Source organism: Bidens hawaiensis, unplaced genomic scaffold, assembly GCF_021521415.1.
Source record: "Bidens hawaiensis isolate Kalapana, Puna unplaced genomic scaffold, B.hawaiensis_p1.1 tig00044822_1, whole genome shotgun sequence".
NCBI classification, from domain to species: domain Eukaryota; kingdom Viridiplantae; phylum Streptophyta; class Magnoliopsida; order Asterales; family Asteraceae; genus Bidens; species Bidens hawaiensis.
Genome location: NW_027505918.1, coordinates 41702 through 105914, shown reverse-complemented (window position 1 = coordinate 105914; position 64213 = coordinate 41702). Strand labels below are relative to the sequence as shown.

At 38.2% G+C, this 64213-nt stretch overlaps 3 protein-coding genes across 3 annotated transcripts; all 3 read right to left on the bottom strand.

Annotated features, from left to right (window-relative positions):
* Positions 1-22325: 22325 nt before the first annotated feature.
* Positions 22326-22921, bottom strand: LOC143615918 (uncharacterized). Its single transcript, XM_077088910.1, has 2 exons — positions 22587-22921; positions 22326-22524 (listed from the first exon to the last, which is right to left on the bottom strand). Exons 1-2 carry the CDS (start codon positions 22919-22921, stop codon positions 22326-22328), a joined length of 534 nt encoding a protein of 177 aa, XP_076945025.1.
* A 191-nt stretch (positions 22922-23112) lies between these two features.
* On the bottom strand, positions 23113-44520 carry LOC143615917 (uncharacterized). Its single transcript, XM_077088909.1, has 6 exons — positions 44268-44520; positions 43893-44122; positions 24302-24548; positions 24010-24188; positions 23872-23948; positions 23113-23782 (listed from the first exon to the last, which is right to left on the bottom strand). The coding sequence occupies exons 1-6, from the start codon at positions 44518-44520 to the stop codon at positions 23113-23115; spliced, it is 1656 nt and encodes a 551-aa protein (XP_076945024.1).
* Positions 44521-45092: 572 nt separating this feature from the next.
* On the bottom strand, positions 45093-48451 carry LOC143615916 (cell division protein FtsZ homolog 1, chloroplastic-like). The gene is made up of 6 exons (XM_077088908.1): positions 48043-48451; positions 47007-47106; positions 46705-46934; positions 45914-46081; positions 45610-45843; positions 45093-45512 (listed from the first exon to the last, which is right to left on the bottom strand). The coding sequence occupies exons 1-6, from the start codon at positions 48283-48285 to the stop codon at positions 45258-45260; spliced, it is 1230 nt and encodes a 409-aa protein (XP_076945023.1). The 5' UTR covers positions 48286-48451; the 3' UTR covers positions 45093-45257.
* Positions 48452-64213: the final 15762 nt, after the last annotated feature.

The window sequence follows — 64213 nt, the reverse complement described above, 5'->3', positions numbered from 1 at the left end:
GGTATCGCCTTGGAAAGGAATCATTCGCTTAAGAAAAAGAGGAAAGTGAAGCCCAAGGTACATTGAACCGTTTAAGATCGTGGATCGCGTGGGTGAAGTGGCATACAAGCTAGATTTATCTGAGGAGCTAGAAGGAGTTCATCCTACCTTTCACGTTTCTTATATGAGAAAATGTATGGCTGATGACACGTCGCACGTGCCATTAATGGACATTGAGGTTGATGAACAATTGAACTACATTAAACAACCAATCGAGATAGTGGATCGCAAGGAAAAGCAACTTCGTCACAAGGTTATACCCTTAGTTAAAGTGATATGGAAGAATCACAAAGGATCGGATGCCACTTGGGAAGTTGAAGAAGAGATGCGCAAGTTTTACCCGAATTTGTTTATGTAATAGTTAGGTTTCGGGGACGAAACCTCTTTAAGGAGGGAAGACTTGTAACATCCCGTTTTCTCGTTTCGGTTAATAAATAAAATATGGGTTATTATGAGTTGGGCTTGTGTTAGGTAAATAGATGTGAGTTATGGACTTGGGTAAAAAGGAAAGAGATAAAGACCATGGGCTTAAGCCCATGACCCATCGTATATAAACAATAATTAATCCTTAATCCATTTATTTTACACATATTCCATACACCAACCAAATCACACTTAAGCTCTCTCTCTAGTTTCTCTCTTTTCTCTAGCCGAATCAAAAAGGAAAACCGATCCTGACCCAAGGTAATGATAGCATTATGTTGTATGGATCCAAACCCGCTATATTTAGTTCCGAAACAACGAGTCGACACCCTTAAACCGTTAAAGTCATGAGATCTGGGTGGAATCGGGTATAAACTGAACCAAAGATGAGCTTAGGGGTCACCCTAGCTCAGATCTGGATCGAACGGGACGAAAAACGGTGTGAGATCTCGTTTTTCCAGTGAAATCTCGGTTTTCCGGCGACGACGGCGCCGGAAATGCGGCGGTACGAGGTTAACGAAATGTCAGAGAATGTTTCTGACATTCTCTGACCTAACCCTAATTCATTATGGGAACATAGCGAATTAGCCCCTGGGTTATTAAGCCAATTCGCTATAGAAGAATAACGAACTAGCTTCATTCGCTAACTAATTCATTAAACAATTCCCTGGACTTAGAAAAGAATGATTTAATTACAAAGAAACCCTTGAACTTTTAAGTTAGAAAATTAAATAATAACTTAATATCCTAATGGAAAATGTGTTAAGACAGTTAATGGAAATAAAATATTTCTAATCTGACCTGACAGCTCGACCCCAGACAGGGGCTCTACCCCTTGGACCTTGCTAGGGGTTGCCGCCCCTAGCCTCGCTACCAGGGGCGCTGCCCCCGGACCCCCATTTTTTTGTGGGTAATAATTAAACTGTTGGAGATATGTTGTCTTCAGCCCAGCCCATAATGGGATAGCTGAGAATTAGAGAAAAAGGCATAAACGGGCCTGGCCAGCTCTAATTGCCAAAGCCTAGTTTGTTAGGTTTATTGTTTAGCAAGATTAGCAAAGGGTTAAACCCTAATTAGCTAACCTATAAATAGATATCTTGTATCTGTAAATTATTATCACTCAATAATAAACCCTAGTTGCCCCCGTGGATGTAGGTTACACGCTGTAACCGAACCACGTAAATCTCTCGTGTTTATTTGTCCTTTGATTTCTGTTCGTGTGTGTATGTGCTTCGATACCTAACAACTGGTATCAGAGTCAGGTTCGGCTCTTTATCATCGAAGAACACCAACCCAACCGTTTCCCACCCCAAAACCGATCCTAGCTAACTGCTAGGGTTTTGTAGGAAGATAACCCAGATCTGCTGCAGGTGATCGCAGCCATCCCTGACCGACCAAACGCAGGAGCTACTGCTGATCAGATTGGGAACCGAACTACTGCTGTTATTGGTTCTGTTCACTCCAGATTCAGAAGTAATGGCTGAAGACGGGAAGACCAGAATTGTGGTATTTGATGGGCAAAATTTTGGGTGGTGGAAGATGCAAATCACGGATTTGCTAGTACAAAAGGATTTGGATTCGGCTCTAGGGACTCCTCCTACACCGATAACACCAGCTTGGACAGCACTTGACAAGAAGGCTATGTCAACAATCCGGATTACTCTATCTATGAATGTTGCATACAACATCCTAGAACAAACCACATCGCGTGGGATTATGGAAGCGTTGTCAAACATGTACGAGAAGCCATCTGCTGCCAATAAAGTGTTCCTAATACGGGAGTTAGTTAACACACGCATGAAAGAGGAAAGTTCATTTACTGCTCATATTAACCTGTTTAATTCTCACTTGTCTCGTTTGTCTTCCGTTAATTTCAAGTTAGATGATGAACTACAAGCATGCCTACTTTTATCCTCATTACCTGACAGTTGGTCAGGAACAATCACTGCAGTTACCGGGTCAGTTGGATCTGAAGCTCTCACGTTCAGTAAGGTTCGTGATTTGATACTAAATGAGGATTCGAGAAGAAGAAGCACTGGAGAGACAAGTTCGTTACTCAGTACAGAGGGTTGTTGGTGCATGTTTTGTAACATATGATCTTTTATGTTTGTTAGAATTGAGAGCAACGGTCAAAGGGGAGTCTGTTGGTGCATTTTGTGACCGTCGCTATGCAATGCTGACCAGCGGAGACGCCATAGGCGAAGTTAGAACAACTTCGCCTTAGGCGAAGTTATAACAACTTCGCCATAGGCGAAGTTATAACAACTTCTCCATTGGCGAAGTTAAGAACAACTTCGCCTACAGGCCCAAGCCCAAGCCCACGAAGTTGGTTTATCTATATATTTGTGTGTCTTGTTTAGGTTTGAGTATCTAGAAAGTTAGAGTTTTGTGATCAGTTCAATTGTCTAGAGAGAAACCGAGAGGGAGAGTAGTGTGGGACGACCCGAGGTAGAGCTCACCTCGGGTCGGCCGTGTCTTTGTTTTTGTTCGGTTTGTAACGTGGTTTGGTTATTATATAAAAGATCTGCAGATTTGTTTATTCCATTCGTGTGTTTGTTCGTGTGTTGGTTTGTGTGTAATCGTGTTCTTCGTCTTCTACACCATTAAACGAGTCTAGGAGGATTCCGCACTCCTAGACCTCGTGCGGATCTCGTATCGATCAGCGACGCCCCGGGGGACTTACAAGTGGTATCAAAGCCTTAGGCTCTTATGCTATGGTTCGAGATCTGCGTTTTGGTGTTTCTGGCACGTTTCTGATGCGTTTTTGGCCGAACAGCCGCCGCAGGCGAAGTTATTGGGTTCAGGCGAAGTTGTCGCTTAAATTTTAGGGTTTAGGCGAAGTTAGCAGCCAGGCGAAGTTATGGGGGGGGGCGAAGTTATGGACAGGCGAAGTTATGGGGGGTGAAGTTAATGAGGGGCGAAGTTGACTTTTAGGCGAAGTTGACTTTTAGGCGAAGTTATAGTCAGGCGAAGTTGACTTTTAGGCGAAGTTGACTTTAGGCGAAGTTGACTTTTAGGCGAAGTTGACTTTCAGGCTAAGTTAAAAAAAAAAAAAAATTGTTTGGAGTTTTCGTCTGTATGGCCAGGTGTACACGATTATTGTGAGACCGAAAGTGTTGTTCCGACAATGAGTGAAACTTGGTATCTCTCGGTCTTACGTGTGAACAAATACGGGTCAACTCTGGATATGGAGTTGAAGTTGTGAATGGGATGTTGATTGAAACTGGATATTGACACATATTTGGGTGTTTATGGGCAAAGAAATTGTTGTTGTTTGAGGTTGACCAACTGAAGAAAGTCAAATCGAACTGAAGGTTTTCGTCATTACTAGATTGCGGTCAGAGCATATTATTTATGTTATTTTCAAGGCGTTCGAGAATTGGATCCTGAAACGTGATGCTTATTTATTAAAGTGGAAATTTTGGAACAAGTTGGATTTAATCGGGAATTAAAGTGTTTATGTTCTTGATCGTTATCCATGGTGATTGAAGATGCTTCGGATTAACTAATGGTCATGTGTGTTAGATTCTGTCAAGGTGGTTTTGTGATGAAATTGATCACTTGATGTTGAGTAGTTGAAGATTGAACCTTATCTTACTATACAATTCCGACGTGTTGGTGAAGTTGTGGAGGGAGCCCAACTTCACGTGTTGGTGAAGTTAGAAGAACTTCACGTGATTGGTTGAGATGATCAATTAGGCACGGGGATGCATGCATGTCAAAGACCTCAATCGATATAGTCGAAGAAGCTTACACTGAAGGGGATACCTGATATGGAAGACGTCAGGTGATTAGTAGATTTGTGGAGTTACAAGACAGTTTCAGACACGGCTGGTTGAAGGAAGGATGGATGTTGCATGTATATGTGAAGTTCAAGTTTGAAGAATATAGTGCAATCGAGTCCTACAAGAAGAAGAAAACATAAGATCATCAGTTAAGAGGGAGTCTGTTGGTGCATGTTTTGTAACAGATGATCTTTTATGTTTGTTAGAATTGAGAGCAACGGTCAAAGGGAAGTCTGTTGGTGCATTTTGTGACCGTCGCTATGCAATGCTGACCAGCGGAGACGCCATAGGCGAAGTTAGAAAAACTTCGCCTTAGGCGGAGTTATAACAACTTCGCCATAGGCGAAGTTAGAACAACTTCACCTTAGGCGAAGTTATAACAACTTCGCCATAGGCGAAGTTAAGAACAACTTCGCCTACAGGCCCAAGCCCAAGCCCGCGAAGTTGGTTTATCTATATATTTATGTGTCTTGTTTAGGTTTGAGTATCTAGGAGTTTTGTGATCAGTTCAATTGTCTAGAGAGAAACCAAGAGGGAGAGTACTGTGGGACGACCCGAGGTAGAGCTCACCTCGGGTCGGCCGTGTCTTTGTTTTTGTTCGGTTTGTAACGTGGTTTGGTTATTATATAAAAGATCTGCAGATTTGTTTATTCCATTCGTGTGTTTGTTCGTGTGTTGGTTTGTGTGTAATCGTGTTCATCGTCTTCTACACCATTAAACGAGTCTAGGAGGATTCCGCACTCCTAGACCTCGTGCGGATCTCGTATCGATCAGCGACGCCCCGGGGGACTTACAAGGGTAGAGGAAGAAACGGTAGTGGGGGAGGAAACAGAGGAAGATCAAAGTCTAAACGAAGAAGCAAGTCGAGATCAGCAAAACCAAGGAAAGACATAGTTTGCTGGAATTGTGAAGAAAACGGGCACTTCAGAAGTCAATGCACCAACCCACATAAAGAAAAGAAAGAGGTGAACGCTGCCACATCAGCATCAGATGATTCAGATGATGCGCTTATATGTTGTGTCAAGAATCCTGTTGAAGACTGGATTATGGATTCAGGAGCATCTTTTCATGCTATTTCTAGCACGAAGATGATGAAGAAACTACGAACAGGTAACGTTGGTAAATTTCGTTTGGCTAATAATCAGTTTCTTGATATAACAGGAATGGGAGACATAGACTTAAAGACTCCATTGGGAACCACTTGGACCTTGAAAGATGTTCGGGTCATTCCAGCTTTAAGGAAGATGTTGATATCCATTGGTAAGCTTGATGATGAGGGATATGATGTCACTTTTGGTAGAGGACAATGGAAAGTAGTGAAAGGCAGTATGGTGATTGCTAGAGGTAAGAAAAGAGGTACTTTATATATGGTTGAAGTACCAGATGAAGGGGTTAATGTAGTGACTTGTGGGCTAAGTCAATCAAAGTTATGGCATCAACGACTTGGTCACATGAGTGAAAAGAGGTTGAAAATGCTTGTCGCCAGGGGAAAGCTTCCAGAGTTGAAGAGGGTCGATTATGAGTTTTGTGAACTGTGCGTGTTTGGCAAGAAAAAGAAGGTAACTTTTGCGAAGACAGGTAGAGCACCAAAAGCTCATAAATTAGAGCTAGTTCACTCAGATGTATATGGACCGACATCGGTCGCTTCAATTGGAGGATCTCGCTACTATGTTACCTTCATCGATGATTCAACATGCAAGGTATGGGTTTACTTTCTTAAACATAAATCTAAAGTTTTTGGTATTTTTAAGAAATGGAAATCTGCTGTTGAACTTGAAACCGATTTGAAGGTTAAGTGCTTAAATTCCGACAACGGAGGAGAATACATCAGCAAAGAATTTATTGATTATTGTGCTGAAAGAGGGATCAATACAGTTCCAGGAACTCCGCAACAAAATGGGGTTGCAGAGAGGATGAACAGAACATTATGTGAGAGAGCTAGAAGTATGAGATTGAATGCAGGGCTCCCAAAGATGTTCTAGGCTGATGCAGTTAACACTGCAACTTATCTTATCAACCGTGGGCCCTCAGTACCGTTGGGATTCAATATTCCTCAAGAAGAATGGAAGGGTAAAGCTGTAAAGTATGATCACCTAAGAATTTTCGGGTGCACAGCTTATAACATTAATCCAGAAGGTGACAAGTTATATGATAAAGCGAAGAAGTACACACTCATTGGTTTCGGGTCAGAAAAGATGGGCTATAGGCTTTGGGATTTTGAAAGCAGAAAGGTAGTCAGAAGCAAGCATGCCGAATTCAATGAAGCAGAGCTGTACAAACACAGAAAGTCAGTCAACTCAAAGGTTGAGTTCGAAACCACAAGTCAGAGAAAAGAACCAGTTACAGAATCTATAGCAGGTCCTGAAGATGACTCAGATCCCGAGTTTGATAATAATGACGGTGGAGTTGAAGAACCAGTGGGGTCTTCAGATAGTGGGAGTTCAGAGTCTGAAGAAGATCAGCCTCCACAACAGCCACAACAACCTGACACGTGGGTCAGGAGATCCACCAGAGCTACTAAACCGCCGGACAGGTTCAATCCCGGTCGTACAAGTCCGTTAGTTTGTTATCTTCTTTTAACTGATAATGGTGAGCCTGATTGCTACTCTGAAGCAATTAAGGTAAAAGAATCGTTCCAGTGGGAGCAAGCAATGAAAGAAGAAATGGCTCTTTAGACAAGAACAAGACTTGGGTTCTTGTTAAGCTTCCGCAAGACAAGAAAGCTCTTCAGAATAAGTGGGTGTACAGGATCAAAGATGAAAACGATGGAGCCAAGAGGTATAAAGCTCGTTTAGTGGTTAAAGGGTTTCAACAAAAAGAGGGGGTCGATTACGGTGAAATCTTCTCTCCGGTTGTGAAGATGACTACTATTAGGGTGGTTCTTGGTATCGTTGCAGCAGAGAAGTTACATTTAGAGCAACTAGAAGTGAAGACAGCTTTCTTACATGGAGATCTTGGTGAAGACATCTACATGAAACAACCTGAGGGTTTTCAAGTAAAAGGTAAAGAAAATTGGGTTTGTAAACTGAAGAAGAGCTTGTATGGTTTGAAACAAGCACCGAGACAGTGGTACTTGAAGTTTGATGACTTCATGGAGAGAATAGGTTTCAAGAGCTGTGAAACTAACCACTGTTGCTATCTAAAGAATTTCAAAAATTTCTACATCATTTTACTTCTGTATATAAATGATATGCTGATAGCAGGGTCTGACATGAATGAGATTAACAAGTTGAAGAAACAAATGTCTAAAGAATTCGAGAAGAAGGATTTAGGTGCAGCCAAGCAGATACTCGGGATGAGTATTACCCAAAACAGAAAAGTTGGTTCACTAACACTATCTCAGGAGAAGTACATAAGTAAAGTGTTAGAGAAATTCAAGATGAATGATGAGAAGATTAAGACTAGAAATACTCCATCAGGAAGTCACTTGAAGCTTACCAAACAACAATCGACAAAGTCTGAAGAAGAAAAATCAGAGATGGCTAAGGTTCCTTATGCATCAGCAGTTGGGAGTCTCATGTATGCTATGGTGTGCACTCGACCAGATATAGCTCATGCTGTTAGGTAATCATTCGATTTATGTCAAATCCTGGTAAAGAACATTGAGAAACTGTCAAGTGGATACTCAGATACTTGAAGGGTACCCAAAATATGGGGTTGTGTTTTAAGGGTAAAGATACTATGCTCAGAGGTTATACTGATACAGATTTGGGAGGTTGCAGAGAGACATACAAAAGCACTACAGGGTATATTTTACAGTGGGAGGCACAGCAGTGAGCTGGACTTCAAGACTTCAGAAAAGTGTGGCTCTATCAACAACAGAGGCCGAGTATATGGCTGTTGCGGAAGCGAGCAAAGAACTAGTTTGGTTGAAGACTTTTCTCGAAGAATTAGGAAAACATCAGCCTGATTACTCGTTGTATTGTGACAACGAGAGTGCATGAAGCTTGCCAAGAATCCTGTCTATCATAGCAAGACGAAGCACATTGGGAGAAAGTATCACTTTGTGAGGGAATTGATTAGAGATGGAACAATTAGTTTGAAGAATATCCCATGTGCTAAGAATCCAGCAGATATGTTAACCAAGTCTGTGGTGCTGGATAAGCTGAAGCTTTGCATAGCTTCAGCTGGTCTCCAGGAATAGTTGAGGAGAATGGGGTAACTAGAAAAACTGAAGATACGGGGAATTCTTCATTTTTTACAGAAGTAAAGAAGAGATGGTGCAGTTCGAGGTCCGAAGACACCAAGTGGGAGATTGTTGGAGATATGTTGTCTTCAGCCCAACCCATAATGGGATAGCTGAGAATTAGAGAAAAAGGCATAAACAGGCCTGGCCAGCTCTAATTGCCAAAGCCCAGTTTGTTAGGTTTCTTATTTAGCAAGATTAGCAAAGGGTTAAACCCTAATTAGCTAACCTATAAATAGATCTCTTGTATCTGTAAATTATTATCACTCAATAATAAACCCTAGTTGCCCCCGTGGACGTAGGTTACACGCTATAACCGAACCACGTAAATTTCTCGTGTTTATTTGTCCTTTGATTTCTGTTCGTGTGTGTGTGTGCTTCGATACCTAACATAAACTAGAAACACGATATGGGTAGTGATAGTTAAATTGATACGTGTAATTGTTATACAGTTAGTCATGCACAGCTCAAGAAAGGAATAACCATAAACGGTGAACGTAACCGAGTTCAGGTGAGTTTCTAGCCCCATTCCTTGTTATGTATTCGGGGATGTGTGCATACTCGATGTGATAGTTAATACACTTGCCTTAAATGGTAAGTGTATGTCATGTATGATTTGTACGTTATTTATGTATGTCTTAAATGTGAATGAAAGCTTGTTTGTGCGTGAACGATCTTCGGATATTGCATGCACTGCCAGGTGATGGTTGAGGATATGATTGTTGTATATGATGGATGAATGATGTATGTATGTATGAAACTTACAATTATACATATAGAAAGGAATGGCATGATAGTTGGGAAGAAAGGGAGACCGGACCCTAATAATATCCGAGGATGGAGGCCCTAATAATATCCGAGGAAGAAGGGAGACCAGACCCTAATAATATCCGAGGATGGAGGGTACCGGACCCTAATAATATCCGAGGTATGTAGTGCGAAATGCTCTTTATAATGTAAGGTTAGTTATGAATATATACGGAAGAATGATGCACAGGTTATGTATGTAATGCGTACCTTCGGGCACGTATATGTGTATGTAAAGTAAGTTATGTGATTAACTAGAACTCACTCAGCGTAGCTGACTTTTAGTATGCACGCATGTGAGTAGATTGAGGCAGTTCGCTTGAAGAAGACATATGGCATGGAATTGAAGAGACTGGCATCTCAAGGAAATGTTATGATATTTTGAGACTATGTTTTTGTTGGTACATAAATGTCAGTAGTTCATAGTCTAGCGTTTGTAATCGAGTCTGTAATGTAATTATGTTTAAGTTTATGTTTATGTAAGTAAGCGAAGTTGTCAACAAGTTCGCTTAGGCGAACTTGTTGAACAAGCGAAGTTGTCGACAAGTTCGCCTAGGCGAACTTGTTCAACGAGCGAAGTTACTGACAACTTCGCCTAAGGCGAAGTTGTCGTGTATTTATATAGCCTACGGGTTTACGGTTTAGATGTTAGAGTTTTGGTTAATCACGTGTAATTCAGCAAGTCGATAGACGAGAGATAGAGTCTGTAATAGACGTGTTTCAAGTTATAATATATAACGTGTTCGTTTGTATCGCGTGTGATTGTTTTACGTATTCTACGCTCGTAACTACCTACGCAGGGATTCCGCACCTACGTAGATAGCGATATCCTGTGTAAGATCCGTCCGGGAACCTACAATTGGTATCAGAGCTTTGGCTCGATTGTGTGGTTCGGGATTTCACGCGGGTGTAGAAAACGTCTCGTTTGACCTATTCGCGGGACGCGTTTTCGTTGATATTGTGTTATACTCACCTTATACAGTCATATTCAAGCCGTCACACCGACCGGAAACTGCTAAATCGTCGAAAACAGATCTGAATATTTTCAGTGTTCTTCGGGCGAAGTTGTTGTTCTTCAGGCGAAGTTGCCGACGCTGGAAGTAGGGTTTCGGCGAAGATATAAGGTTGAGCGAAGTTAACCACAACTTCGCCTACCTCATAAGTTCGCCTAAGCGAAGTTATCCTCAACTTCGCTTACCTCCTAAGTTCGCTTACCTTAAGCGAAGTTATTCTCAACTTCGCCAAGTCACGAGAATTTAAGGATTTTCCAGCGAAGTTAACACTTAAGCGAAGTTATCCTTAACTTCACCTATAGTACTGTTTGGAAGAATTTTTGTTTTTTTTTCCGGGTTTTTCTTGTTTTCGAGAAGATGTCGCCGATTAACATCTCAGAGTTAGTCAAAATGGAAGTTGAAGCGGGGTCGGCTACTAAGGCCCCAAGGTTGATGAAAGGAACCGACTTTGTAGCGTGGAAATATAGGTTCATTCAGTATATTAAATACCAGGATGCAAAGATGTGGGTGTACATCCAGGATGGATATATTCCACCGACAATGGAATACGAAGGTCGGGATGTGATAAAGAAGTACAGCAAGATGGAGGAAGAAGAGAAGAAGATGTATGAGGCTGAGAGCAAGGCCCATGCTGCAATTACTATGGCTCTTCCTCAAGAGATTCTCCATACATTCCGGAAGTACACTTCTGCACGAGAGCTTTGGGATGCTCTTGAGAATAGATTCGAAGGGAACGTGGGTATTCGTGCCTCGAAGATTAAGCTGTTAAAGACCCAGTTCTCTGTCTTCAAGTATTTGAAGAACGAATCGCTCGATGATATTATCACCCGATATTATCATCTAATGACAGAGCTGAACAACTATTCTATTGCTTACAGAGAGGAGGAAATAGTTGAGAAGCTTCTCGATGCTCTCCCACCAAAGTGGGAAATGTACACTGTTCTAATGAGGGAAGACAAAGACTTTCCTAATTATGACTTGGAGACAGCAGTAAACAAGCTCGGAACCTTTGAGCTTAATATGGTTCGTAAAGAGACACCAACGGATCAGGTTCAAGACCCTGGTATGTATGGTGCCAAAGTTATCTCAGGCTCAAGTTCGAAGTCTGAATCTGCTGCTTACTACTCCAAAGGAGAGTCAGGTTCTAACTCTTCTCATGAAGGAAATGTGTCAGTAAACATGAACGGTGATGTTTGCTTTGTTGCTGGAGGATCAAGTGCTTCGAAACCTCAAGCATCCAAGAGTAGTTTCTCTCCCAGTGCTTCGAGCAATAACTACTCTAAGATGCCAATGAGTGTCAAATCTGCTGAAGAGCAGTTTGCACTCTATGCATCTTTTATTGCTTCTTACGAGAACTACATACAAGGGAAGATTGTGGACCCTGCTGCTTTGGAAGAAGACTATGACCAGATCGATCCTGATGATCTGGAGGAGATGGATCTGCAGTGGCAGATGGCGATGATAGTCAGAAGGGTGAAGCGTTTCATGAAAAAGACTGGCAGAAAGTTCGTAGGTGGAAAGCCAGGATTTGATAAGTCAAGGGTGAGGTGTTACAATTGTCAACAAAATGGACACTTTGCAAAGGAGTGCACTAATGCACGTGTAGAACGTAGTCAGGGGAGGACTACACAGCAAAGTGGAAATAACAATGGGAATAATGCCATGATGTCTGATGCTGGTGAATACAACTGGAACATGTTCTCTGGAGAACTCTTTGAGCAGGCACACATGGCGAAGGTTGCAGCTGAAGAATGTATGAAAGCTGCTGAAAATGAAAAAGCTTTCATGGCTAATGACCAGAACTCCGAGGTATGTACTAAACCTATCTGTACTAAAAGTGAGAACTTGTATGAACAGCTTGCTACAATTACTGATCAGTATGTTAAGTTGGATGCCGAATTTAAAACCTTGAAAGAAGATCATCACTTCACAAAGACTAGAGAAAATAATTATAAAATAAAAATTAAAGCTTGTGAAAAAGACGTTAAAAGTTTAAAAACAAAATTAGCTGAGAAAATTGATGTGATCGATCTAAGCTACGAGGTTTTAGAAGAGAAAACCAAGTTAATCGCTGAGAAAGAAAAACAGATTGCTGATCACCAGGTAAAAGTGGTGGAACTAAATAGGAAACTGGAGCAATTCCGGAATTCCTCTGCTATTCTTGATCACCTCGTTAGTGATCAAGGTTCCTCACCTAAGAGGGGAGGAATTGGTTACCATGAGGTTCCACCACCTTATAACCATAATTATACTTTCAATCCTAGTGTTCATGAATCTGTTAATTTTGTAGCTGATCAGACAGGTCCTGCTAAGGAAACTGATAAAGTACCGGAAGTTAGTAAAGGCGAAACAAGTTCGCCTGTCTCAAAAGTTAAAATTTCTATTTCAAGTCTAGTCTCATCTGATTCGGATAAGTCATCCGAGTCGGGTAAGACAAAAGAGAAGGAAGTATTACCCACTAGTGGAGAAAAAGTTAAATCAACTAAAAGGAGTACTCCACTCAACCCATATGTCCCACCTTATGTGAGACGTACGGTTGGTAATACTGCCTCCACATCTAAAACATCTGCTGAAAAGAAAGCTGAACATAGGTGTTGTTTTAGATGTCATCAAACAGGGCACCTTGTTGCTGATTGCCCTCTGAAGCAGCGTTTCAGAGAGGTGAGGCCCTCGAAAACTGAGACTAAGGTTTTTGGTAATCGTTTAAATGTTAAAAATGAAAACCATTCAAATTTGAGAGATAATACAGGTTTTCAAAGAAACACATCTCGTTTTTACACTACTAATAACCAAACCAAATGCTATAATTCTTTTGATTCTCTTAATGTTCGTCGGTTTGGTTGGCCTCACTATCAGTCTCCAAGGAGGTATCCTGTTAGGACTCGTGGAAATTTTTCTAATGCTAACTTTGGTCAGCCAAGGTGTGTGAGTTCTGTTAAGAAGGTTAATCGACCCAAGACCAAGAGGTCTTGGGTCCCCAAATTTTAATAATCTCTTTTGTTTGTGCAGGAACAGTTGAACAGGGCTTCCAATAATCTTTGGGTTGTGGACAGCGGCTGTTCCTGGCACATGACTGGTAACAAGGATTTGTTACAAGATTTAAAACCTGTTCAAGGAGCAAGAGTCAGTTTTGCCGGTGAGAGTGGAGGCAAAATAACAGGAAGGGGTATGGTAACTAACGGGAATATGACGTTAGAAAATGTGAACTTTGTTGAAGAACTGAAGCACAATCTGCTGAGTGTGTCGCAGATTTGTGATAAAGATTATACCGTACACTTCACGAAGACTGATGCGATTGTGTTGAAGCCTGGTTTTCAAATACCAGAGGAGTGGATAGTAATGAAGGCTCCACGTGATCGAAATACGTATATGATGGATTTAAGTTCAACTGAAATGTCAACGGAAGAATCGTGTCTTTTGACGAAAGCAAGCGAATCGGAATCTGAACTGTGGCACAGGAGAATGGGGCACATTCATCTTCGGAAGATGAACCATATTGTCAGACATGGGCTTGTGTTGGGTGTTCCCTTAAAAAGTTTCAATTTTGAAGACAAATGTCTTGCGTGCAAAAAGGGAAAGCAGCACAAGAAGTCCCATCTCACCAAGAAAGTAAATTCAATTGCCAGTACACTAGAACTGCTTCACATGGATCTCTTCGGTCCTGTGAATGTAAGAAGTCTAGGTGGTACAACTTATAGCTTGGTGATCACTGATGACTACTCACGATACTCGTGGGTATACTTCCTGAAATCAAAGGACGAAACGGCTCAAATGGTGAAGAATCTGATTACCAAAGTTGAGAACATTATGGATAAACGAGTGAAGTTCATCAGAAGTGACAATGGTTCCGAGTTTAAAAATTTTGAAATGGAGATCTTCTGTCTGTCAAGAGGGATTGAACACCAATTCAGCGCTCCGTATACTCCGCAACAGAATGGAGTGGCTGAAAGGAAGAATAGAACTTTAATTGAAGGAGCCAGAACTATGCTGGCTGATTCGAAGCTTCCGGTGGTGTTCTGGGCTGAAGCTGTTTCTATAGCTTGCTATGTACTGAATAGAGTTTTAACGGTAAAAAGACTTAATAAAACATGCTACGAGCTTATGCATGGGAGAAAGCCCAATTTGTGTGGACTTGAAGCTTTCGGGTCCCCGTGTTCAATTTTAAAGGCACATTCAAAGTTTGGTGAAGCAGCCGATGAAGGAATCTTAGTCGGCTATGAAGTTGGGACTCCCAACAGGCGTGTCTTTAATACAACGAACAGCAAGGTTGAGGTGGTATGTAACACCGACATTACGAGTTACAGATCGCCAAGACCGAGCATCGGACCTCCTGGGATTTTCGACTATGATAGGCTCTTCAAGTCTTTTAACATACCTGATTTGTTTTGTACAGAAGAAGAAGAACGTGTTGCTACGAAGATGATTCTAGATGAGGAGGAAAATTTGGCACATAGACAGCTATTTGGTGATTGTCAACCTTCCTCATCAAATTCTATCGGTTCCCCTGCTGTCTCTCCTGAAGAAGATTTTATCAATCCATTTCACTCTCAGCCAGAAACAACCATTGATGAGCTCTCTTCTAATTTAGAAGATAATTTGCATGTCGGTGCTGTTCCGACCACGAGAATTCACATAGATCACCCTTTGGAGAATGTTATAGGTGATGTGTCCTCCGGTGTACAAACCAGAAGTAGCTTGAATGAGCACACCTGTGTTTATACAAGCATTAAGGAAACGGGTATAATGAACGAATGTTTGTACTCATGCTTTATTAGCCAGATTGAACCGAAAAATTATCAAATGGCTCTTAAGGACAGCTCGTGTGTCGAGGCCATGCAAGAAGAGTTGGCTCAATTTAAGAAGATGGAAGTTTGGACTTTGGTTGAAAAACCAAGGAATGTGCATGCGATAGGCACAAAATGGGTGTTTAAGTGCAAGAGAGATGAAAAGGGGATTATTATAAGAAACAAGGCGAGGCTGGTCGTTAAAGGTTTTAATCAGCAAGAGGGGATAGATTATAATGAAGTGTTCGCTCCGGTGGCCAGGTTGGAAGCGATAAGATTGTTTTTGGCGTTTGCTGCTTTTAAGAAGATGAAAGTGTTTCAGTTGGACGTGAAGAGTGCGTTCCTCAATGGGAAAGTTGATGAGGTTGTGTATGTTGAGCAACCTCCGGGTTTTCCTGACCCAGACTTTCCTGATCACATGTACAAGTTGAGCAAGGCGCTGTATGGAATACATCAGGCACCTCGTGCCTGGTATTCAACGTTATCGGACTACTTGCTAGAGAATGGTTTTGAAAGGGGTTTGATTGACAGCACACTGTTTGTGAAGAGAGATGGAAGTGACTTCCTGCTAGTTCAAGTCTACGTGGATGACATCATATCTGCTGCATCAAGAGTCTCCATGTGTCAGGAATTTGAGGCCATCATGAAGAAAAGATTTGAGATGAGTGCTATGGGTGAACTAACGTTCTTTTTAGGATTGCAGGTTGATCAAAAGAAGGATGGGATGTTCATTCATCAAACAAAATATGTTCATGATGTCCTCAAGCGCTTCAAGATGAAGGACTCTTCTCCATTTGACACTCCAATTTGCGTCAACCACAAGTTGGGAGCTGAAATAGACGGTGACGCAGATGTGGACCCAACTCAGTATCGGGCTATAATAGGTTCTTTGATGTATTTGACTGCTTCTAGGCCTGATATAATGTTTGCTGTTTGTCTTTGTGCTCGTTTTCAGGCAAACCCAAAGGAATCTCACATGAAGGGTGTGAAGAGGATTCTGCGGTATCTCAAAGGCAAGCCGAAGCTAGGGTTGTGGTACCCGAAGGGAGGAGACGTGGAACTGGTTGTTTATACAGATTCTGATTATGGAGGGTGCAATCAGAGTCGGAAGTCGACAACAGGAGGATGTCAGTTTCTCGGTGGAAGATTAGTTTCCTGGCAGTGCAAGAAACAGACATCAGTCGCAATCTCTACGTGCGAAGCTGAATATATGGCAGCATCCAACTGCTGCTCTCAGGTTTTGTGGATTCAGCAACAATTGCGCGACTGTGGTCTGAATTTCTTACTCACTCCTATTTTTATTGATAACACTGCTGCCATCTCAGTAATTAATAAAATCCCGTGAAACATAGTAAAACTAAACATATTGACATTCGTCATCATTTCATACGGGATTGTGCTGAGAAGAAACTGATTAAGGTCGAAAAGGTCGATACGCTAGAAAATTTCGCTGATTTATTTACAAAAGCGTTTGATAAATCCAGATTTCAAAATCTAATTGAGCTGAACGGGATGATCAATCCCGAGTAACCATGTTTTTTGTGTTTATTTAAAAAAAAAAAAAAAAAAAACGTCACTATTGCTTAAAATTAGTCGGTTACCTCAGTTTGATGGACATATCCTCGGATATGTTTTGGTCCTCGTTTCTACTTGTAGAGAATGAGGGTCGCCATTAACCAGATGACTGAAAGTGACCGGGGCGGTTATGATGTGTTTTCTTTCTGTCGCTGAAAATTAGTCGGTCATACTTAGTTAGAAGGACACATACTTGTATGTGGTCGGTCCAGTTGATCCATTGGATCTTCAGGATTGCCGTTTACCTGAAGACTTTGACGTGATCGGGGCGATTGAAGTCAAAATTTCTTGAGGGAAATGAAATTACTTTTCAAGTCTGTTACTTCGTAAGAAGTTAGTTAGCTATGTTGAACGGAAAATTGATCCAACCATGGAAAATGATAGATATACTAACTTTGTGTGCTTAACTAGTGAAGTTATTAGGCTTAAAAGGCTTTAGGACAATTATTGTATGTCATGGTAACTTTTTATGGTGCGTAAAAGTAGATGTGATACAAATTAAATTTTACTTGATTTTATGTGGAAACTCCTTAAGAGTTTTGCGTGTCTTCATGTATATCTTTCCGAATGATAGGCAGAAAAGTGATTACCCAGTCATACACGAACCCATGTGTGTTCTGATTCCCGTGAAGATAGCGTTTCAAGATACTGCAGTGATCCAGATTCGGGACTTGCAGTTAATTTCTACTTTGAAGTCTATGTTGTTAAAAAAAAAAAAAAATTATTTAGTACTTATGAGTTATTGTAACATTCGAGAGTTCAAGATATCGAGACTTCTCAATCATGGAGTAAGAATGAGTACGGGAAGCAGACAAAGAATACTTACAAGTTAATCAGACACTATGGGTCGAAGTCAATTCGGGGTGACTTGGGGAAAGCCAAATACGCTTTGAGAATAGATAGGAGGCATCAAAATCTCTGAGTTGTTGCCCACTTATTTTTTTGAGCTTAATTGAACTTAACTCGTATCAAAGAAACGATGAAAACCACTTTAAGTTATACCTGCTTACAACCTGTCTCTATATGTCATAATACAGCTAAACACAGATCTATGTGACAGTCACGTAGTTAGTATGATTCCTGTTCGGATCTTTTCTAAAACGTAGCAGTCCCTATCGAGACTGAAATTTGATCCCTTATACTTTCAATTTTTTAAGTTTTTGTACTTAGATAGTTTTATGATTTTTTATCTGGTTACTTAGAATTGATCATGTCGTTTATTTCTTAAACGAAAGTTTTAAAGAGTTAATTCAAATTGTTCAAAATTATAAGGTTTGGTTATGAAAATATAGGCGAAGTTGTTGAATCAGGCGAACTTGTGGATAACTTCGCCTAGGCGAAGTTATCCGTAACTTCGCCTGAACAACTCTGACCCTATATAAGGATTTCAAACAGTAAAATATTCATTATTTCAAAAAATCAGCGAAGTTGTTCCGAGAAACCCGGCGAACTTAACTATTATCCGGCGAACTTGATTCGTTTCCGATTTCGATCCTTTTTCTCAGTTTCGTTCAATAGATTCAAGGTGTGTGTTTTCGATTAACCGTATATCCAAAGACAGTGATGCTTTTCATAGGTCGTTTTGAACGGTTTCGTGACCTCGGTCCGGTGATCTTTCAAAACCGAGATTTACAAACTTGTATTACGTGTTCATGGACGATCTTTTCATCTAACCATCCGTAATATCATGTGTTAGAGTCTCCTGGATCGTCAAACTTTGCCGAATCATCGGATTCCGGATGTTAGAATCCGAACAGTCGCCTATTCTGATGCAGGCGAAGTTAGGGTTTAGGCGAAGTTATCCGCAACTTCGCCTGGGGCTTAATTTCGCCTGAGGCGAAGTTATCCGCAACTTCGCCTGAGACTTAATTTCGCCTAACCCTTATCTTCGCCTGAGGCGATGTTGTGATGAGGCGAAGTTAGAGACCATTTTACTTAAAATTAATTAGACGAACTTAAAGATGAAGCGAAGTTGTTCCCAACTTCGCCTCACCTTTAACTTCGCCTATACAGGTTTGATCACAACTTCGCTCCTGGTAATCAAGCGAACTTGTGTACAACTTAAACGTTTATCTAACTTGGTTCGTTTAGTGCAGATATGGCTGCTGTTGGAGGTGCAGGTGATGACGGTGATGACCACAGACAATTCTTCCCAGCTCATAACCAGTTCATAACACTTGACCCAGATGCAAAGGGCGTGGAGGACTACAGGGAGATAATTACTTTTCTCTTGCGCTCACGGATATATCACGCAATAACAACTACCCTGCCTATTTCCCTACCGAATATTGAAGACTTTTGGCAGACGGTAGAGTACGATTGCCGGTGTTGAGCCCCCGGTTATGCGAGCCACCGTAAACGGTCAAGTTGTTCAGTTTTCTTCTGAACAAATACGGGTGGCGTTGCAGTTTGGTGAAGAGACGAGGGATGATCCAACGGAGTTTGTTGCGCCATTCCGTGATGGGGCGTTCCTCAGGATGGGGTATTCTGGTCCCTTAGGGGACACACAACGGAGGAAGGGATTCCTTTTAGATCAGTGGCGCTTCCTTATGCACGTCATGATCGTATGTATGTCAGGACGAAAGGCAGGCACTGATGGTATGGGTGCGACAATGCAGTCTGCTATGACTGCGTTGACTTATAATAAAAGATATTCTTTCAGCCAGATGATCTTTTACGAGATCGATAGGCAACGAAGGGCTGTGGCGCGTGAGCGGTTTACAATGTATCCACGATTCTTACAGATGATTTTCAATCATGTGGCTCCGACGCTGCCTCAACGACGCCCTATTCGATACGTGGAAAGTGTGACAAAACGTATCTTTGCACAGTGTCGCACTTCCAGCGCACGAAGCAAGCCTGAGCTGCGTCCCAGGCATACTTCGCTCTGTGGGTACCTTATAAACCCGGAGTATGTGCCTGCGGCAGGAGACGAGTTCAGAGACCCAAGACCACAACAGGAGGCAGCAACCCAGGCTGTATCAGCTGCGCCTGCTGTATCTACTGCTGTGTCAGCTGCAGAGATTGACCTGGATGCCATGTTGGGAGGCTAAGGAATGTTTGATATGGACCGAGTTGATCCACAAGAGAATATTCAAGTCTCGGGTCCACAGGCTGACTTTGATGATGTGATGGAAGAGGCTAGAAGGATGATGGTAACGCATGAGAGAACAGTTGGGAAACAAAAGAGAATTGTTGACGACGACGACGAGGAAGATGATGAAGAAGAAGCTGTGCAGCTGGTGAGAAAGCGTTCACGAAGGGAAAGGACAGGTATGGGTGTAGGAGCTGGAGAGACTTCACGGTTGGTACGTTTTGCTCCACCTGCCCTGTCTGGTATGTCCATTGTTCCTACCTCTGTGCAGGTATCGAGTACAAGCGCTACGGTTGTTCACGTAGTGGCTACATCGTCGGCTGACATTCCATCGATCACGGCCGTCCAGACGTCGACTCCAGCAATTGTGTCTCTACCACCTCAAACGCATACTCCATCGGTGGTAGTAGCACGATTTGTCGAGTCTACGGTCACCACTACTGCAGGGTTATCGGGTACGGTACCACCTGCGGTCACGCCCACTTCAGACTCGGAACGAATAGCTTCACTAGAGCGGATTGTAGCTGAGCTGTCCAAGACTATTCAAAGCCTAGTGGAAGCAAATCAACTGTAGGCATCCCTCCTGGGTGAGCACGGGAAAGTTATAGATGCCTTGAAGGTGTTCTTGGCATCTCAGGGGGAGATGAGCTGTAGAGGAGATGAGCTAAGGACCAAAAGAAGAGAAGACCGAGACGATGATCCCAATGCATCGAAAGATGCAGGTGGTGAGTTGCCAAGAACTACTATAGCTCTTGGGGCTTCCACAGCTGAGGGGGAGTCTGCATCTGGTGATGATGTGGTTGCTGTTGGTGATGATGTGGATGTGGTTGAAGATGTTGAGATTGTTGATGATATGATTGATGCGCTGAAAGAGATAGACGATATGTTAGAGGATGATGAGTTGATAAATGAAGATGATGTTCTGCCAATCGATGAGATCGAAAAGATTGGTGCAGAAATTGTGGTTGAGAATGTGATAGAAGAAGGAGAGATTGTTGAAGAAAATGTAGAGCATGAGATCCCTGTGGTTGAACAGTCGACTATATGTGAAGATGCTGCGGTTGACAACACTGAGTGGGAAGATCAGCCAAACTGGAAGGAAGGCTGCGCTCAGTGGTTTGTAAAGACGAAGAAGCCAGCAGTACCGACGATGTTCAAAAAGTCGTATAATATAAAGGGATATGCAGAATCAAAGAAGGGAATCATATGCTGGTTGTACGATGAAGAGTTGAAACTATTTGTGATCAAACGTTACGACGGCATTCAGTACTTCAAGAAGATGTTAAGATCCCTGAATACCTTACCGGAGTGTGAGGTGAAAGACTTAGCAAGACTGGGGCTGATAAACAGAAGTGATGATAACATGGCGAGAGTAATTGGGAAAATTGTTTGGAAGGAGGCCATTAAAGATAAAAAGTTTGAACTTCTGAAGCCTCAGAAAGGGAAGTTAGTAGAAGACAAAGATAGAGGGATGAGGGCCGACGGCAAACCATGGATGGTTATGAAGTATAAACCAGTCCGTCATTTAAAAGAAGTGCCGATGAAGGTGATGCCCAAGAACGTCTTGAAAGACTTGAAGTGGTGGTACGTGGATTGTGAAACTGCTGAAGCGGTCATGGAGGATGAAGATGAGCAAGAGATCATGAGAGTGTATGATCCTATGCACTTAGTCAATCTGTCTCAAGCTGACTTGCAGGTACTACATGCTAAGAAGATTTTCTACATTCCTGCTTGGAAAGAGGAAGCTAAGAAGTACCAGAAGTTGGTTTCTGTATGTGTTAGACAGGGAGTGCATGCTTGAAGAGATGAAGAGAGAAGACGAGAGATTACACGACACAAGCTTTGAAGATCAAGATATGAAGCTACTGCCAAGGGGGAGTCTGTTGGTCCATAAATGTCAGTAGTTCATAGTCTAGCGTTTGTAATCGAGTCTGTAATGTAATTATGTTTAAGTTTATGTTTATGTAAGTAAGCGAAGTTGTCAACAAGTTCGCTTAGGCGAACTTGTTGAACAAGCGAAGTTGTCGACAAGTTCGCCTAGGCGAACTTGTTCAACGAGCGAAGTTACTGACAACTTCGCCTAAGGCGAAGTTGTCGTGTATTTATATAGCCTACGGGTTTACGGTTTAGATGTTAGAGTTTTGGTTAATCACGTGTAATTCAGCAAGTCGATAGACGAGAGATAGAGTCTATAATAGACGTGTTTCAAGTTATAATATATAACGTGTTCGTTTGTATCGCGTGTGATTGTTTTACGTATTCTACGCTCGTAACTACCTACGCAGGGATTCCGCACCTACGTAGATAGCGATATCCCGTGTAAGATCCGTCCGGGAACCTACAGTTTTATGTTTAAACGACTTGAATGTTTGTTAATACCAGATTTGATGAATATGTAATATATTATGGGTGAAGTTTTAGTATTCCGCGAAAGTTTTATTTAACTATGATATTTAGAACTGTGTTTATGAGTAAATCCAACGTCCAATGTAGGGCACCGGTAACGTGGTCTTACACAAAAGTATATTCTACGAAGTCTTACAAGTTTCTCCAAAACTCCTTCCGGGGCTTTGAATAATGAGAAATAGTACGTGGGAAGAGAATTCAAGACCGATTTGATCACCTTAATCCGACCACATATGATAATTGTTTAGCTTTCCACAACGATAACCTTTTTTTAAATACCTCAATGATCGGCTCCCATGCATTAATTCTATTCATATTCACCCCGACTTGCAAACCAAGGTAAATAAAAGGCACCTTCCCGACTTTGCAACCCAAATCCGAAGCCACTTCCCCTATATCAGCACCCCCACCTCTGTCCCGAAAATTTGACATTTTTTTTTATTTACCTTTAAGCCCGAAACTAAGGAAAAACACCTTAAAATTCTCTTCAGTTTTTGGGTGTTGGCACGGTTCCATTCTCCAATAATAATCGCATCATCTGCATATAAAATATGGGATCGAAGTGGACCTCCTAACCCACACTGTAACCCTTTAAAAGCCCTACTCCTAACCGCCTTTTTCATTAAGCATGAAAACCCTTCCATTGCAATGACAAAAAGAAACGGCGATAATGGATCCCCTTGTCTTAACTCACGGGTATAAACAAATTCCGGAGTCGGAGACCCGTTAACAAGTACCGAGGCCCAGCTAGCCCTCAATATCCCCGCCACCCAACTTCTCCATTTTGATGGAAAGTTCATTTGATCCATAACCGAATCCAAGTAAAACCAACTAAGCTAATCATATGCCTTTTCGATATCAATTTTATAAAACATACCTTTCCCCTGCGACTTTTATAACCATGCGAAAGTCTCAATAAGAATTAACGGTCCGTCGAGAATACTCCGATTCATGATAAACGCCGATTGCTCTTCCGAAATTAAGCCACCGATCACTAATTTTAACCTTGGACCAACACTTTAGAGATAACTTTATTCATACAACCAATTAAACTAATCGGTCTATAATCATTTAACCCACCCGGATCTTTCGACTTAGGAATTAAGGTAATAAATGAGGACAAACATCCGAAACTAAACGGTTTATTTGCATAAAAATCATCAAAAATCTTAATAAAATCACCTTCGAAACAGCTCCAAAATGTCTTTAGAAACTTGAAATTGAAACCGTCTGGGCCCGGTGCACGCTCCCCATCACACTCCCTAACCGCGTCTTTTATTTCTACTACCGAGAACGGGGCATCCAATATGCTGACATCACCTTCCTTGAGCCTTTTAATTCCATCCAAGACAGCCACAGGTCGATCCGTTTCCGGTTCCCGAAACCGTTTCTCAAAAAACCCAAAAACAACATCTTTAATTAGTATCGGATTTACCTCCCAAACTTCATTAATTGACAAGCCATGTAATCTCTTACTACTAAGATTGGCATTGAGAATACAATGAAACAACTTTGAATTTTCGTCACCTTCAACCGCCCACTGTACTCGAGCCATTTGTCGTAAGTCTGCGCACTTTAAGTTTTCAAACTCTTTTACGAAAGCCACACACTCCGACCTATGTCCCAACTCGTAATCCGAAAGAATTCTATTCTCCGCTTCTCCCTCTAGCCTTTCAATCTCATTTTTTTACCATATATAGACCTTCCTTCTGTTTTCTACCAAAATCCACTTTTTTATATGACCTTTCAACCATCTTACCTTAGTGGTAAAACCCAAGTCCGCCGGACCATCAAATCTAAAAGCGCTACATTCGGAAGAAACGAACCCTTCAAACCCTTCAAGTTCAAACCACGAATTATAAAAATGGAATGGTATACGTCCGAAATTATTATTTACCGTAGATAATAGAAGCGGCCTATGATCCGAGCCATCTTTTGCCAAAACCGTTACCGAGGCTAACGGCCATCGATTATGAAACTCCGAACACAACAACAACCTATCCAACTTACTCATCTTTACCCCGCTATCTGAAATATAGGTGAATGATCCCCCTCCCATTTGATACTCCATCAAACCTGCACTTTCAGTGAAATCATTAAACACATTGGCATTAGGTTGTGAGAATTCTGAGTTTATTCTTTCCACGGAGCTTCATACCTCGTTAAAGTCACCATAAACACAACCATACCACTTAATGACAACCGTAACCCCAATAGTTCAGCCCACAAACTCCGCTTCTCCATCGAATCATTTGGAGCATGCACATTTACAAAGCATAACTCACACCCTAGCGGTTTTATCACGCCGATAGTTACCAAAAACCGCCTATGTATTATTCTCCCCACTTTCCTAAAGTATGATGGGTCCCAAACACTCAAGATTCCCCCAGATCTACCTTCCGCATCAACACTACCAAACTCAAATGCATATTTCCCCTATAACCGGCTAACCAAGTAACCCGGAATGTTAATCTTTTTTGTATCTTGAATTGCTAAGAAGTGAACCCCATTACTTGTCTTTAGACCCCTTACCCAATCGTCTTTGCATGCCTCGCTGATTCCCCTAATATTCACCGTCATAATATTCATAACTAACCGTTAATACCACCTTCACCCAACATAGATGTTCTCACCAATGTACTGTGTTTTGTTAAATCTAGCCCAATTACACTACCAATTTTCATTGTTTCACTTACCTAGTGGTTAATGAATTCTTCAGAATTAAAAGTAACCGACTACGAGTCCTGGATACCATGAATCCACACTTCTGAATTCAGACTAGACTCTGCGGACCCGACACCCCCCTCTTCTGACCCCGTCTCCTACTGGTGATTAATCTCCCCATCGTGCGACTCATCGACCACCATGTTATCTTCTCTGGCATCTTCCATACCCCACCAGATCCCCCGTGTTTTGACTTCGAGCTTCTTCCCCAAAAACATCCGCCATTAAATCCCTTTTCTCACCTATAGTCCCAACATCCATCGGGCTCAAGGTGGGAGAACTAGAGGCCCTTGGTCTTTTCCTGGAAACGCGGGTCTTAATTGAGCCTAAGCCCACTTCACCTTCATGACCTGTAGTTTTGTTTGACAAAAAACCACCCCCCACAGATCTAGGACTTTTGCACAATACCTTATTCATGGGGCCCGCCCCCATATCAAAAGCCTCCTTTGAAAAAAGAATCCCATGCACGTCCTCTCCAGCTTTATTACCCCTATTTTTATCATTTCCTAAGTTTTCCCCAACCCCATACATGTAATCCGCCCCCCGACTTCCGACTGTTTCCCTACCTTAGGCGACGGTGATGAAGGTGGAGGAGGTGGAGGTGGTTAGAACTCACCCTCCTCTAACACCTCATCCCGGTTAACTATATTCTCACCATCATCCGACAAGGAGTTTTCCGTCTAGTCAGAAGACATTTCACCAAAAAAATTTGGTACCCAAGACCTCAACTCTTCGATGACTCAAACCGTGTACACATTTCCTTTCCACATAACGTTAATTGTTTCCTCTATACAACCCCCAACATGTGTTAGAACGAAGCAATCCCCAAATGAATTATCATACCTCAACCATGAAAACTTAGAATTTCAAACCAACGAGCCAAAGAGCATACCAATCATATCGTAATTGGAATCTTCCCTGAGCATGACCGGAAATCCTAGAACTTTCAAGCCGGCAATCCTTCCCGTTTTAACATCTTGTCCATTCCAAAGATACACCTGCTTAAGGTAAATCCTCCAAATCTCTTTTTTATTGGATAAAAACTCAACAGCCAGGTCTTTCCTCTTAAACACAATCAACAACGTAAGACCCCAATGTACGATACCGCCACATTCGAAAATCCATCCCCTGACATCATCTCTTTTACTCCGCAAAAGGACTCCACATTTTTCGATTCCGCCACCACTAATCTACCCAGCACCGATAACGGATAGTTAAGCTTTGGACACTATTTCTTTCATCTTCACGGAAGCCTTATTCCTTTTCTCTACAATGTCTTTGTATGATACACCATTTTGCTACCCACTTTGACCGTCAATGCCTTTTGGTGTCACCCGTTCCATTACCGTCTTCCTTTCATACACTTTCCTAGCTTCAGGAATAATCACACCTTTCCTATCAAACATGGAACTCGATACCGAAACTACAGCTCCCCGTATTCTCGTTACGTTCAGCCTATTCGCAAAATGGGTGACGTTACCCACCCCCTGAATCTTATGAACCCAAACCCCATCCCGCCAACATCCTTCTTTTTTGCTATATAAGCATCGGACATGATTCTAAAGTGCCAAAAAGCAAACCACGGATCCCTTAACATCACTCCATCCGATAGATTTGAAACATAGAACGAGCTTTCCTTTTCGTTCTTACTATAATAATTAAAAATAAACACTACTTTAGTTCTATTTTTTATTTACACATTCTTCATTTTATTCAACATAAATACAATTTATTCATATAATATAATTTCTTTATATTAAAAAAATAATTTTCACTCAATTTATTAGCATATATCAATGTGTTTTTTTAACACTAAATATCAAAACTTAATATATTTTTTTTCAATTGGTATGCCTATAAAAATTATTTTTATAAATAATAAAAAATATACAAATGTGTCCATTAAAATATAAACAATAAATATACAACCTACACAAATTTATATAACCTACATTTGTTTTGAGCAATATAAACGTACAACATACAAAAAGCATACAACTTACTGATATGTAATTCGACATCAACAATTATATAAACTACACAAAGATACACATATCTTACACATGCGTAGGTTATATGTTTTTCGTATGTAGGTTATATGTTTTCTTATTCTTAGAACAATTGTAAGTTATTTGTTTTTGTGTAGGTTGTATATTTTTTATTCACATTTAATGCAAAATGTGTAAGATAGTTTTTTGTATTATTCATCACAATGTAACTATGTGTTGATGGATATTGATATGTTGAGTTTGAAGAAATTGGTTTTGAATAAAAAGAAATTAATGTATGAATAAATTGTATTTGTGTAAGATAAAATTTTCGTCTGTAGGTTATATGTTTTTTCATGTGTAGGTTATATGTTTTCGTGTGCATGTGTATTTTATTGATGATAAATTTTGTGTGTAGGTTATATGTTTTTCGTGTGTAGGTTATATGTTGTCTTATTCTTAGAACAAGTGTAGATTATACGTTTTTGTGTAGATTGTATGTTTTTTGTTGATATCTAATGCAAACACATGTAAAATAGTTTTTTTAATTCATTCTAATGTAAGTATGTGTTGATGGATATTAATATATTGAGTAGGAAGAAATTAGTTTTGGATAGAAAGAGATTTTAATGTATGAAAAAATTATATTTGTGTATGATAAAAATTCAAGACACAAAAATTAAGTTATAAAAATAAATGAGTTTTTAATATTTTCCAATTATAATAATTTAATTAGTTATATTAATTAAGTATATATGTATTATGGTATATTAGTTATATTAATTGAAGAAAAAGAATGATTAATACTTTCTTTATTTAGCTTTAAGCATTTAAAACTTAAAACAAAACTAGTGACCCATATTCATTTCTCGCATTTCTTACAATAATATTATTTCTCTCTTGAACCATCCCATATATATATATATATATATATATATATATATATATATATATTACATTAAAACCCTTTTAAAATATTACAACCTTTACAAAATTTCAATAATTATATATATATATATATATATATATATATAATATTAATAATATAGTTTAAATTATTAAATATATCAATATATATGTTTAAATTGAACCCGCGCCCCCAACAACCCTTGTGATATAAATTGCATGCACCAGCCAACCAGGCTTGTGTCTAACTCGTTTATAGCCCAAAACAAAAAATATATATCCAGTACAGGAAAAACTATCAGGGTCCTGGGGTTCGAACCCGCGCCCTGGCCCGGTCCAAAGCTTTAAACAAAACGCACCAGCCATCAGGATGGTGCTTCAACTTGTGTTTGATAATGATTTGAAAAACATGTAAACAGACAACAACCGGAAACGAAATTCACAAACAAACCCTAGATTTTGAATTCAGATCAACGGTTTGATGTTGGGCTATATTGATTGGGGCTATTTATTGTTGTCTAAAAATGAACTAAAGACACATTTCAATTACCAATTACGATGGCGGATTATGGGAGAACGGTGATCCAAGGCTTGCGGGTTCAAGAATGAAATCAAAATGGGTTTGTGTGGCTTTATATATTGAAATTGATTAGGATTTTGTGTCGTGACAGTGAGGGGATTAAGTGGTAGGATTTAGTTGAGGTTAAATCAAGTATATATAGTGATTTAAGAACGATTAGGCCGCAGTTCTACCTTAAATGAAATAGTTGCCAATTTTAAACGACTTCCAAGTTTAAGGTATCGGTGGGATTTTTTATTAGTAGGAAAACAATTTGGCGTAGTTAATTACTTCGATTCCGGCCGAAAATTAAGGCTCAAGAAACAGTATGGTGGTGACGGTAAGTGGATAAAAGTTTAGTTAGGGGTTGTTTTGCCACATTACTCATAGTATTATTAATAAATAATTAACTAAAATAACTAACTATACTAAAACAAAAGCAAGATCTTATTTAATAACGAACGGTCAAATAATAAATGAGATAAAAGAAAAATAAACGCGTCGGGTTTCGGGTTTGAAAAATAACAAATGTTACAGTTACAAATTAAATACAATTACTAACTTTATTATAGTTGAGTGTTTATAAATGTATGGATAATATATACAAAAGTGTGTGTTGGGTGAGATCCGTACACATGACTTTTAACGTGTAAATGGTACAAAATAAAGAGAAAAAAGCATGTAGTACCATTTTCGTAATTACTCTTAGTTGATTAACTACGATACAACCAAATTAAACTAGAGCAATAATAATTACATTACTTGTAAAATGTTAATGCGTCACTTGTTTTTTTAGAAAATAAAAAGGTGTGTGTGTGGGGGGGGGTGGATAGGTTTACTTTATTCATGGCTTGTTTAAGATCATAATGACTTTATAAAACTCTTTTCACAACTTGATAATTTTGAATGCACTAACACTCAATACCCGAGTTTATTTAAGGATGGAAAAGAAATGAAATGAAAGACAAGAAAAAAATTATTGTGTTCCAGGGTTTTTTGTTAGGAAACAAAACAAAGGAAATGATAGAAAGTTGTGTTCCCGAGTTTCATTAAACTGAGTAAAAGAAAACAAATGGAAGGAAAAAAGGGAGAAACACGGAGTAAGTTGGAAGGAAATGTTTTTTTTTTTCAATTTGGAAAGAAAATAGAAAAAAAGAAATAAAAGATAAAATAGGAAACACAGGAAAACAAAATATTTCTTTCTTTTCTTTTCTTCCTTTAAGTGAACTCGGGAATAGAGTGTAAGAGTTTAAAGTATAAAGATCACACAACTAAGTTATAGAGATTCAAATGAATGTTAACTAATCCACTCTGTTCCTCTTCCTGATTCTCTACAGGATAGATTCTATCACTAGTAAATTCCCTAATTAATAGGGAACACTAACTACATCGTCACACCAAGCAAAGGCAACGTTCAGTTTTTCAACACACAATGTCAAGATAGTATTTCTTTACCAGTCTTCAAACATTCACAATGCCATGATACTGAATCCACTCAAACACTATATCAAGATAGTGTATACTCACAACAATCACAATACTATGTCAAGTTAGTGTTCCCAAACCTTAATACAGTTAAAAATAAATCAAGATTGTGTTCCCTATGTCATCAACACAAAGATGAACTATCTCTTATCAAATCGCTAAAACAAGCATTAGTGATGTCCCCTTAATAATACTAGAATGAATTAATAATGTTGTAGCAATTGCTCTTGTTTTTGGTCTTGATGTCTTCATCTTCCATTTGATGTTTGAAGATGTTAAAATCAAGAAATATATTTAATTGTTATAAGTATGTGTATTAGTTAGAGCAACATGGGTGAGGATAACTGCTATACAAGCCATCTATTTGTAGTTGAAGCATAGACACATGGTTAGTGCAACTGGTGACTCGACGGTCGCTCCCCACGGTATTCCAATCGACTATGGACGACCACTTACACTCTCCTTGAGATTTATTACATGAATGTTATGAGATGTCTTTGTCACTTTTACGAACCTTATTTGAAGATGTTTTCAACCATCAAATATGTCACAAGCTCTAGATATGACCTTGCACTCATAATTCAAGATTTTTACCAAACTAGGTTATGTACTATATAGTTTACCCATTCAAAAACACCATGCATTCCTTCTATGTATTTGACTTACCCAATTATAATATAACAAGGTTAAGTCTTTTAGGATGATATAATAGAAGAGTCTAACTAGCGTCACACCCCAACTTAAGGCAAAGAAGTGTGATTGCCAGTTGGCACATGTTTTGTAAATATAATAGAGTATAACGTTTATTTTAGGGAAAGCCTTTATAACTTTTAAATATTAATTTACATTGGAAATTCTTGGGACTTGAATACCTTAGTGATGTTTACAAAAGATTTGTTTAACTTTGTAAAATACAAGGATTTCATATATATCGAAATTGAGCCATTTGTATATGTGCTTGACTATCATCCAGTTATAACTCCCAATCCTTGTATCTACTTCTTAGGCTTAACTACATGATTTTTTTTAAAAAGTACGTAAATGCTGGTGAAACGTTGACCGGATATAAAGAATTCAATAACTCGTTAAAATACAAAGATAGTTTCCTGAACAACTCAAAAGGTTATCTGATCTGTTTGCTTGAGGTATGTAAGGACCCGTTCCCGGTGCCCTATATTGGTGTTGGATTTACTCATAAACACAGTTCTAAATATCATAGTTAATTAAAAGTTTCGCAGAATAATAAAAGTCAACCATTCATTACAAAACATTCAAATCTTGTCTATAAAACATAACATGAAATATTGTATCAAAACATCATGAAAAATCTTTCTTCAGATGCCAGCCTTCTCAGATCATGTCATGTGTCTCCTTAAGCCAACTGCTTCAATTTATTCACATGCGTGTATACTAAAAGTCAGCTACGCTGAGTGAGTTCCAGAAACATACAATACATTCACATACTTATTTATACATATCCAAAGATACATATTACTTACTTAACTTGATTGTCTTTTTTCGTACATACATGAGTATATACCTTCTTTCTTTCTTTCTTTCATTATTTCTTTCTTTTATACTTTTATATTAATCTTACTTTACATACTTATACGTTTAAAAAAACATTACGCTATACTTCCTCAAGTATTATTAGGGTCTGGTTCCCTTTCTGCCTCGGATATTATTAGGGTCTAGTCTCTTCTTCCTCGAGTATTATTAGGGCTTGGTTCCTTTCTACCACGGATATTATTAGGGTCCGACCCCTTCTTCCTCGAGTATTATTAGGGCTCGGTTCCCTTCTTTCCATACAACCATACCATACCTTTCTTTATATTTATTTTTATAAACTTTCATACATACTCTCAGTCTTTCATATAACATACATATATCATTCATGCATCATATATAAAGCAATCCCATCTTCTAACGATCACCTTTCCTGGCGATACGTGTAATATCCGAAGATCGTTCACGTACCGACAAGCATTCTATCATAACCTCAATAACTATCACATAAATCATATAAGGAATACACTTACCACGTAAGGTAAGTGTATTAAATAATCACATCGAGTATGCACATAGCCTCGAAAACATAACAAGGACATGGGGCTAGAAACTCACCTAGGTCTGATTCCTTTCAGATTTAATGCTAACTCCTTTCTTTAACTGGGCGCGGCTACTGTATAAAAATTACATGTATCAATTAACTAGCCCTACCGATATCATATTTCTAGGTTATTGTAACCCCTACCTACGGAGGTCCGGGGGCAGCGCCCCTGGCAGCGGGTACTAGGGGCGGCAGCCCCTAGCAGGGTCCAAGGGGCAGAGCCCTTGGCTGGGGTTATTTTCCTTAATAAGTCTTTACCAAAAACTTGTCAGAAAAACTGAAGTTCTATTATTTAATCAAATCGAATCTTCATTACATACGTTAAATTTCATTATTAATTATATACTTATTCTTATCTTAACCATCATATAAGTCCATATCTATTGTTTCCATACATATACTCTATTTATCTTTCGTTAACTCGGAGAATCATTCAAGTTCGTATAAGTTTTTTCCGGGCGTGTAAGTTCTTTCCTGTATAAGTCATCTTAGCGTGTAAGCTTATACGTCCGTATAAGTTATAACTTATGCCCCGCATATAAGTTATACGCATAGGTGACATATGCGTTCTTAATACACATACACGGCATACATACACATATACGTCATATACATATACGCTACTTACATACATGGCTTACATATAAATATACGCTATATACATACACGGCTTACATATACATATACACCATATACATTCACGATGCTTACATACACGGCTTACATATAAATATACGCCATATACATATACGCTACATACATACACGGCTTACATATACATATACACCATATACATACACGATGCTTACATACACGGCTTACATATAAATATACGCCGTATACGTATACGCTACATACTTATACGGCTTATTTTCCATACCAGCTTTCTCATTTCGTGTTTTTCAAGGTTTTTCTTTGATTCCGGCGCGTCAGCCGCCGTTAACCACCATGGTTGGCCGGGGTTTAATTGTTTATGACCTAGGTAGCTTCGGGGTGTCTAGATCCGATCTAAGGTGATCCTTAAGCTTGTTTTTGGTTGATTAAACATCCGAATAAAGTTAGATCTAGATTCAAACGGCTCATTCGAATCTCGGGATTGGGACTGACGCATAATATGCCTACTACTTGTCAATTATGTTTGGATGCAGACATATGTGTAATTGGCCTGAGTGTTTTATTTTCTATTTGTATTATAACATTTTTAGAGATTTCATTATCTCATGTAAATGTTTTATTGATTCTTTAAGACAAGCGACCGTTTTGTCTTATCAGGGTAAATCAGTTTAACTATTTTGCAAAGGTTTGACGTATACACATTCTGACATGTTGGTGACTTGTTTTTGAAAACATTCGGTTTATCTGATGTTTAACCTATAATAAAATAGGCTTAAATAATTTTGGATCCTAATCGAATCCAGCTGTATACTATACTAGTCTTGTTTTATCGTTTCAAACCTCGTTTACAATTTATAGTTAAGTTAGTAGATTAAAAACTAACTTTCATTAAAGTAATAACTTTTAACATTAGACGGACCATATGATGATTATATGGTCTTATAACCATTAGTTTGAATTTTTGACCAGAAATTTGGTTAGACGGGGTGCCACAAGTTAAGACGAACCGTCTCATATTAGACGGGCATTCTTATTATAAGATAGTCATATGCACGTGACGAGATGTCTAACTTGAATATACAACATATATTTATTATACGGGCCGTTTATTATTAGACTGGTCCGTCTAACCGCCTGCACATAATTGAATTTGCTAAAAATCATTTTAAAAATCTAAACGACACTCGTTAATGTTTTCTAAGACCTTGTGTATAGTTAAAAACATTTGTATATCTACTAGTTGGGGATGGTTCATGTGAATGTAAGAAGTCATTTTAGTGAGAGAAATCAATTGGAGTCATTGATTCATCTAATCAATGACATATATTTATGATGACAAACTATATATTAAATAAGAAAACAATTATAGAAGGTTTTTAAATGAAGGGACATTATAGACAATATATTTTATATAGAAATCATTTTGAAATCAGTTTTTATAATTCAATTAAATAAATTCATATTTTAGTAATTATCTCATTTCAAACAAATTAATATATAAGTTAGGTTTCCAAAACAAGACTAACAAATTAATATATAAGTTAGGTTTCCAAAACAAGACTAAATATTGTTTATAACAAACAGTAAAGAAAGACAAGTGTTTTTTCTTCTTGTTACTTTTTTCTCTAAAAAAATAATCCTATTAAAACTCAAATTTTACATAAGTGTGTTTTTTTTTCACGTTGTGTAGGGATTTTGTATGGATTATTTCAATACATTGGAGTGTATATTATTTCATTGTGTAGGGTTATTGCTCTATGTAGGTGAATGGTAATAAACTCACCTACACAAGTAACAAAATCAACAATCTTCTACATGAATTCTAATAATTTAATTCAGTCTTATATGTATAGGTTAATATGAGTTATGTGTGGGTGAAAATAAAATAAACTAACAATTTGTTTAGGCTAATATGAGTTATGTGTAGGTGAATATTAGTTACGTTTATGTGAAAATAAAATGAACTAACAATTTGTTTAGACGAATATGAATCATGTGTAGGTGAATATTAGTTACGTGTATGTGACAATAAAATATATCATAACTGTTTGTTTAGGCAAATATGTGTTATATATAGGTGAATAATAAAAAATATTTTTTAAACTTAATTTATTTAAACATAAAGAAATTAAAAAAAATGATCTGAATATTATCTTGTATGATAACAGTGTCTTGTTGTGTGTTTATGAAACTATGAAACTTAAAAGTTGTTGTTTGAAAAAAGGGAAAATCCCTAAAATGGCCCATTTATATAATGTAGTTATAAGTTTTTTCTCTCAAATTTAAGTTTCCAAATTTGCCCCTTTGGTATCTCGTCGTCGGCGACATGTTACCGAACACCGACGATGTGTTAACATAACATAGGGTTGACAATGCGTTATGTTGCTAACATATGGTAGCAACGATACGTTAATGTTTAAAGCAGGGGTTCCACGATGCGTTAGTTGATAACGCATCGCTGCTACCCTATGTTAACAACATAAACGCATCGTCAACCCTATATTATGTTAGCAACATAAACGCATCATCGGCGACTTGTTGACATAACATAGGGTAGCAGCGATGCGTTATCAACTAACGCATCGTGGAACCCTGCTTTATACATTAACACATCGATGCTACCCTATGTTAGCAACAAAACGCATTGTCAACCCTATGCTATGTTAACACATCGTCGGTGTTCGCTAACATGTCGCCGGCAACGAGATACCAAAGGGACAAAATTGGAAACTTGAATTTGAAGGGACAAACTTAGAACTAAATTTTATAAATGGACTATTTTAGAAATTTTTTCTTGAAAAGAAAATATTTAAAAAGAAAATACTTACACATCCTTAAAGATAAGTCTAACAAAACGACAACATATGTAACAGTAATTAACGACATTAACCCCAATCATGGTTGTAACTACCAATCCCATTGACTAAAGTAAATCCAATTTCGAAAAGGTAAACCTACTTTAGACTAATAACCTCTTAATTTGTTGAATCACATGCCCCCACCAACCTTTTAAATTTTGACTTTGAATGCTTGAAACCACGAGAATTGCGTACCAACCAGAAGAAGAGATCGTATCTTAACTTTTATGACAATATTCTTGAAAAGATTGCAGGAATTAATATGAGTAACTTTTTACTAAAATTAAATATCGATACTCACCTAAAGACCTAATACAAAGGAAGTTAATGATCCTGGTTCAAATGGTTAAGTTGAAACCAAACACTTTAATTTAAAATAAGAGGTTTTGGGTTTAATTTTCATCTTGATAAAAAAAATAGGGGGTTTTAAGGTGGGCAAGAGAGGCTTTTCTCGCATATGTTGGTTTCGGCTTGACAGTGGTCTCCGATACTCAGTGATTAAAATTAGTCATTAAGAAAGAAAAAAACCTAATACAAGGGAAATATATAAATACAAAGTTGTGTATGAAACCAGATGAAAAAGGTAATAATAGATACAAATCTAATCGTTGTCTTCGACAGTTTGAGTCTTCGGCTGCAAAACAAACAAACTAATCTTTAGTAGTGGTGGGTCTCGCAAAATAGATTCCGTGCCTCCTCTAAGACGAATACGCCTGTCTCTTAGGGTACAATAAACGAAATAGTAAGTGTACAACTGGAGATGTCCACACACCCGAAGTATCACTCGGGTAAATTACGTTTTTAGAATGATAGAAAAAGATGAAATTTGTGATGGTGTAAGGATTACATAATGCTCTTCTCTAAAGTCTAAGGAACTTGTTAACGACAAGATTTCTACAATTTTTCCTCTCTTTCTACTTTGTGATCTTTTCACTTGTTAAATTGAACCTTGATGTTCTTTCCATATTCACACAAAATAGAAACCATATCCATATATGAATTTAGGAGACAAACCACAAAGTGTTTATTTGATTTATAAATTTATATGACATGAGTTATATGGACTTGAGAGAAAGCAAAAGTCTGCTATTGATTCATGACAAGAACAAAGTTTTACTAGAATCACCCAAGTTCCACGTTTTCCATTCAAACCACTCAACTTCGAACAAGATATTCTATTCATTTTAGCTTCGTTTGAATACAGTTTGTTTGGTTGTGAAACTCAACTCAAACCCACGAAATATTAATTATATTAATCGGAGTAACATAAAACTATTTCTATCCAAAGTTAATGAAAACCACATCTTCACTAAATTTTCCAACAAATATTAACATATATGACGAGTCGGGTGTGGCCATGTCGAACGATGATAAGACAAAACAATAGATATGTATAACATAACATGTATCATGTATATATGCAAACCTTATCTAAAGGCATAATTCACGTCAAGTGGTACCATGGTTATTGGAGACATATAGTAATGGGGTTGGCTTCAAAAAGTAGAATCATATGTTAGTGTACGTATAGGTGAAGCAAAATGATCGAGTTAAGGGTGTAGACCAGTAGCTAGGTATCCTATGGCTATGTTGGTAGTTAATGCGAAACTAATAGAACGAAGGGAACATGCCTCATATTATTCCCATATGAACCTACCTAGGTGTAGATATAGTTATGGATTTGTCTCTTTCAACTATATTTGTGGACACCCTTGTTACTTCATGTTATGTGGATCTCAGGCAGCCATTAATGGCGGTCATCAATACCCATTAAAATCTAAGGGATGAATGACACTTATATTACAAACAAACCCTACATTGAATCAGTAAACATGTCTCTTTTTAATACTTGTTATCACCTTGTTCAAACTATGCATTAATTACTAACGAAGAACAATAGCTTGAGGAGTATGGTTCATTGAGCATCACTAGTGGTATTGAGGTGGAACCAATATATGGTGTCATGGGAACATTGCGCCCCCTTAACCCCATATCGCTAGTGACGGAGTTTCGTTTACCCAGAGCGCATGACTCACTACCCGATCAACTTTAATTTTTCTTATTTTCTTTCCTTTTCTTTGTCATTTCTTTTTGCTATTGAATAATATAAATAGTTAGAATGGTGGAAAATGAGGTAATCCCTCCGTCCCATTAAAAATGTCCACATTTTCTTTTTTATTTGTCCCATTACAAATATCAATTTTCAAAATTTATTAGCCAAGTTCCAAGTTTACCCTTAAACACACACAACTAACATTAATAAACAATATTGATGACCCAATTTTCAAGGGCATTATTGTCATTTGGTAAGCAAAGAAAACAATAATTTAATCTACCTTAAACTTTGTGTTTTTCAAACTAAGACACTTTGACCCGGACGGAGGGAGTATAACATAGGTTGAATTGTGGGGTTGAATGATAGAGGAAAAGATGAGGTGACATTGATGTGACAAATGATCCAGAATGACAGCAAGTGATCCATAACACATAGTCTTAGAAACACTTAGCAACTTATGATCTAAGCAACTTAACTCATGGAATTCAGGGTTTTTGCATGGGAATTACACACACATGATTGATGAAAATGAAAGAAATCATGATTTGCTGTTCTTCTACTCCATATCTTCATGTATATCCATGCTATGTTATATATCTGTTGGATACTAATTTTATATGGTTAATAGGATTGGTAATCAACTTTTATAATATCCATGTGACATGTGGATGCATCCCATGGTGATGATAATAATAATAATAATAATAATAATAATAATAATAATAAAGTTAACGTCACCAGGGTATGTATACTGTACATCATATTGATTTTGAAGAAAAGGGTCAAATAGTCAAATAACAGTTTGAAAGCAAAAGAGCAAATGGGGGCAGAACATGATCATTGTAAGGCCAACCAAAAAAACATGTTTTGGAGGAAAGTTATCCAATAATCATCAGAATGTAACCAAACCAACCCAAAAAGTATAAGGTCCAATCCTGTTGTGTATACATCACAACTAGGCAGCATTATTAGTTTCTTAACTTTGGTTCATGATTCCATGTAAAAAAGCCATCCTTTCGTGAGTTAAGCTGTTTGAAAATTAAATCTCATCCATTATCATCCACCTTCAAAGACATGTGGTTGGAAAACTTCCAATACCGCGTATAATTGGTGTAACGGGGGTTGAATTTGGCCCAGTTTTCACTGTGCTTTTTACAAGAATTCTCACTTGAGAGGATTGTTGGCATGCATATAGATGCATCATGGCATTATTAAGCAAAAGAACATTGTGATGTATTATGATCCCCTTGTGTCAGCTTCCACAAAAGCAAACACAATAAGACCTAACAGCCATTTAAACAGCACACAAAGATATAGCTATTATTATTATTATCCGGGAAAATAACTATAGACCCAACAATAATCAGGCCACATCTGCTTGACAAGTTGCAAAACTCCCTCCGCCATTTATTTTTGCAGAAAGATTTTAAAGCCAATTATACAACATAAAGGATATTAGTAATTGATATATAACATTTTAATCTTACTAGCTTAAACAACCCTCGGGATAAATAACAGTGATCTACTTTCTCAGGCCACATTCAGGTGGCCTTAAAAATTCAAGTGGCACCTTAACAAATACCATAAAATTATGTTGCCTACAATGTGATTTTGATGGTGATTATGCTGAATGGTTTTGTGTTTCTTCAATCAATATGCATGTTTTGTGTTAACTGGATTGAACGGTTTTATCTTGATCATATTATGTTGGAAAATCGTATGGCTTGAGATGTATATTCAAGAATATGTATGTACATATGCGTGTGAATGGCGCTTGACTAGGAATCATATATACTTGAGGATTTATATTTGAAATCTGTAACAGTTACCTGTATATAAAAATGTATCATATGCTTAGAAGGACTATTGCTTTCATTGTGGAATTCACGTGTCCATAATGATAATCAAAATTATAATTTTGACATTAATCGAAAGTTTCATAAACTCCTAGCTAGTATGACATTTTCAAGTTGGAAAATTTCATTTCACTGTTCGTTCATGAAAAGATTTGAGGTGCTTGATATTTTAACTATCTATTAATCAGCTTTATATGAAAAATTGTATAATCAGGTAATCTTGAAAATAATTTATTCTATTTTCGTTAAACATGCGAACATAATTGTCACATGTTCTCTATGACAAAATTCAAGGCAGTTATTATGTTAATTCTATATTACCTTTTCAAATACCTATATTATTAGGTAATTAACTTTGATAGAACCTAATCTATTTTGATTTCACATGTAAACATGATTAATATAAAACATATATATTATTACGTTCAGCTAGGTGAAGTGAATTCTAAGTAAATACTATTCTATTTTGATAGTTTTACCAAATCATTTACTTGTTTTACTTCCTTTAATAATTTACGTATTTAATTATGATTTTTTTAATCAAAATGATCTCTGAATTGATCGGTAGATCATTTCAGTTAGCTAGAATCCTTACTTGAACGAAACTAGATCTTGTGGAATCATATTGAATACTTGATGATACATTCCATAACTTTGGATCATCCCTATAAAATATAAAGACAAACTCTAGATATTTGAGATCTTTCTCTTTGAATAATATCACAATTCCAGCAATGGTTACATTAGATATCTTACAACTAGAATCGCTCTTTTATTAATCCAGTCCCTCCACCACCGTGAACCACAGTTAGATTCAAGCATGCTACACTTTTTAGTTATTGGGAAAAACCAAATACTCTCTTTCGAATTCAGGAAAGAACTCTCATAGATCTTCTTTTTTCTTTAGAAAGATATAGGAGCGAAACAATCAACCTAATGATATTGGAAGACACAACGGATTCTTCCAATGTATCATTTTTTTTTTAACATTGTGTCCAAAACTCACTCTTTATAGTTAGGAAAATAAGTGCAAATGTTTACTATTGGGCCATTCGTTGTGGTTATCCACATGAGGCGCCATCCGGCCATTTTACCCATTGAATGGGCACCAAACGTACCCTTTGATTAACATTCTGGCAGCATGCCCCTTTTCCCCTCTTTCGGTTATCCTGATGGCACCCAAAGGGCTCAAAAGGTGAGGCTCACCCCATTATAACCAATCACTCTTTTAGAAATATAATATATATATATATATATATATATATATATATATATATATATATATATATATATATATGGAGTCTCTAGTTAGCCCATAATGCATTTGTTAAATAAAGGGCTAGTTAAAACCCACTGTCTACGTAGCAGTGCAATGACATTGATATGACTCTTTAACTAGCATTTGCTAGTCAAACCATAACGCACTGTCTAAGAGTACCCACAACAAGCTTTAAATTTATATAGCATTAAGCGGACGAGGGAGTCACAAACCTCAATTTTATTGATGTGGTTTGTATAAGGCCAAACGTAGTGGGCGTTGAATTGGGCGACAAAAGGGCGTGAAGGGGCTAGAACACCCCCCCCCCCCCACGGCGATTTTAGGGCGATTTGGGGCGGGGGCGGATTGTTAATGTCGCCTAAACTTGTGAGAAAATAATAATATTTTATTAATTTGACCGTTTGACAACGGTAAAAAATTAATTAAAACAATATACTTATATATCTATATAAACATAAACCTTCTTCTCCATTTCATATCCTTCTCCATTTCACATCTATATAAACATACATCTTCTTCAAAAAAATCTAACCAAAATGAATCCTACAAACAACCCGAACCAATCGAAACCCGTGGAACTCACCGCTATCTTGACAGAAATGATCAAAAAACACGAAAAGTGTGTCAAGGAATTCAACGATGCCATAAGAGAAACCAACAAACAACACGAAAAGATTGTCGCTATGTTGAAATTGGGGGAAATGAGTAAAGAATACGAATCTCTCAAAGCGGCCGGGTTACACGAAGAGGCCGCATTATTGCAACGACAACGAATTGAAAAAATGCGCGAATATTATGGATATTAGTATTTTTTTTAGTTATGTTAATTTTTAGTTATGTATTTTTTTGTATTTCTTTTTAATTTTAATGCATTTTATTTAGTTATTTAAATAAATTGGTTTTTATTTAATTAGTTTAATTATAAAAAGAAAATAATAAAAAAAGACACTGTGGGCCCAACTTGTAGCCCCTACACCATTACACCCAAAAAACAAATTTCCACTGCTTGCTGACTGGACACCGCGTGTGACAATTCGCCCCCAATTATAGCCCCTCTACTACACATGGCCTAAGTCTTTGGACTAATTTTGAGCTATAGATGGCAAAAGTGAAATTGCACTAATTTTGACGTTATTTTACTAATCTCGTGAAAATAACGTTAAAAGTGACGGACGGTTAATCAGGCATCATGTAGTGGCGTTGATAGCCGAAAGACAAGGGTACATGCACCGATCAGCCGGTGTCCCGATGATTGAGTGCTATGTGCCTTATGTCCAAGGCTTGATGCAAAACTACTATCGAGCCGGGGGTCTCACTGGAAGCAGCCTCTCTATCCTTATGGGGTAGAGGTAAGGCTGTCTACATCTTACCCTCCTCAGACCCTACTATAGCTTTGCTATTGGTGGGATATACTGAGTACGATGATGATGATGATGTCCGTCCTGACTTTATGGTGGGGCCTACTCTCTCTCTCACACACATACACACACATAGGATATTGTGATGGCCAGAAAAAAAGACCAAGGACCGTAAATGTGGTGGTGGTGGCTGGTGATGGAGTCAATAGCGGTGGCGGCCGAGATGGTAGTGGTCGCAGTTAGTGGTGGCCGGTGGGGGTGGTGGCGGCTGGTGTGGTGCCTGCGGAGGCGGTGGTGGCCGGCGTGGTGGTACTTGTGATGGTGGCCGGCGGTGCTGGTGAAGAAAGGAAGAGAACGAAAAGGCACGATAGGGAGCAGAGAAATGATTTTTGGGGTGTTTAGAGAATGAGATTTTTTGTATAACTTATGATTCCAATTACTGACCAACCAAACACCATTTTTATAATTCCCTTACGTTACGTGGTCCATTCAATTTCATCCGTGATTCCTGCATACCAGAGACTAAGTTATATTTTGAGAAGAACGCTTCTCACAATATTATTACATTAGTTTTGGAACTGTATGTACATTGTGCATGTAGCTAATATATAGTGGCATGCTTAATAAATGAACAGATTCAGTTTCAAAATCCTGTTTAAACTTTGTAATAAGTTATTTGGTTTGCATTTGTTGAATAACACAGATTCAATGTGCTTAAAGAATACCTGGGACAAACTCAATAGGTATGGAATGAAGGCTATGAATTTGATAAAAGTAAAAATGGTTAGGACAAACTGTGAGTGCTAGTGGTTGGGTCATGGGTGTTTATTGATTCAAATTTCTGAGTTATTTTATTCTGTTTATTTAGTATGGAGTTTTTTATTTATTATTTTTTAAACCGAAAATTAAATTGAACCATAAACAGAATTCAAAGTCGATGCATTTTTTTTAGTTTCGACCAAATGCTTTTCTTTTACCATTATTTGTTATTGAATTAGATTGTGTTAAATAAGATTGGACTAAAATTCTAACTGGAATAAGCTAAATGACAAAATTTAAATATTCATTGTATGTTATTCGGGTTATTGAATCCAAACTTTGTGAACTGATAAACGAGTTAACAATATGGAATTGGTTTAATACCAAACCATAAACTGAATTCAGTTGGTTCGGTTTTTGTTTAATGGGTTTCAAACCAAATACTGAATAGCCTTTGCCAATAATCGAGAATGGTTGGCCCGTTTTTTAAAATATCAAGTTGAGCCACCACCCCTTTTGACATGAATTTGATTTGAAGTATGGCTTTTCAACAAGCAATTTGTGACAAACCAACTGATAGGATATAGGAATCAAAGAAGGAATTATTAGGGTTTTTAGTCTAATTTGAGAGAGGCAACATCTCAAAGTCAAAAAAAAAAAAAAAAAAAAAAACAACGTACTTTGATTGATGTGTTAACTTGATAAAACAGTCTAATTTGAGAGAGGCAACATCTCAAAAAAAAAAACGTACTTTGATTGATGTGTTAACTTGATAAAACAATTACAATGAAAGACAGGAAATTAATGCTAACACTTCCTACGGTTACTAGAAAACTGATAAAAACTATTAAGAAACTGCCCACTACTGCGATTATCTAGGAGATGAGTTTAGGCGGGACTTATCATTACATCTGGCCCGGAAAGACGACTTGGCCTCAAGTCGGCGAAATGACTTGCCCGTTGGACTTCGTATTTCCAAAATGGTTCGACGGAGCGATGATGGAAGGTGGTAGAATTATGGAGATTTGGTGGCAGCCCTTGCAATTTGTAGTTTTGACCATTGATGGTGAACCCCGATTGACATCTCATTCCAATTGGCTTGGACCGTGTTTAGTGTGGCTAACCATTTAATACCGAGTACCACGTCGGCCCCTCCTAAAGCAAACGGGTAAAACTCTTAGAAAGTTGGAGTTGGATATCCTTGCAAACATGATTGCAACGTATTACATCAACATTTCCAATTTGTACACCAAAAGGAGTGACAAAATGGGTAATGAGTTTCATCTCTTGGACCAACTTATCCGAAATGAAATTATGTGTTGAACCGCTATCAACAAGAACTAAAACCCCAGTTGTGCCCAAAGTACCCTGCAATTTCATGGTTGATGTCGGGAACTGACCAAAAAGTGCATGAAGGCTAATCTCAGCAAAGTCAGCTGGAGAATTAACATGGTTCTCTACAACATCATTAATCTCAAACAGCTTAAAGATGTTATTTTGCATCGTTGGCCCGAGCTAAACTTATCACCACACCTGTAACTTTCTCATCCTCAGGAATATTGTAGTAGCGTAAAAACTTCTAAGCCTTAAGGATCCACCCACGCGGATCTCCATCACTGAAATTAGGGAAATCCAATTTGTTACAAGGCATGTAATGTCGATTGTAGCTTCCTGAAGATTCTTCATCGCCAAATCGGTTAAACCCTCCACCAGTTTTCTCCTTGTCACGTGCCTTGAGAGCAGCAACGTCAATTTGCAGGGACTCCATAGATGATACGATGGCTGCCAGTTGGGCAACCATGGGGTCAGGGTTTGAGGAGACCAGTTCTGCGTTACCCTGGGTTTGAGGAGCCATGGATTTTGAAGTTAATCGGAAAATTGAATTTTCAATTGAATTGGGTGAATGAGTTCCCGGCAATGGAACCAGTTGATAGGATCCAGAAATCAAAGAAGGGATTATTAGGGTTTTTAGCCTGATTCGAGAGAGGCAATATCTTCAAAACAATATACGTATTTTGATTATGTTAACTTGATAAAACAATTACAATAAAAGACAAGAAATTAATACTAACACTTCCTACGGTTACTAGAAAACTGATAAAAACTATTAAGAAATTGCCCACTACTGCGATTATCTAGGAGATGAGTTTAGGAAGGATAATTTTAGACGAGACCTTATCACCAACCTAGAACCGAGTCATCTCACCCGCGGCTTGAGTTAGCTCGTGGTTCTACGAGTTGGCTCGTTTTTCACAGTTTAGATGATTTTATTTTTATATTAACTTTCATAGAACTATAGAAGCCTAAGATCACAAATTAAATATCATACTGTACAAGAGTTACATAATGAACTAATTTACACAAACGACAAACAAATTACTTGAATCAACTAGATGGAATGGTGGGATTTTAATAGCTCACGTGGCTCGGATACCGGGCGGCAGCCATTACCGAGCCTTTAAATTTACAGGTTGCTAAAAGTTTCAACAGTTACTTAAACTACTACACATCCTTGATGCAAGATACTGAAACAATAATAAAAACCAAACAAATAACATTAAAAAACATGAAAACATAAAACCTTAACATTGTTCAGAAGAAAAGTTTCCTAGACCGAGATGGAGCAGCAGAAGGCATGGCTAACGGTTTTGAAGAAGTCAAAGGTTGTGTTATTTCTTGATTTCTATCAACAAGTTTAGCTCCTTTCGGGTCAGCAAGAAGCGATTTCTGAAACGACTGTGCAAATCCTGTTGCAACAATAGTCACATGAATCTCCCCGTTGTATCTCTCATCCACCACCGCACCGAATATAATATTTGCTGATGGATCTGCCAAACTCGTTACCACCTAACAAATAAAACAAAACCCGAATCAGATATATTAACTATACATTAAAATAATCAAGACAGTTGACTTGTTGACCAATTGACATTCATATGTGTACCTGAGAGACCCGATTAACTTCTTGAAGAGTTATGTCTTTCCCGCCAGTGATATTATAAACGACTCCAGTAGCCGATTGGATTGATGACCCGATCAAAGGAGCAAGAGTTGCTTGTTCGGCTGCTTCTTCAGCTCGGTTCTTACTAGAAGAAACCCCGACACCAAGCATGGCAGTTCCAGAATCTTTCATGACGGCTTTAACGTCTGCAAAGTCCACATTTACCAGCCCCGGGATCTGCAAATTGGAGAATAACGTGTGATATGTGTGAACAAATATTTCTATCAAGGATGCACGAAGAACTCACAGTGATAATATCTGAAATTCCTTGAACTCCTTGGCGGAGGACATCATCAGCAAGAAGAAAAGCATCCTGAAGAGGCGTGTTTTCATCAGCAATATCGAGTAAACGGTCGTTTGGGATGACGATAAGCGTGTCAACGTTCTTTTGCAGCTTCTCAATAGCCTCTAAAGCCTGAAAAAGTTTGCAAAGATATAATAATCATTTGTAGCAATACAAAAAACCAATGCTTAAAATTGAGTAACTTGACCACAACGCAAACTCATTTACATAAACGGGTTGGTGGTTTGTAATAAACATGTTAAACAGGATTGTAAACGGTGAGTTGACCTTCTAAAAAAAATAAATGTATTCGAAATTTTAAACCGGTTGACGGGTTTATACAGGTTTACAAGTCGACATGTTTAATTATGAGTCAGGCTACACGCACACCACTGACATACCATCCATACACCATTGGAAAGTACCTGCTGTATGACTTTTTTGGCCATATCATATGAGACATATGGCCCATACGGGCCTGTATAATATGTTATATGTGACAGCTAACAGGTATGCGGTCTGCAAAAGTTATATGAGTTGTATAACATCATACGGTCCATATGATGTGACATGCACACTGGTGTGCAGATCGGAGACAGTTTACCTATAGCATCACCCTTATTTATACACGTTAAACATGTCAAAACTGGCTAGAAGCTACAACCCAGAACGTAATTATTCCGTGCCGGGTCACACCTTATACCATCATTAAAATGGCATAGAAAACACCTAAAGAAACATATACAGTCACCTGCCTGAACTGATCTTTTGCGACCTTCAAAGCTGAACGGGTAAGTCACAACACCAACAGTTAAATATCCCGCTTCTTTTGCTATCTGAGCTACAACCGGAGCAGCACCCGACCCTGTCCCACCACCCATACCCGCCGTTATAAACACAAGATCCGACCCTTTAAGTGCATTCCCAATCGCTTCCTTCGACTCCTCCGCTGCCTGTTCTCCCAAAAGCGGATTCCCACCAGTACCTACAAACCTACCAACATCAATCTCGACAAAAATTAATTCAACTTAAGAGCATAATTCAAATTGAACCAGACCTAATCCACGTGTCAAAAGCTCCCCAATTTGAATCGGATTTTGTGCAACAGATTGCACAAGCGCTTGTGAATCCGTGTTAATTGCGTAAAAATCAACACCCTGTGTACAAAAGTAATAAAATTCAACAACATTTCGTGAACAAAAGACTTAACTAGATTTCATTCCAGTCAGTAGAGTTACAATATATACACCATATAAACCCAGCCGTAGACTAGACACTAAATCCCTAAATACCATAGTTGTCAATAACGAAAAGCGGTCAACAGCCGCAACCTACTTATACGGTATGTCACCAAGTAGCGATAGCGATAAAATAGTGAGCACTATTTGATGTTTAGCGATAAGATATTAGAAAGAAAAACAAGGGGTTTCACTCACAAAATTAAGTTTTTATGGTGAAACTGGTTGAGTTTGGTGTTGTTTAATCGACTTTAATGCCTAAAAATTCAGTTTTTATATTAAAAAAAAACCTAATTATAGCCATATCCCGCTGTTGAGGCTCTATACATCAGATAGTGGAAAAGTACCGCTTCTCAATGAAGCACACTATAGCGTGGCTATTCTCACTATTAGCAAATATGCTAAATACTATATTCCAATACACAGTTAGACTCAAAAATAAAAGAAACACATAAAGCATAAACTCAATATAGATTTACGATGCATAGAGATAAACCGGGCACATATACTAAATAAATTTCAATACACAGTCAGAGTTGACACTCAAATATACAAGAAACATAGAGCATCAATTAAATAGATTTACAATATGTAGAGATAAGCAGGGGACGTAGACTAAACAATAAATCCTTAATACTGAGCAAACAATAAAAATAAATAAATAAATTCAACTCAATAGATTACAATGTATAGAGATAAACAGGGCCAGTAACCCAACAATAAAAGCCAAATTACTAGTATATTCCAATACTAACCCGCAATACACTAAAACCCTAAATACCATATTCCAATATTAATTAAACAGATAATTAAGTAAATATAAAGAATTATGAGCAAATGGATAAAGCTACAAACCTGCAAGCCGCTACCAATCATGCGGTTAACGGCATTGTTACCGCCGCCACCGACACCGACAACCTTAATCTTAGCGGACTCCATGGAGGAGAAACTGCAACATACGGCGGGACGGCGGTGTCGGAGAGTCCTGGGCGAGTGGGAGGTTTTAAGGAAGAAAGGTGAAAGTGAACAGCCGGTGGAAGAAGGTGAGGTTACGACGGTGGTGGTAGTGAAATGAAGGAAGTTGTTGTGTGTGGCCATAATAATAATAATAATAATAATAATAATAATAATAATCAATGTGTGTGTGTGTGTGTAGATTGTGAAGGATGATGGTATGGCTGCCTCTCTTGAGGATGAAGACACTAACTAGCTAGCTAGGGCTTTGGTGTTTCACTTTTTGTTTTTTCTTTGCTTTGGTTTCTTATCATGTTTGTTTTATCAAAGTTGTAACTTGCTTGTAAATTGAGTCATATCATATGTGGACTAAATATAATTAAATAAATGTTTTATTTGTTTATGTGAAGGGGAAATCCGATAGAATTATGGTTATTGATTTACATTTGATTTTGACTCGATTTTCTGGTTATGATGATGATTACGAAGTAGATCGGGAGGCATAAAAGTGTATCTGGTATAAGGTTATGCAATATAATGAAATAAATAATTGTCATTCCATTTAAATGTTTGTCTAGTATGTAGGGGTGATAATTACTTTGTGTTGTTTGTTATGTAGAGAATGACGAAGGAATAAAATAAAAAAATTGAGTGAGCGACGGTGGTGGTGGTAGGTGGCGATGACGGGTGGTGTCGGTGGGTGGGGTGGGCGACCGGAGGTGGGGGCAATGGTTGGGGATGATGGAGGGTTAGTGAGGTGTTGTAATGCGTAAGGTAAAATGAAATAAGAAAAAAAAACAAAAAAACAATGGAGTGGATGAATTTTGTTTTTTGGTTTATTTGTTTATGTGAAAGGGAAATCCCACAGAATAATTCTTATTAGTTTACATTTGATTTTGACTTGATTATGCTCACAACGATGATTATAATGTAGACGAGGGAACACAAAAGTCTATTTGTACGAGGTTATAGAATTGACGAGGGAATCAAATGGGTGACGTAATGAGACGAAGAAATGAATGAAATAGACCATTATCATTTCATTTAAATGTTTGGTTAGTATGTGGGAATGAAATGATACACTACTTTGTGTTGTTTGGGTGGTGGTGATAGGTGGCGCTGACGGTGGTTGGCGGGTTGTGGAGGTAACGTAGGATGTTAGAAGAGAGGATGAAAAATAGGGAGAGTGGGTGGATATAATTTGGGTAGTTAAGTGGGTGTTGGTTAATGATATTGCATTTTTAATTTAATATTTTAAAATGTAATTACATTAAGTTTTTATATTTTATAGGTTACTAGTTTTTATCCTTCGTATTACGGGGGTTGTTTTATGTTATTTGCTTTTAATATTTATTTTTTGAACTTTTTTTTATAGTATGAAAGTTAATAATATACCTACGGTTTAATGATAAATTGTTTCACAAATAAATGAGCTGTTATAATCTGGTTTAAAAGTTGCATGTGTTTGATGAGACCCAAGACCCGTTTATTCTTTTTACTATAAAATTGGTTTTTTAATTATAAATAACTAGTTTTTATCCCTCGTATTACAGGGGTTGTGTTTCTTTTTCGTGTCTAATATTCATATTTTTTGGATTTTAATTTTTTTTATTGTAAGAAAGTTAATAATATACTTAGGGTTTGATAATGAAAGAGTTTCATAAATAAATGAGATGTTATAATCCATTTAGAAGCTATGGGGTTAGTAAGACCCATGACTCGCTTATTTTTTTTAACTATAAAACTGTTAATATAAATATAATATTTTTTTCTTAGAAAAATTGGATATTAATTTTCAGTATATCTCTATTTTATAAGAATTTCATATCAATGTGAGAGTATTTTTTAATATAATGAGATGTTATAACGCGTTTAAGGTTATCTGGGTTTAGTGAGACTTATACCCGTGAATTCGGGTCAAATGCATGGGAAACATCCATTTACAAATAAAACAATCTGGTGGCTTGAGAGAATATAAGAAGCAACCATAGAGTTTTTAAGGATTTCGTTTATATATATTTAAGATTAAGATTCTTTGTTCTATAGTTTTTCTTTCATTTTCCTTTTCCTTTTTTTTTTGCATACAACATGTATTGTAGTTTATTTGCATCCTCATATGTTGTTTTTACATTATTCGTTTATAATATTTATATATTTTTTCGGATTTTAATTTTATTTATTGGAAGAAAGTTAATAATATACTTAGGATTTGATGATAAAATGGTTTCACAAATTAATGAGTTTTATTTATTGTAAGAAAGTTAATGATATACTTATGATTTTATGATAAAAGGGTTTCACAAATAAATGAAATGTTATACCCAGTTTAAAAGTTATATGGGTTTAGTGAGACCCATGACCCACATATTTTTTTAGTTCCCTATTTTATAAAAAATGGATATTATTTTATAGTTCCCCATCATGAGAACATATCACATCCAAGGAGTACAATTCGGAGTGTCAACTGTGGTGACTAAGGCCTTGATTTCCTCAACAGAGATGCCTGGGGAACGAGAGATTGCTCAAAGCTTGGGGGACTGTGGAAGTAAAAGAGGCAAAGGCCTCTTCTGCTTCTGCTACAACGGTAGAGGAGAAACGGGGGACCTCAATCACAAGATCGGGCTCTCTCGAAGACGTTCTTAAAGCCTCCAATCACCAATCAGGCCCTCCCATTAGACTGTTTGGCATTTCGGGTGTCAGAAGCATCTAATACCAATGAGGACCATCACAGGCTGATGAGTTTGCATTGACTATCGGAAGCTTAATGACTCCACAAGAAAAGATCATTTTCCACTTCATATTATCGATCAAATGCTTGAACGGTTGTCTAAAAAAATGTTCTATTGTTTTCTTGTTGGATTCTCCGGATACTTTCAGATTCCTATTACTCTTGAAGATAAGGTGAAAACCACCTTTACATGTCCGTGGCACCTTTGCCTACCAAAGAATGCCGTTTGGACTACGTAACCCTCCAGCCACCTTCTAACGCTGCATGGTGGCCATCTTTCATGAAATGATCGAACACTCTATGGAAGTTTTCATGGATGACTTCTCAGTCTTTGGAGACTCCTTCGATCAATGTCTTAGAAACCTAGACAGAATGTTAACTAGGTGTGAAGAAGTGAACTTAGTGATCAACTAGGAAAAATGCCACTTTATGGTCAAAGAGGACATTGTTCTCGTCCTAAGATATCCCAAGCAGGACTAGAAGTTGATAGAGCAAAAATCGAAACCATATCCAAACTTCCACCACCAACTTCAGTCAAAGCAATTAGAAGTTTTCTAGGTCATGCGAGATTCTAGCGCCACTTCATAAAAGACTTTTCCCAAATTTCTAGACCAATGACCAAACTTCTAGAGAAAGATGCACCGTTCATTTTTTCTGAAGAATGTGTTGAAACGTTCAACATATTGAAAAATAAACTTGTCAACGCACCAAAACGCACCAATCATGACTACACCCGATTGGACCATTCCATTAGAAATTATGTGTGATGCAAGTGACTTTCAATTGGAGCCGTACTCGGCTAACGCATAGAAAAACATTTTCAACCAATTTACTATGCTAGTAAAAATCTTAATGATGCACAAGAAAATTACACCACAACAGAAAAAGAGTTATTAGCCGTAGTTTTTGCCTTTGAAATATTTAGATCATACCTTGTTCTTTCCGAAACCATTGTCTACACTTACCATGCTGCCATACGGTACCTCTTCAACAAACAAGATGCAAAACCTAGACTTATTCGATAGATTCTACTACTCCAAGAATTCAACATATAAGTCCAGGACAAAAAAGAAGCAGAGAATGTAGCTGCAGACCATCTTTCACGCTTAGAATGCCCAGCTTCAGAAGAACATCACAAGGAAATTATCGATGATAATTTTCCACATGAAGTTCTCATGCATATCCAAGCATTCATGAAAGAGGAGGATGAAAGTCCTTGGTTTGTCGATTTCACGAACTATCTAGCTTGTGGAATCCTAAGAAAAGGACTAACTCATCAACAACGAAACAAATTCTTCTGTGACCTTAAGTTCTACTTCTGGGAAGATCCTTACTTGTTTAGAATAGGAGCCGATCAGGTTGTTCGTAGGTGTGTGTCAGGAAAGGAAACCTTAGATATTCTAAAACACTACCATGAAGGACCAACTAGTGGACACCAAAGTACCGCCACCACAGTCAGGAAAGTGTTTGATGCAGGATTCTTCCGGCCTACCATACATAAAGACAAACATGCTTTGATCTAAGCATGCAATGCTTGTCAAAGAACCGGAAACATCTTAGCCAAGAATGAGATGGCTCTGAAAGGCATTCAAATTTGGGAGGTCTTTGATCTATAGGGATTAGATTTCATGGGGACATTTCCTAACTCATTCGGATATAAATACATCCCTGTAGAAGTTGACTATGTGTCTAAATAGGTAGAGGCACAAGCTCTTCCCACTAACGATGCTTGGGTTGTAGTAAGCTTCCTGAAAAGTTATTTTCACGATTCAGTACTCCAAAGGCTTTAATCAGTGATAAAAGTACTCACTTCTGCAATGCCCTAAAAGACAAAATCATGGCACGATATGGAGTTCACCACTGTAGGCAACACCATATCATCCACAGACCAATGGGCAACTGGAAGTCTCAAATCGAGGAATAAAAAGGATCCTCGAAAGAACTAGTGGAATGAAGCGCAAAAATTGGGCAGAAAAGTTAGATGACGCTTTGTGGGCCCTTAGGATGGCATACAAAACCCCTATAGGAACAACACCATTCAAACTTGTTTATGGGAAAGCATGTCATCTACCAGTAGAATTAATACACAAAGCTTATTGGGCTCTTAGAGCAATGAACTCTGATCTAATGCCCTCCGGTAAAAACCAAATAGATCATATTCACGAGTTAGAAGAACTGAGAGAACTGGCATACGAAAATTCATGGTCTTACAAAGAAAAGACTAAACTTTTGCACGACGGCCAAGGAAATAAAAAAATTTCAATTTGGCGATCGTGTACTCTATATAACACACATTTACGTCTTTTTCCAGGAAAGTTGAACTCTCGTTGGACATGCCCATACATAGTTGAAACAGTTTTTGACTATTGGACAGTTGAGATTTCAAATTCTGACGGCCACAAATTCAAGGTTAATGGACATCGATTTAAACCATACATCGATGGACCGAAGAACATACTGGAAGTAGGGTCTGGCCAAGACCCTCATTAAACCAGGCATTGTATATATGTTCTCTTGTTATCTTTTAATTTCTTTTAAACAATATAATAATATTACAAAACCACGGGCCGTGCTTCAGTGAGCACGGGGCCATGGCCACAATGTGTGGGCTGGAATATTCGCTGCAAAAATATCAGTCAGTCAGACTTGTAACAAAATTGGTAGATTAGGCACGGGGCTGTGTTTCCTAAAACATGGGGCCGTGTTTGTCTATAATTGCATCTCTTGCAAATGCATTTCTTGCAACAAACCAAACACCAATCCTCACTCCTGAGATACCAAAATGCCCTCTGAGATAAGCAATGAAATTCTCTTTCCTTGCCAACCGTGAAACGAAACCCGACACCTTTCCAAATCCGAGTTATTGCTCAAACTTCAAGAGCTCATTAAAGAATTCACCGAAATGAACCTCCTCTCGGTAATGCGTCTCATTCAACTCACCGAGTTGGTGGAAGGAATGAAGATGGAGTTACGGGACATCAACGAGCAACTACAATTTCAAGTCATCCGTTTCACATACTTTCCTCCACCCCGACCGTTCGATGGGTGAGATCCATTCGGTGGAATCTAGAGTAACTTTTATCTTTTCATGTTGTAATCAAGTGCACTATGCACAAGTTTAGGATTTTCGGGCTTAACCCGATCTTATTTTATGTTCTAGGATATTCGGGCGTACCCCAATTTTATGTTTCAGATTTTTTTATTAATGAGAGTAATCTTAGGACGTAAAATGTGTTCAAATAAATCTTAAAACATCGTTTCGAAAAATTCATGCTCTCGCGTTTTGCTAAAAATAAAATGTTAAAAATCAGGGGCATGAAACACGGGGCCGTGGTCACCCTAGAATCTTCAGCATGATACGCGCTGATACCGTACAATTCTATGAATCAGAAACATTTTTTCCCTCCTAGGCACGAGGCCGTGTCTGACGTGCAGTCCCTTTATATATTTAATACACACTTCACTATTCCATTCATAACAAACAAAAATATCTCAAATGGATAACCGAAGAATGGAATGGAAAACAGTAAGAAAGTTCTAGAATGGAGAGAACTCGGCATATCTTGAACAAGAGATCGCGAGGCTCCAAAGTGTGGTGAGGGATTAAGTCGAAAGTCACATTCAAGCGGAGGCTCACTTAATTGAACTAACCAACAAAATCGAACTATTGAGGTTCGAGAATTTTCACATAATCGAAAACCACAATAAGGAAATTGACTTCAAACTCAATTTCCTTAACCGAGAAATCAGAAAGCTCAACACAAAGCTTTCTGAGATCTTGGAAGCCAAGAGAGCCCCGCCACACATTCAAGACTTTTTAGGGAATGGTGTTCTTTAGTAGTTCGAGTAGGAGAAGTGTAAGGTCCAAGACGGATCTTTCGATTATGATATCAACGAATCTAGATGTTGGTGCGGAAATCCAACACTAGGTGATTCAAGAACAAAGAACACAAACACGTAGAACGCAAGTAATTACTTCAAAACACACGTTATATTGAACGTCGGGTGCTTAAGCACTATGATTACAACCTCGTCTATCACACCTTAGACGACCAAAACCAACAACTGAATGAACAACCTGCAACCCTATACAATAAGTTCTATGTATAGGGTACCCACCATGCAAGCCCACTATAGCCCAAAGCCCACCGAGATCCATAAGGATCTCGGTTTACATTCGCAACCCAAAACCAAAAAAAACTAAGTATAAACCATCTAATCTAGGCCCAACAATCTCCCCCTTGGTTTGTAGCTTGGTTCTCAGTCATGCTCCATATAATCAATGTCAGCGTCTTTCAAAGCACCTGCCCAAAACTTACACCTGATAATGGAGGCTACCATACTTGTGAATTCTTTTGCAGCCGTTTCAAAAATTGGATCAGCTATTATCTGAAATGTACTGAGGGTCTTGATGTCTTTCTCTCCGAGCTTTAGCAAATCTCTTGGATCAATGAATATGTACTGCCCTTTGCCTTTCTGTAAACGTATAACAACGGTGGCAGTCTCACTATCATACATCCAGAATCTCATGTTATCCAGAGTACCATCTGGAATAGCTTTAGGCACAGGAATATGAGTGGCCTTCTTTGTAGCAAGCCACATAACATTGACCATTGTCTTTCCTGTCTTTGGATCCTTGACCCCCTTTGTAAGGCCACGTTACCAGTAGCCCTACTTTGGTGTTGGATTTACTCATAAACGCAGTTCTAAAATCAGAGTTAATTAAAAACTTTACGCGGAATATAAAACTTTCATAAAACATTACATATCAAATCATAAACATGTCTCAAAACATTCTTCTTATCTTTCGAAATTAAAACATAACTTATAAAACATAAAAGATCTTCAGATGCCAGGCTTTTATTCTTCTGCCATGTGTCCCGCTCACGCCAGCTGTCGCATCCTACTCACCTGCGTGCATACTAAAAGTCAGCTACGCTGAGTGAGTTCTAGTTAATCATACATCATACAATACATTCACTTACCTTCAATCATGCATCCGAAGATACATAATAATTACTTTACTAATTTACTTTAATTTCATACTTTCATACATACGTACATACTTTATTAAGTTCATACTTTATATTTACTGTTCATTCTATCTCAGATATTATTAGGGTCTGATCCCTCTTTCCTTTGTCTATCTCAGATATTATTTAGGGTCTGATCCCTTTCTTGTCTATCTCAGATATTATTAGGGTCTGATCCCTTTTTACTTCTCTATCTCAGATATTATAAGGGTCTGATCCCGTCTTCTCTATCTCAGATATTATTAGGGTCTGATCCCTCTTTCTACTTCTTCGTTCACACTATCTTTACATACTCATACATATACTTTCTTTAATAATTTTTACATACTCATGTATCATTCATATGTTTATATCATACACATTCATCTTTTATATACACACCTCCCTTGTCAATACGTGCAATATCCGAAGATCGTTCACGTATCGACAAGCTTTCATTCACAACCATAACATAATATCTATCACATAAATCATACATGGCATACACTTACCATTTAAGGTAAGTGTATTAACTATCACATCGAGTATGCACACAGCCCCGAAAACATAACAAGGAAATGGGGCTAGAAACTCACCTGAATGCGGTTACGTTCGCCGTTAATCGTAATCCCTTTCTTGAGCTGCGCACGACTAACTGTATAACAATTACACGTATCAATAAACTATCTCTACCCATATCATCTTCCTAGTTCAATTATTACCCACCACGAACAGGGGTCCGGGGGCAGCGCCCCTTGCAGCGGGGTTCTAGGGGCGGCAGCCCCTAGCGGGGTCCAAGGGGCAGAGCCCCTGGCTGGGGTTAAGCTGCCAGGTCAGTTTGGAAAAAATTTATTTCCGTTAACTGTCTTAACAAATTTTTCACTAAGATTCTAAGTTATTATCTTCTTCACCTACTCATTCTTGGTCTATTACAGGATTACTTTTACTTAGCATTTTAAGCTAATTTAACGTTCAGCGAAGTTAACAGTATGCGAACTTGGTAGCAGGCGAACTTATATGTACGCAAACTTAATATTCAGCGGTTTAGTTTCTGGCGAACTTATGGTCCGGCGAAGTTAAGCTTTAACGAACTTATAAGCAGCGAACTTGAACCACAACGAACTTAAAGTGGCGAACTTGTTCAGCGAACATAGCTGCGACGAAGTTACATGCTAGGCGAACTTGCTACGAGCGAAGTTACCCAGCCGCAACCACTGTTCACTCTAATCCCCCCTATAATCAACTCTGTTTAACGCGAAATCTAAGGATATGGTATTTGACTATCCCGCGATCGTTCCCATAATCTTTTCCGAGCAAAACTCGGCCCGGAAAAGCATAAAGGTTGGACCTTTAGGATTAAAACGTTTAACACTAGATCTTAGGTTTTCGTATTAAACGAGCCGTTTAAGTTCAAAGGTTCATTAGGTTTGTTTTACCATCAAGTTCACAACTTTACGTTCCATTTACACTCGATCTAACATCGTTCTAAGTTTCAAGGTTAAACGTTAATAAAAACGTAAACTTTAAGGTAAAAGGCATACCTTTAATGCTCCTTTGGATCTCGTTTAACTTGGTTATGAACTCTCAATCTTGTATATAGCTCGTGTACTAACGATCTAATACCGACTAGCGTTCGCTTGGACTCGGATCTCGCTCTCTCTCTCTCTCGGTGGCCGTATATGGTGTAGTGTATGTGTGTGTTTTTTAGTGTGAGGCAATTATGGAAAGATGGAATGAGGATTAGGGTTTTAGGGTGGTTTAAGGGGATATTTATATCCCTTAAAGCCCATGGACCTAAGGCCCATTCCCTTAAATCCATCTTAATTAGTCCAAGTCCATGATCTTTATTAATACTAATTAATTATTTAGGCCCAATAACTAAACGCGACTTTCTTTTATTAAATACGAAAATTTTAGGATGTTACAAGTCTTCCCTCCTTAAAGAGGTTTCGTCCCCGAAACCTAACTATTACATAAACAAACTAGGGTAGAACTTGCGCATCTCATCCGCAGCTTCCCAAGTAGCATCCGATCCCTTGCGATGTTTCCATATCACTTTCACCAAAGGTATAACCTTGTGACGAAGCTTCTTATCTTTGCGATCAACAATCTCTACCGGCTGTTCAATGTAGTTCAGCTGTTCATTAACCTCAATGTCCATTAATGGCACGTGAGACATGTCATCAGCTAGACACTTCCTCAGATGAGAAACATGAAAGGTTGAATGAATTCCTTCTAACTCATCGGGTAAATCCAGCTTATAAGCTACTTCACCCACACGATCTAAGATTACACCCTTTGCTTTCTTCAAAAAGGATTCTGCAGCTGACATATTCAGAAAGCCTTTATCAACTTGGCTTCTCAGGAAGTTCCAGAAATCTCTTCCTCGTTTATCATTGGTTGGGTTATGGAATGGAGAGTTTATCAAGTCACTTAGATCCACCTTTGTCCAAGATCCAAAATCTTTCATCTTCTTATAGTACTCAGTGGTCCCGGACTTCTGTTTAACCCACCACATGTTCTTTTCAGCATCAAAACCCCACGACACAACTCCAGAGCGATCCCCATATTTTTCTGAAAATCCCTTGGAAAGGTGACAACGAACTTGTCTGGATGATCGGATGACTCAACATTCTGATTTGAGTTTTTCATCACCAGTAGCTTCTTCTGAATTATATCTGATTTCTCTTTTGACATTTGAGGAGTAGACATGTATTGTTCCAGCATCTCAGATTCATCTATGTTGACAGTTGGAAGACCGCTGGAACTACCTCCTTGATTCACGCTGGGCATCTTTGAAGTTACATCATCACTGCTGTTGAATTCATCTTTAAACTTATGAAAAAGTTTTTGTTGGAGGTCCAGATAAACAGCAGTTAGCTCTACCATGTTGGACTGAAGCTCTTTAATCTTGGAATCTTTGTCGGAGTTACTAGCTTCCAGTTCTTGGATCCGTACATCTTTGTCAATAGAATCTTGTTCGAGATCAAAGACTCGACGTTGAATAGAATGTACATCAATGGGAGCATCCTCAAGTACAATTAAGGACCTTTGTTCTGTAGATATTTTTCTTGCATGGCAAGAATCTAAGAAATCTTATCAGAAACACCAGAACTTGACTGACAGTGATTGATTGGGTTAGATGATCCAGAAGGAGCATCAGTGAATGGAATATAGGCCTCATCAGTATGTGGAATGTCTGCCTCAAAATCAAATTCATGAGTAATGTCATCAAAGATTTGATCTTGAGCATGAGGCTCGGCGGAGGATGGATTTGGATCAACATGAGTCTCAGGAGCAGTCGACTCAGGTTGATGTGATTCTTGCTGTGGGCTTGTTTTTGTTAACGGTGTGGTTGTTTCATCTTTGGTGACCAGCACGCCAGGTCTCGGATCTTTCTTCCTTCGTTTACGTGGAATGAGATCGGCGGCTGGTTCCTCGGGGGTATCTTCATTGTCTTCATTTACAGCAGCTGCTTGAGGAGGCTTCAATGCAGTTGATTGTAGTAATACTTTAAAAGTCTCAAAATTCGTTAGTTTCTCAGCAGTCGGAGCACTAACGGTGTCACGGTGTTCTGTCTCTTTATCTTCATCGTAAGAGATCTCAAGTGTAGCAACACGCCTTTGAGTTGGCGCTGCATGTTCTTCACCCACTTGAGCTATAACAGGAATAACTTCTATTTCGGCAAACCGGCCAAATTTCACCAAAGCATGAAGGCCCTGATAAACGATCTTTGATCCTTTCCTGGACTGCTTCATCAACCCAAAAGTGTTGGGTCCCATCGACTTAATATCTAATGTTCAACAGATTTGACAAGGTCAGTGTAATTTGAGTCAAAAATCATCTGTAAAAATCGAGGATACATGAGAAAGATCTCCTTATTCTTTCCTTTCAAGTTGCTCATCATATCATCAAAAACGAACTTGGAATAGTTGAAATTCCAATCCATGATCAGAACAACCACATCCGACATCTACGTATGGCTAATCTCATTAGAACCTCCCTTTCATCCCGACACACATGTAAAGAACGTGTGTTTCAAGAATCTCCAGTATGGGTGGAACAGTTTCTTGATTGCTGGAGGATAGGTTCCCTCGTAACCCATTCTTGTAAGCACCTCATAGACAGCAGTAGTCAAGTATTCCGTTGGGTGATCAGGTTGATCCCCAAACAGAAGCACTTCTCGTATGATGGCCTCTGTGATGACGACCGGCTTCTTTTGCACTTTGGACTCTATCGACACAACTCCACCTGGTCCTCGTTGATTGATTGAGGCATTTTTCCAGAAATTAGTAATCATTTTCTTGCAAATGACTGGATTTTCTCATAAGGCGTGAGAAATCCTGCAAGTGTTGACACCGACAATCATGGATTTGAACTCCTTGTGAATCAGTGGTGGATCAAATAAGTGTCCAGCTATATTATGTGTGTCAACAAACTTTAACGGAGCCTGATCAGCCATTACTACACCAAACGAGTCAAGTTAGTAAATACGTACTTGACTAAAGATGTAAGTAATCGTCAAGTTTTAAAAAATTAGGGGCTAATGATGACACAATCACATTATGAGGACCATAAAAGAAAAAGAATAATAATTTTATAATGGATTTCGGTCCATCAGTGAGTTCTCTGTCCAAGAGGGGAGATTTCGGTCAAGCAAAATGGTTTTCTGTCAAATGATAATGTTCACTGTCAAGATTAGCTGAGAACATGAGTTCTCGGTCAAAGCCAGCGATTTCGGTCTACGAAAGTCAACCGAGAACGTGAGTTCTCGGTCAAAACTAGGAGATCTCGGTCAACGAAAGTCAACTGAGAACCTTTTGATTGGTTGACAGCTGTAGACTGAGAACCCTTTGTATTCCCTCTTGAAACATGTGCCATATTCTCCGAGAAGGCCGAAATCTCCACTAAACCTGCAACAAATATTTTTGAATCCCCCACAGTTAACCCTAACACATCCAATCGAAATCTCAGTCAACAACTCATGTTTCCTTGTTTGCCTATAAGATTCGTCCATCCATCTATTCATCGATCCGTGATATCACATCTCATTAGGTCTCACAAAAACCTTCACTTTTGGAACTTGTATTCATTACCTGTGAATCAATCAAACGAGCAAACACCGATTAAAACTTGTGATTAGTATAGCGGAGAAGGTTTTCGACCAGATTACTTGAGAGAGAAATAGGTTTTGTTTTTTCAGTGCAATGGATACAATAATTGAGGTTAAAGGGTTATTTATACCTCAATAGATATGGGCTGAGAACCCATAAACAAGCCCAAACCAGTGGTTCAACCCAAAATCAAGTTATCACATAAATGGCAGTCCAGCCTAAGGCCCAAATCAGTTTAAACACATTGAAAATGACCCAGTTAAATCACACGTTTCGAGGAGAGTAGATTCGAGATAAAACAAATAGAAAAACAAAAATAAGATAACTAATAATACGAATAAAAATAACACGGAATATCAATCCTTTTGAATTTTACAAAATGGGATCAAATTTCAGTTTTATGGAAATGCCGCCTTTTGAGAAAAGATCTAAACATGGAATCAAATTATTTAAGGTGCTGTCACAAAGATTCATATTCGGCGTTATTATGACATAAAGAAGCAGGTTAATAGCAGGTATAACAAACTTAGCATGATTTTCATTGCGTCAGTGATATGAATTAGGTTCAGTTCGGCATAAAGCTTAGATGGACATCACTCATGGACCTGTGATGCCTCCTATCTATTCTCAAAGTGTATTTGGCTTTCCCCAGATCACCCCAATTTGACTCCAACCCCTTGTGCTTGATCAAAAATTTTAAGGAAGCAATAAAACTTTGGGCTTTAAGCTTATTGAAAGACAACAACACAAATTTTATACAAACTTAACTAAACACAATATTTTTTATAACAATAACAATAAAAAATGTCTATAAGTCCCGAATCTGGAACACTACAGTAAGACAATAAAATATTTTTTTGGTGATCAAGACATTAACGGGCTCGTGTATGACTGGGCAATTGCTTTTCTGCCTATCATTTGGAGAGATGTATATGGAGACATGCACATGTCTTCAAAATGACTCTCCACAGTAAGTTCAGCATATTTAGTTTATATCACTTCTACTTTTACGCATCATGGAAAGCTACCATATAAATCAATGACTGTTCTAGAGCCTTTTAAGCTAAATAACTTCACCCGTTAGGTACACAGAAACAATTTATCTATCATTTTCCAAAGGTTGGATCAATTTTCATTTGAATATATTTTGAAGCTTCTAAAAAGTTGTTAACTAGATAATTATATCACTTCCCAGAGAGTTACAGAAGACACACATGTTAAGAACTCAGTCACCCCGGTCACTCTTCAGTTTTCAGGTAGATGGCTATCCCGTATGACCACTAGTGGTTAACAGAACCAAAACACATATGAAAATACGTGTCCCTCCAACTTGGAATTACCGACATGATTTTAAGTGAAAGAATTCAAAACACAAAACAAGACACATCACAATCGCCCCAGATGCTTTTAGTCTTTAGATAAATGGCTATCCTGTGAATCTACAAGTAGATCACCGGACCAAACATATACAAGTATATGTTCTTCAAAATTGAGCAACCGACATAATTTTAAGCTAGAGTGAACTTTGAAAGACGAAAACAAAACTTTAAAAAAATTAAATAAAAAAACACACAAACGTACACACACTCTTTTTGGATTTTATGTAATTTTCTCCCCCTAAATATGTGTAAAAATAAAATATGTACAGATTTACCCTAAAAAGACTCAATCCTCGAAACGGAGCATTTTAAGAAAACTCACAAGCACATTAAATTTGGTTGTTCCGACCGGTTTTGTAAATAAGTCCGCCACATTATTATCTATGTGAACTTGTTCAAGATGAATCAATTTTCAGTCGTAACAGTCATGAATAAAATGAATTTTAATGTCTATGTGCTTGGTTTTAGAGTGTTGAACCGGATTCTTAACAATTGCAATAGCAGCATCATTATCACAAAAGGTAGGGGTGTCAAGAAATTCCAAACCGTAATCCAGCAGTTGATTTTGCATCCAGATAAACTGTGAGCAGCAAGATGATGCAGCAACATACTCCGCCTCGGCAGTCAAAGTGGACACCGTTTGTTGTTTCTTACACTTCCATTAAATGAGACGATCTCCTAAACACTGAAATCAGACAGATGTGGATTTCCTGTCAATGTCATCTCCACCATAATTGTTATCAGCAAAAGCATAAAGATCAAATTCTGAGTGTTTGGGATACCAAAGACCTAACTTCGGTTGTCCATTTAGATATCTAAAAATACGTTTAACAGCAATTAAATGAGAAAGTTTAGGGTTAGCCTGAAAACGAGCACATTGACACATTGCAAACATGATGTCTGTGTGACTGGCAGTGAGATACATCAAAGACCCGATCATTGATCGATAAAACGTTTGATCTACAGGACTCCCTTCCGGATCAGATGATAGTAGAGGCCTTTCCTCCATGGGAGTGTTAGCACTCTTTGAATCTTTAAACTCAAATTTTGCGAGCATATCCTCAACATACTTCCCTTGATGCAGTGAAATTCCTGCCGAGCTTTGGCGAACCTGTAACCCCAAAAATGTAGTCATTTCACCCAACGAACTCATCTCAAACCTTTTCTTCATTACTCCTTCACATAACTCAGCATTGGTGGATCCAAAAGTAATATCATCCACATAGATCTGGACTAGAATCAAATCTTTTCCGACAGTTTTACGGAACAAAGTTTGATCAATGGTCCGTCGCTTGTAACCATGATCTAGAAGATGTGCGGTGAATGTAGCATACCACACTCAAGGAGCCTGAAGAAGCCCATACAATGCCTTGTCTAACTTGTAGATGTGATTTGGTTTCTTGGAGTCAACAAAACCCGGTGGCTGATCCACATAGATCTCTTCTTTGACTTCGTCGTACAGAAATGCGGTCTTTACATCCATTTGATATACTGTGAACCCCATGAATGACACGTAGGCCAGAAAAATTCTAATGGCCTCAAGTCTAGCCACTGGAGCATAGACTTCAGTGTAATCTAACCCTTCAACTTGACGAAAACCATGAACTACCAATCGTGCCTTGTTTCGAACAATAACCCTAGTGTCATCTTGCTTGTTTCGCAAGACCCATCTCGTATCAAGTGCTTTCTTTCCTTCCGGTAACTCAAACAATCTCCAAACCTTCAACTTATCAAACTGATTCAATTCTTCATGCATAGAATCTACCCAACTTGGTTCCTGAAGGGCCATTTCTACGGTCTTTGGCTCAATTTGAGAGATGAAACAGGAAAACCAACTAC

Excerpts from the sequence above, each read along its gene's own strand:
- LOC143615918 (XM_077088910.1), bottom strand. The coding sequence starts at position 22,921 with ATGGATCAAATGAACTTTCCATCAAAATGGAGAAGTTGGGTGGCGGGG. Across the intron at positions 22,525-22,586 it reads AAACTGAAGAGAATTTTAAG|AGGTGGGGGTGCTGATATAG; the intron begins GTGTTTTTCCTT and ends TTTTCGGGACAG.
- LOC143615917 (XM_077088909.1), bottom strand. The coding sequence starts at position 44,520 with ATGGCTCCTCAAACCCAGGGTAACGCAGAACTGGTCTCCTCAAACCCT. Across the intron at positions 24,549-43,892 it reads TACAAATTGGAAATGTTGAT|GGGAAATATGCATTTGAGTT; the intron begins GTAATACGTTGC and ends AGCCGGTTATAG. Across the intron at positions 24,189-24,301 it reads GTTACGGTTGTCATTAAGTG|GTTTGATGGAGTATCAAATG; the intron begins GTATGGTTGTGT and ends CTGAAAGTGCAG.
- LOC143615916 (XM_077088908.1), bottom strand. The coding sequence starts at position 48,285 with ATGGCCACACACAACAACTTCCTTCATTTCACTACCACCACCGTCGTA. Across the intron at positions 47,107-48,042 it reads TGATTGGTAGCGGCTTGCAG|GGTGTTGATTTTTACGCAAT; the intron begins GTTTGTAGCTTT and ends TTTTGTACACAG. Across the intron at positions 45,844-45,913 it reads GAATTTCAGATATTATCACT|ATCCCGGGGCTGGTAAATGT; the intron begins GTGAGTTCTTCG and ends TCCAATTTGCAG.